The sequence below is a fragment of the Malus domestica genome, chromosome 06, assembly GCF_042453785.1.
Source record: "Malus domestica chromosome 06, GDT2T_hap1".
In the NCBI taxonomy this organism is placed as follows: Eukaryota; Viridiplantae; Streptophyta; class Magnoliopsida; order Rosales; family Rosaceae; genus Malus; species Malus domestica.
In genome coordinates this window covers 10,801,224-10,853,467 of record NC_091666.1, presented here as the reverse complement: position 1 = coordinate 10,853,467, position 52,244 = coordinate 10,801,224, and the positions used below count along the sequence as shown (strand labels likewise).

The 52,244-nt window shown below is 37.9% G+C and overlaps 1 protein-coding gene across 1 annotated transcript; it reads right to left on the bottom strand.

Moving 5' to 3' along the window:
- Positions 1 to 30,819: 30,819 nt before the first annotated feature.
- On the bottom strand, positions 30,820 to 34,355 carry LOC103409575 (flavin-containing monooxygenase FMO GS-OX-like 2). The gene is made up of 4 exons (XM_070823455.1): positions 34,233 to 34,355; positions 33,999 to 34,134; positions 33,728 to 33,901; positions 30,820 to 31,285 (listed from the first exon to the last, which is right to left on the bottom strand). The coding sequence occupies exons 2-4, from the start codon at positions 34,086 to 34,088 to the stop codon at positions 31,061 to 31,063; spliced, it is 489 nt and encodes a 162-aa protein (XP_070679556.1). The 5' UTR covers positions 34,089 to 34,134; positions 34,233 to 34,355; the 3' UTR covers positions 30,820 to 31,060.
- Between the last annotated feature and the right edge of the window lie 17,889 nt (positions 34,356 to 52,244).

Sequence of the window (52,244 nt, the reverse complement as noted above, 5' to 3'; positions counted from 1 at the left end):
GGTGGACCCGGGCCGGGATGTGACAATTTAATTAACCAACTAGTTCAGAAAATAATATAACAAATATTCTAAAATCACTACAAACTTCCTATCTTATCTTATCATAATTCGTTCAAAATGAATTTTCCTTATTAAAATAATTTGTTGTTTTAAATTCTAAAAACACATAAACATCCTATTAACATACAATTATGAAATATAACATGCACATATATTAAATATAACGTACCAATCATTTGGTACGTTATTGGTACGTTATATAAATTTAATCTGGGTATGTATTAGTATTTTGGTACGTTATAAATATTGATTTTGGTACGTTATGCAATTCTTTATTTAGTACATACCAAGTTATTAGTACGTTGTATTATCTTTATTTTGGTACGTACAAAACTTATGGTACATTATGTGTAAGTTGTGTAACCCAAAAAAAAGATAACTTTTTACATTAAAATATTGCACTAACAAATATTTTGTCAACTCTTAATAATTAATTATTGGAATAAGGACTCATTGTAAATAAAAATAAAAATGTGAAAACTCTTAGTTCACGTTTCTACTATAAGTAGTTGTTAAAAAATTCAAATTTATTTTCAGTTGCATGAAATTAGGCAGTCTAGTCTACATCTCAATTTTAATTATAAACGAACTCTTGGTTTTTTATAATCTATATAAAATGTTGAGTTGGAAATTGGAAAAACTATATTTCATCCAATTAATCTTGAACCCCAGTAGATATAATTGAATCCTTAAATTGAGGAAGGGATGAGATTCCATAAAAATAGCAATAAATTAATGAATATTATTGAGTGCATTTTTTTTACATAGAAATGGATTTAAAAGAATTTATAAAATACTTAAATTAAGAATATACCTGGAATATAAAGTTTAATTAAAAGTAAAAGCACTTTAATCAAAAGCTGAAAAGTAACAGATTTTTAATTTAGAAAAATCTAAAATGAGGCATCTAATTCTAATTAAATGATGAATTAATGATTTAAAATCAATGTGCAAAACATGGCAAAATGAAACTATCCAGCAAACATTCACGAAACAAGACAAAAACTAACAATACAATTCACCAAACCTTTCCATTGACAAGTTTAGTACACTTAATAGTCTTGAATTAAACACATAATTTACACGTCTTATTAATGTTGGAAAATAGAATCTCACACCAATTATATAACAAAATACAATACACATCTTATTATTTGAGATATTTTACACAAAATATAACAGAGACCTTTTATGGTAAAACCACATTCCTAATGAGAAGTTGTTAAAAGAGGACAATACTGATAATTTTAAAGATGAACTTGCATGGGCCTATAAAATTTAGAGTACATTGTACCAATGGTCCCTTAACTATAATCAAATTGGAGCAATGGTCACTCAACTAAAAATTCATTAATATTGGTTCATCAACTCATCAAAACGTGTAGCTATGATCATTTTCATCAACTCCGTCATAATTCTGTCAAAATAAGTTATGTTGGAAGGACCATTGCTGTGGATGCAAATTTCTTCCTCCTCGATCTTGGACGATTTTGCACCTACAAAATAATTAACACCTTAGGTTAAGGCCAAGAGCCTCACGCGCCCACGATGAATGGGGGGGCTTTGGCCGAAGAACCTCCGATGCCAAAGTTAGAATTTAGAGAGAAAGAGTGTTTAGAGAATTTTGGGATTTTTGTCAAAGTGTTGGAATTGATTCTTTGATGAGAATAGGTGCCTATTTATAGAGTTAGGAGGTGGCTAGGGTTTTTAGGTTTAATTTAGGTTTAATTAGCCAATTTATTTGGCTATTTAAACATAAAATGAATGTTTTGGTGGTTTTTGGAATTAATTGGCTAGTTAATTAGGGTAATTAAAAAGGGAAAATGGTGGAAAAGGTAGAGAATATGATAGGCTCTTTTTGGATGGGAATGGGCGGACCTTGGTGTGATTTTGGGGTGATTTGGTGATATAAATAGCCTTTAATATATTGATTATATTAATTGGTTGAGGATGTTATGGAATGTTTGAAATAAATGGCTAATTGAATAAGGAAAAAATGAGGTAAAAACATATATGAAATAGGTTTTGAATTGTTACCCATTTTGGGTACTCCTGACTTGGTTGATGGATGATTCTCCACTGCTCGCGTGTAGGAGACCCGGTATGCCTCGAGGGTATTTTTGTCCTATTTTGTCCAAAAATCCACGTGTCGCCTAGTGAATATTTTTGGCTCCACAATTGCTACAATTGGGTTAAAGTTGAGGGACTATTTTTCCAGTTGGATTAAAGTTGATAGATCATTCATACAATTTTTCTTATTTGATTTTACATATTTGCCTCTTGATTCAGCATTAGGTGCATGACACATGACTCATTTTGACGGAAGTTCTAACAGTGTTGACGAAAATGACCATAAATGCACATTTTAATGAGTTAGGAGACCATTGATAATGGATTTTTAATTGAAGGATCGTTGCTCCAACACAATTTACTCTATAAAATGTATCAATTACAAAGTAACATTTTCATTATTGTACAATACAAGCTAAGAACCCGTGAAAATGGCCCAGAACTCGAATTGAGTCGAGTGAAACACGTAAATCTTTCTGTGGTTGTGGATTCCACGGTCTTAATTAATCACAAATGTTGGTCCACTTTTGGATGCCAACGAACGACATCAACATTCATTTTAGTTTTGCCTACGAAATTACGTACATCTGTGATTTGAAGCTGAACTCAAAACCATCTGAAGGACAACAACACGCCAAGATTTCGTGGGATATCTGTTTTCGCTTATTTCAGCTTGATCATATCAGGACAGTGTTCGATATCACTTGTCCATTACCCCAATTCCATTGAAGGTGTATTTTCTGAAGTCCTCGTGAGGTTGCAATAATAGATGGTGGTCATCCCACTCGTCCCAGTAGGTTTCTGGTCGTTTAATCAGGTTCTGTGTTGCTGCAACGAACATTTATGTTTGGATTAAAACTTAAACTTTGGGTCTAGAAGGGAGTTGACCCAAAAAGAGGAGAAAAGCCCGAAGCACAGCCCAAGCCCAGAAGGCAGAAAAGGCCTTTCCCGACTAGGTGCAGATCATTTGCACCACTTGCTCACCTACCCAAGGGCCAAGTGGTATAGACCAGCCAGCTAATCAGCCCAAAAGTACTTTACAGTGGCAGTACAAGTAAATAGCTGATGAGTCATTATCCTTTAAACTGCATTCGGGCAAGATTATTGCTACAGGAGGCCAAACCAAAGTGTCTATAAAAGAAGAAAGAGAAATCAGAGTTAAGGACACTCAAACAAACGAATAAATACAAGCACAAACTCTGCTCAAAGCCAGATTTGCCTTCAAAACGAAGCTGTAGTTAGCCCAAGCCTTCATCCATTTTGGGATAAACCCTTTGTAATAGCTCTGCTACCCTGTTCAACTCTTGCTGTCGTATCGATTTCTTTCTGTAAACTCATCTCCCAACCCCTTTTCTAAGCTTTCAAACCTCCTGATAAACCACAAAGATAGGAAGTTGCAAGACGATCAGCCTTGCCTGACCCTCTTTGTTTTTGTCTTTTCATTCATTAGCCTAGCAATATGTTGTATACTACAAGTTGTATCCAAGTTATCTCTAGTAATATGGCTATTAAAAGACTATGTTGTATACTACAAATTGTATCCAAGTTATCTCTAGTAATATGGCTATTAAAAGACTCTCTCAGCGCTTGAATCCGATTTGAATATGTCTTCACAGTTCAAGCCAGATCTAAGTTCTAAGCCCTCGGGCATGTAAGATTTGATCACTCAAAAGTCCTTGGCCTCAAGGCATAAAAAAAGAACCTTATGTGGACTTAACCCATCCACGACAAGCTTTGATAAACAAGAAGTCCGAAGTTACTTGAGGCGCAAGTAATCGACCTGTCACTTAGTTTTATTTCTATTATATTATGATTACCATAGAACGTTCGAGTATGGAATGAATTCTGATGGGAAGCCTCAAGGCCTATTCAAGGCCCTACAAAGGCACCTATTTGAATTCATTCTGTTCCTCGGGCTAGAACGTTAAGTATAGAATGAATTCTGATGGGAAGCCTCAAGGCCTATTCAAGGCCCTACAAAGGCACCTATTTGGATTCATTCTGCTCTTCGGGCTCAGGTAATCAGAAGTATAATGGTTATAAGACTCATATAACCAAGAAAACGAACCTTATATATACGAGTACTAAGTTAGTTATTAACGAGAAGCCTCAAGGCCTACACCTAAGGCCCCACAAAGGCACCTGTCATAACTAACATAGTCTCTCGAGTATATATATAATTAAAACTCAACATCCGTTTTACATCTGCCATGCTGAAGATGGCAGTGGCACGCCTGAGCACTTGAAAGTCAATCTTGATTGTGAGCCTCAAGGCCTACACCTAAGGCCCCACAAAGGCACCTTTCAAAGTTAACTTTGTCCTTCTCTTTCAGCCTTGCCCGACAAGCCTTGCCGGACAGACTTTGCCCGACAAGCCCGCCAGTAAAGCAAAAGCCCGACAGAAAGCATCAACCGGTGCCGACCTCTTGGGGAGCTGTGTGCTTGTCGGCTAGGAAGCATCCTCGACGGAAATTCCTGCCACGAAGATAGTTTTGGCATGCCTAGTGGGACATCTTTGATCAAAGAAGTATGTCAAAGGGATCAGAAGATTTGCAAACTGCTTTGTTGCACATGCTACAAAGACTAGAGAATGCCTCCGCAGGCTCCAGAAAGGAAGATGACTCGGTTCTAAGACCACATATTCCTATATCTTACCTCACCTTGGGGAGAAAGATGATAGGGAGAAGAGGGGATTTAAAGTCTGATGCAAAAATTAACTTAACACACAAATTAAACTCTTTTGTTGTCAATTGTAGTAAAGAATGTAAGTAGGGATCGTTCTAGGCCGGGGATTAGGAGGGATTGCTAAAACACTTGAAACTGACTTAAATATGTGTAAACAAACTTAAAAGCATGAAATTAAAATTACAAGACTCAAAACAAAGTCACAAGACTCAAAACAGATTATAAAGACTCAAAACTGCCTAAAAATAACTCTAAGGCAGTTTCTGCCACTAACACAAAGTTTGGACGAAAATTGATTTTATCTTGACTTAAAACACTTAAAAACACAATCTAAAACAAGTACTAACTAATATGACTTAATAAAATAAAGGGGATTTTGGATTTGGACGAAAATAAGGAAAACAAAGCAAGAACAATTTAAACAGATTCTTAGACAAATTTAGGTGAATTGATGGGTGATGGGTTAAACTATGGATGATGGGCTAGCTAGAGGGTTCTTCTCTACACATGACATACTTGCACATAAACCAATTTCCAGTTGCTTTTCAATAAACCATGAACCTCAACACCCCAGATTAATTAGGTACGCTTAAATTAATCCTCAGATTTTCCTAATTTCATTGAATTGGATGATTGCATACAACAACCCAAAGCATTCCCCACAAGTTCCCTACATGAATTGCATAATAGAGATACAAGCAAGAATCATTAAGTTCTATGAAAATCATAAGCATTGACGAAACATTTGTAACTATGAATTGCATGAAACTTATGCCAAGAATTTACTTAACACGGTTGTGACGAACAACCTTTTCTACTTGTGAATATAAGTTCATAACGATTAGGTGAAACTCCCTTATATCCTAGCATCATATGTATGCATGGAAATTAAGCGTGCACTCTCAACCAACATACACAAATCAGTTTTAATTCAAATGGATAAGTAAATTGAATTCACAACTTATGAATCACAACTGAAAGTAATCAAATCATATTGCAAGCATGAACATGGTTTCGAATTCCCCCCTAGCTAAGGGGGGTTTAGTTTCTCATACTTACAAAGCAAAGATAAACAAATTTAGACATTGAAAACAAAAGAAAGAAAACACCTAAACGCTCCAACGATCCAAGTTGGACATCAAGCACATCCAAGCACTTTCCTTCCCTTCCTTTGCTACAGCACAAGGTGTTGGTGAGTGTTTGAAGGTTTGTTTGTATGGAGGAATGGATGTAAGGATGAATGGAAGTGTTTGGATGAAGGTTGTATCGAAATGGGGATGAATTCTTTAGCAAAAACTAAGCTCTATGGCTGCCACACACATTTCCTTTTATAAAGGAAGTGCAAGGTAAGGAAGGTGAATTGGTGGTGTGTGTAATGATTCAAGGGTGAAAATGAAGTAATGATGCAAAGCATGAGGGGGGTAAAATGGAGTGGTGTTGCAGCAATGAGTGCAAGGAGTGGTGTTGAAATGATTCAAAGGTGAAAGTGAAGTGATGATACAAAGCATATGGGGTAAAATGGAGTGGTGTTGCAGCTAGGGAACATGAATGATTATGCACATGGTAGAGAAAGGAAAGGGAGGTGGAATGGTGCATAAATGAGTCAAGGGTGAAGCAAGAGTCATGATGCATGGCATGGGAATCCAAAGGGAGTGCAATGGTGCATGAATGAGTGCAATGATTCAATGTAATGATACATGAAATCTGAAATGATGGAGGGAACAAGGAATGGTGCAGCCATGAGTGCATGGAATGGAGGTTTAAAGTGGAATGATGGAGGGAACAAGGGTGGTGCAGTCATGAGTGAATGAAATGGTGCATGAAATGATTGCATGAAGGGGAAAGGGAGTGTGAAATTCGGCAGAAATTATAGGACAGATTTAGGAATGTGTTTTGAGGCACAAAATAGGTAAGGATCCTCTCCCTTGGCACGGCAAGGAATGAAACAAAAGGGTAATGCAATTTTGGGTCAGAAAATAGGCAAGAAATGATGTAGGGTGCGGCTGGTTGCTTGAAGAAAAAAGGAATGTGAATTAGAAAAAATAAAATAGGAAAGAAACAACCTCCTTGCATAGCAATGAGTTAAATGGTGCAAGGAACCTTTGGTTTGTGTCCTAAAATGCATAGGGGACCTTCAATGTTGCTGGAACTTAGGGACATTTAGGATTAGGAAAGGTTAAATCAAAATAAGGAAATCATGACTCATGTTTCTTCTTTGGTTGCTGGAACTTATTTTGATTTAACCTTTCCTAATCCTAAAGGCCAAGTAATTGCTGATCCTAAAGGCCATATGGAGGTGGAACTTAGGGACATTTAGGATTCTAGCATTATCAGAATTCAGCTTTCAGTATGTCCCCCAAATGGCAGTAAAAGGCCAAGTAATTGCTGACTTCTTGGCGGAGCATCAAGAATATCAAGATGAGATAATCAATATACCAGGAACCCTGGAAGTTACTAATGTTTGGATCCCGCCAGGCAAAGGGATCTCGGGCAAAGAGGAGTGGATCCAGCAAGAGATAAGAAGAGTGGCTGGTCTGTGGATTACTCCTTAGAAGCTATATTTTGATGGTTCCTATACTCAGAAAGCTTCAGGAGCTAGGATTGTAATTATCAACCCTCAAGGGATTTATCATTATTACTCATTTCTCTTAGATTACCAAGGGAATACCAACAATCGGGCAGAGTATGAGGCCTTAATAATTGGTTTGGAAATCTTGATGGATCTGGGGGCAATGGAGGTAGAGGTGTTTGGTGATTCAGAATTGGTAATAAACCAGCTAAATGGGGAGTTCAAGTGCAGACATATCACCATGGCCGGATATTACTTGGCGGCCACGCAATTGCTGAGTTATTGGGATTCTGAGATATCAGTTAGCCATGTTTCCAGAGGAGCTAACTTAGCAACCAACGAGATGGCGCAATTAGCCTCAAGCATGCCAATACAGGAAAGAAAATATGGGTTGGATGTCGAGATTCAAAGAAGAAATCTTCCTTCTATCCTGGAAAGAGGATTCAGCCTGGATGTAATGGTTTTAGAAACTGAGATAGAAGATTGGAGGTCGCCCATCATCCATCATTTAAAAGATCCCTCTTCACCCACCAGCAAGAAGGACAGACAACAAGAAACTATGTATGTCTTATGGGCGAAAGACCTGTGAAGGAAAACTCCAGACAGGTTATTATTAAAATGCTTAGGCTAAGAGGAATCCATGAGAGTGATAGTCGAAGTACATGAAGGAGTATGTGGAGCACATCAGGTTGGAACGAAGATGAGGTGGTTACTTAGGAGGTATGGTTATTTCTGGCCCGACATGGAAAAAGATTGCAAGTCCTATGCCCGAGGGTGTGAGGAATGTCAAAGGCACGGTCATTTCCAACATGTACCCTCAGTACCTTTAAATCCAGTAGTCAAGCCTTGGCCCTTCAGAGGATGGGCAATGGACTTCATCGGGCAGATTTACCAGGCTTCTAGCAAGGGGCACACTTTCATAATTGTAGCAACAGATTACTTTACCAAATGGGTAGAGGCTTCGACTGTAAAATCCATAACCTCAGCTGCAGTAAAAAAAATTATTGAGACCAAGATTCTGTATAGATTTGGGGTGCCCGAAACCATAGTGACGGATCGAGGGCCATCTTTTATTTCAAAAGAAGTTGAAGAATTTGCAAGCAAATACAAAATAAAGATGATCCAGTCCAGTCCTTACTACCCGCAGTCAAATGGCCAGGCAGAATCCAGCAACAAGATTTTGGTAAACATTATCAAAAGAATGGTGATAGATAGTCTGGAAAAGTGGCATGAAAAGCTGGGGAATACTTTGTGGGCATACAGAACTTCCAAGAGGGCAGGAACAGGGACAACTCCTTATGCTTTAACTTTCGGGCAAGATGCAGTGCTTCCCATGGAGATCAATGTAAGTTCTGTCAGAATTCAAAATCAGTTTGGGTTACACAGCGAAGAGTATATCGAAGCCATGTGTCAAGGGATTGAAGACTTAGATGTAGCTCGAATTGAAGCCCTGAACCAGATTCAGGAAGGGAAGAAAGCTGTTGCCCGAGCTTATAACAAAAAGGTGAAAACAAAGTCTTTCAAGGAATGAGATTTGGTGTGGAAAACAGTCATTCCTCTAGGAGCTCAGCTTAGGGGCTTTGGAAAATGGAGCCCGACATGGGAAGGTCCTTTCATGATTAGTCGAGTATTAGACAAAGGGGGATATTACTTGGCGGACCTCGAAGGGAATTGGCAGAAACATCCTATTAATGTTAAATTCTTGAAAAAGTATTGTCCTACATTATGGGATGTTAGAGATTGTTATATTGAAGAGGATGCAAAGTAAAGCAGGTTTCGGGATGCTAAAGTGCAGTGTATATTCATCAGTCATTCAAGAAGACAGAAAGACACAAGATTGTTAAGATAATGTTAATTTCATTTCGACAAATTGGTGAAATTTACAACAAATTCAATTCAATTCCGATATGCTACATTCGACTCCTTCCAGGTGCAATGGCGTCTCAGCTGGTTTTCTGATGTCTTCATGGATAGAATCCAATCAGGTGATCAGGTTGTGCGGCCAAGATGAGCTTGGTAAAGGATCCTCAGGCAGAGTCATCACCATGTATGATGGTGAAGCCTGATTTATCATGACGACGAGCGGGAAGGCAAGTCTTCATGAGGAAACCGTCTGACCAAGGGTGTTGGAGATAGCGGGGTGTCTGACCAAAGGTGTTGGGGATAGTGGTTATCTGATGAAAACTCTTTTTCTCATGAAAAGGGAGTTTTAGGAAACCCCACTTGAATCCTGAAAAACTCATTTCTCAGTTTTGGGAAGAAAACTAAGAAGGCAGAAGTACTCAGGGTTAATAAAAGCGAAGGCTGGAGGAGGTTTGTTGGCTGAACAAATTCAAGCCTGAATTTATAGAAACCTCAGAGGATAACCCAAAGGTCGTGAGAAGAGCAAGAGACGCAGAATCGTAGGCATCCTGTCTAGAAAGCACAAGTTCCAAGAGCGGGTATACAAGCATGCGGACATTCAATCAATATTGGCGCCTGGAATTCCAGTCTGAATATTGATTGAAGGGGGCACTGTTTGGGTTAAAACTTAAACCTTGGGTCCAGAAGAGAGTTGGCCCAAAAAGAGGAGAAAAGCCCAAAGCACAGCCCAAGCCCAGAAGGTAGAAAATGCCTTTCCCGACTAGGTGCAAATCATTTGCACCACTTGCTCACCTACCCAAGGGCCAAATGGTATAGACCAGCCAGCTAATCAGCCCAAAAGTACTTTACAGTGGCAGTACAAGTAAATAGCTGATGAGTCACTATCCTTTAAACTGCATTCGGGCAAGATTATTGCTACAGGAGGCCAAGCCAAAGTGTCTATAAAAGAAGAAAGAGAAATCAGAGTTAAGGACACTCAAACAAACCAAAAAATACAAGCATAAACTCTGCTCAAAGCCAGATTTACCTTTAAAACGAAGCTGTAGTCAGCCCAAGCCTTCATCCCTTTCAGGATAAACCCTTTGTAATAGCTCTGCTACCCTGTTCAACTCTTGCTGTAGTATCGATTTCTTTCTGTAAACTCATCTCCCAACCCCTTTTCTAAGTTTTCAAACCTCCTGATAAACCACAAAGATAGGAAGTTGCAAGACGATCAGCCTTGCCCGACAAGGTTAAACCTTGCCCGACCCTCTTTGTTTTTGTCTTTTCATTCATTAGCCTAGCAATATGTTGTATACTAGAAGTTGTATCCAAGTTATCTCTAGTAATATGGCTATTAAAAGACTTTCTCAGCGCTTGAATCTGATTTGAATATGTCTTCACAGTTCAAGCCAGATCTAAGTTCTAAGCCCTCAGGCATGTAAGATTTGATCACTCAAAAGTCCTTGGCCTTAAGGCATAAAAAAAGAACCTTATGTGGACTTAACCCATCCACGACAAGCTTTGATAAACAAGAAGTCCGAAGTTACTTGAGGCGCAAGTAATCAACCTGTCACTTAGTTTTATTTCTATTATATTATGATTACCATAGAACGTTCGAGTATGGAATGAATTCTGATGGGAAGCCTCAAGGCCTATTTAAGGCCCTACAAAGGCACCTATTTAGATTCATTCTGTTCCTCGGGCTAGAATGTTGAGTATAGAATGAATTCTAATGGGAAGCCTCAAGGCCTATTCAAGGCCCTACAAAGGCACCTATTTGGATTCATTCTGCTATTCGGGCTCAGGTAATCAGAAGTATAATGGTTATAAGACTCAAATAACCAAGAAAACGAACCTTATATATACGAGTACTAAGTTAGTTATTAACGGGAAGCCTCAAGGCCTACATCTAAGACCCCACAAAGGCACCTGTCATAACTAACATAGTCTCTCGAGTATATATATAATTAAAACTCAACATCCGTTTTACATCTGCCATGCTGAAGATGGCAGTGGCATGCCTGAGCACTTGAAAGTTAATCTTGATTATGAGCCTCAAGGCCTACACCTAAGGCCCCACAAAGGCACCTTTCAAAGTTAACTTTGTCCTTCTCTTTCAGCCTTGCCCAACAGGCTTTGCCCGACAAGCCCGCCAGTAAAGCAGAAGCCTGACAGAAAGCATCAACCGGCGCCGACCTCTCGGGGAGTTGTGTGCTCGTCGGCTAGGAAGTATCCCCGATGGAAATTCCTGCCACGAACAATTTGCTTTCTCCATTCTTCAAAGATTGGACACCCGCACTGAACTGCTAGCCAATCCTCATATCCAGACTGCAAGAAATAACACCGAAATATTTGTTCTTTGATACAAGCATGGGGACTACTAAAATCTGATGGAAAAAATGAATTCACTAGTGACTGAGAAAACCTACAGTTGACATGATTGAGTGCGAAAGATGCTAGATAGTAAACGATGGGAGGTACATGATTTGGGAAGCAAGTGTTAGTGAACATCGTGATGTTTGATTAGCGAGAGCGAAACCAGCAGCAACATAGATTATACAATTATTCAGATCAGATTTTTCATTTGTATCCCGGATATATATGACATGCTGATTTAATTAGTGCAATTTAACTCCAAAAGATAACACAGATCACGCTGCATTCTGCCGAAGGCCAAGAACTAGAGGTTAATTGTACAAGGATGGAAATACTTAACAAGTTTATGGGAAATCTGAGTTGCTACAGCAGAGCTCTTGTATTAGTTCTTATTGTAACTCTCTTGATACAAAATGATATGCCAAGGGCTATATATAGAGAATACAAAGTACTAAAGAGTTCTTCCTAGATAACTTAACAGACATAGGCTAGGAACTCTAATACAATAACTCAAGAATAATTGTTCCTGGGAATGTCTAGAGTCTTTACATTTAGGGTAGTGCATTAATTCCAACACTCCCCCTTAATGCACTCTCTTCACAACTCCAACGAGCTCTCTGAGGTAGCAAAACTTTTCTTTCGGAAGTGCCTTGGTGAGTAAGTCGGCTAGCTGCTCATCTGTTCGGCAATATTCAAGCTGAATTTCTTTCTTCTCAATAGCTTCTCTGATAAAATGATATTTGACTGCAATGTGTTTGGTATGATCATGATTGACTGAACTTTTGCTAATTGTAATGGCTGACTTGTTGTCACAGTACAATACAATGCCTCCTTCTTGCTTTTTTCCCATATCTTCAAGAATTCTCTGAAGCCATATGGCTTGAGATGCTGCTTTTGTTGCTACCATATACTCTGCTTTGGCAGATGATTGTGCCACCACACTTTGTTTCTTCGTACGCCAAGAACATATCCCTGAGCCAAGAGAGAAAACGTAGGCCGACATACTTTTCATATCATCAAGACATCTAGCCCAATCACTATTGATGTACCCGATAAGCCTTGAACTTCTTGCTTCAGCCTTTTGCATAATTCCATAGTCAAGTGTGCCTTGCACATATCTTAACACCCTTTTTTCTGGCACCAAAGTGAAGCTAACTTGGTTCCTCCATGTATCTTGAAAGCATACTTGAAGCAAACATAATATATTCGGCCTAGTGGCAGTGAGATATAAAAAACCTACCAATCAAGCTTTAATACTTTGTGGCATCTGATTTCTTTGCACCATTACATTTCTTCATCTTTTCATTCAGAATCAAAGGAGTAGCCACTGTTTTGTAGTCAAACAAATTGAACTTCTTGAGAAAATTTTCTGCATATTTCTTCTAAGAAATAAATATCCCATTTTTGGTTTGAGAAACTTCAATTCCCAAGAAATAATGAAGCAAACCTAGATCACTCATCTCATAGGTGCTCATCATATCTTTCTTGAACTGCTGTAACAAACTTTGATCATTTCCAGTGAAGACTAAGTCATCCACATATAAGGAAACAATGAGAATGGAAGCTCCTCTCTTCAAAACATAGAGTGTAGGCTCACTCTGGCTATTTTCGAAACCACGCTAGGCAAAATACTTATCAATTTCAGCATACCACGTTCGAGGTGTTTTCTTTAACCCGTAAAGGGCCTTTTTTAGCTTGTAAACTATGTCTTCTCCCTGTTCCAGCACGAAATTTGGGGGTTGTTTAACGTAAACTTCTTCTTCCAACACTCTATTAAAAAATGTAGACTTCACATCAAGTTTATAAATCAACCAATTCTTTTGAGCAGCAAGAGCAATCAAAGTTCTAATAGTTTCCAACCGTGCAACTGGAGCAAAGGTTTCAGAAAAATCAATACCTGGCTTTTGAGTAAAGCCTCTTGCCACAAGCCTAGCTTTGTGCTTTTGAATGCTCCCATCTTGATTGATTTTCGTCTTGAAAATCCACTTCACATCTATAACATCTCTATCTTGTGGATAATCAACCAGCTCCCATGTTTGATTTTTCTCGATCATTCTCATCTCCTCCTTCATGGCTTTCACCCATATTACATGATTTTGTGCCTCTTCAAAGCTTTCCGACTCTACACCAACGAAATTGCAAGTCTCGTACACTTCTCGCAAACTCCAAGTTCTTAATGGAGGACTTTCTGATGAAGAGTAGTTCAAAGAAATAGGTTATGCATTCGAACTGCTTCCAGCATCATTTGAACTTCTTCTTTCGGCAACTACTGGAGTTTAAGGCGTGACTTCTTCTTGCTGCTACTCTCTTGGAAATTCACCTTTTTCTTGCACAATTGCATATGGCGTCTCTTGCACTTTATTTTCATTCCAATCCCAGCTAGCTTTTTCATTAAAAATCACATCTCTACTCACAATCAATTTCTTAATTTCAACATTATAAAGCCTATAACCTTTAGTGTTGGAACAATAGCCAAGAAATATACATTTTTAGCTTTTTTTCATCACACTTAGTTCTTTTTTTAGCGGGAATCTGAGCATAACAAATGTAGCCAAAATTTTTTAAATGACTCACTGAAGGTTTGAATCTGCTCCAAGCTTCAAATGGAGTTTTGTTCTTTACAGCTTTGGTTGGACATCTATTAAGAATGTATACTGTTGTATACACAGCTTCTACCCAAAAAACGTTTTGGTAGCCCTTTCTCATTCATCATGGATATAGCTATCTCCATAATCGTTCAGTTATTTCTTTCGGCAATCCCATTTTGCTGGGGATTATGCCCTACTGTCAATTGCTTCCAAATGCCTTCATCTTTGCAGTAGTCTTCAAATTCATGAGAGGTATATTTGCCTCCTCGATCACTTCGAATGATTTTGATGATGCAACCACTTTGCTTTTCTATTAAAACTTTGAATTGTTTGAAGATAGTGAAGGTTTCTGATTTCTCCTTCAAAAAATAAACCCATGTCATCCTTGAATAATCATCAATGCATGTGAGAAAATACTTGTGCTAACTTAAGGAATGAGTTGGCATTTTGCCACAAATATCAGTATGCATAAGTTCCAGCGGTGCCTTTGCTCTCCACGTGCTTTGACTTGGGAATGAATTACGGTGTTGCTTGCCTATGATGCACCATTCACAAGCATCTGTTGTTGCTTCAATTTCCGGTAACCCTTTCACCATGCTTTTCTTCTGGAAAAGCTTTAGCCCTTGGAAATTTAAATGATAGAACCTGTTGTGCCATAACCAAGAGTCTTGCACAACATCAACCTTCAAAGAAACTTCATTTCCACAACCATTGAAAGGGGAAAAGTTTGATTTGTCTCCATCGGAACTGAGGCAACGAGTTGCTCATTATCCTTCTTTTCATAAATAGCAATCCATATCTTCGAAAACAACTTTGTAGCCATTTCATATAAGATGCCCAACAAGTAATAAATTTTGAGCTATGTTTGGAACAAGCAAAACATCATGGATATATTTGACTCCCCTTTTTGTTTGGACGGGAACAGTGCCTTTCCCCAATGCTTGGTGATAATAATCATCTCCCATCTTTATTCTGGGAGTAATGGAAGTGTCCAGATCAACAAATAATATTTCATTTGATGTCATTTTGATTGACCATCATAAAATAAAATTTTTTCTTTTGCATAATCCGTTTCCGCAAAATTTGCTTGATTAGAATTCTTGAATCTAGATTTCTTTTCAACATGTCCAAATTTGTTGCAATAATGACACTTTGGCTTCCCGCGGTTAAAACAATCAGCTGTATCATGGTTACTTTTGTTACAAATCTTGCAAAAAGGGTTATTACCTTTGTTGCTTTTGGCATCATCTCTTTTGCTAGACTTGCCTTTCTTCCATCTTCTTTGCTCCTCGCCTTGCTGGTCATCTCAAGCATTGCCTGTCTTAAAGAACTTCTTGGATTTGAATGTGAGCTTAGATTGGAAAGCAATTTCAATAGATTGCTCATTATTTCGTCTTAGCCTTCTTTGCTCATGAGACTTTAGAGAACCCATCCATTGCTCTAGTGATAAAGTGGCAAGGTCCTTTGATTGTTTATTGGTCGAAACAATGGAATCGCATTTTTCCAGCAAGCTGATCAAGATCTTCTTAACAACTTGCTAGTCAAACATCTCTTCTCTAAGTGTTCTAATTTGATTCACCACTTCAACAACTCTGGAAGAGTAGTCTTGGATGCATTTTGATTCCTTCATCTTCAAATTGTGGAACTCTTGGCGCAACGTCTGGAGCTTGATGGTTTTTACCTTGCTGTCACCTTGGAACTCCTTTTCTAATATCTCTCACGCTTCTTTTGTTGTTTGGGCTCTTGTGATTCTTAGAAAAATGTTGCTAGTGACTTCGTTTTGAATTTTTGAAAGAGCCTTGGCATCTTTCAATACATCTGCTTCAAACTTTTCTTTCTGTGCAGCTGGAACTTTAGCATTAGCAGTTGGTTCTTCAAGTCTTGTTTCAAGTATGCTCCAGAGTCCTTTGGACCTCATATTCACCTTCTAGAAATCATAATTCTCTTCGCCAAAAATTGGAAGAATAGAGTAGGAACTGATGGACCTTCTTTCCCACCAGAAGCCATCTGCTAGAGATGTGACGACCCGTCTCGAATTAATATATATTTTATCCTCGAATGAGTGAAAATGATGATTTTGCCCTCGAGGCTTAGTGACGTGGATGTACATATATAGGTTAAATTATTTTTCCCGCTGACGTGATTAAACTATACTCGACTTCACGAGAGCGTTGACGGTTAGGCTCAAATTGGAGTTGTAACATGAAAGTTATGAATTTTAGGTGCGAAAACGGGTAAATTTTGGACCAATTATATGGGCTCCTATGCTTTTAGGCCCAATCAGATTACATTATTTTCTTATGCTGCCTAATCCCGTAACCCACACACACATAGACACAAGTGCAACTTTCCCTCATCCTCTTCTTCTTTCTCAAAATTTCCCTCTTCTGTACAACCTTGACCTCCAACTCCTGAGCACCATTAAACATATACGGATCAAGCTTAAGGATAACACCTTCGTACCCCTCTTGACTTCGCGAGTCTAGCCGTACCATTAGTTCAAAGGGAGGACGTGTAGAACTCAAGAAATTCGAGCTCCAGCAAAGGGTCCAATTTCCTCCGTCACGATTGCAAAGGATTTATTTGGTTTTGAGACTTAAGAAGGTGCTCTTCTAGCTTCGCCACTGCTTTGGAGTCATTTTGAAGTGATTTGAATGTCGGGACTCACGTGTTCACGGAGTTGTAGGTTTAGCCGATTTTTCCAAGAATTTTTCCGGTCGGTTTTCATCGATTTTAGGACTTTAAAGAGGTATGGTTATGTTCTCCTAGTTGAGGGCTTCAACTCCATATAAAATTTGTGAATATTGGTGTTGAAACGAAGTACTAAGGTTTTAAGAATTTCCAGTTTCCGGTGATGCATTGGCAGCCGGCGGCGAATCCCAGTGAAGCATCGGAGAAGAAAGAAGAATATTTCGTTAACTTTGATGGAATTTACTAACGGCGTTAAAGATTCTGTCCAACTTGCCAGGCACGTGCCCGCGCGTGGCCTGCGCGTGAAGGCGCATGGGACATCGGAATTTTTTTCAAAAAATATGGGGATGCTTGTGGTGTTGAGTAGGCCACGATGGTATATTTAAACATCCCAATTGAGCAATGTATGAGAAGTTATTACACGGTTTTTGTTATGTGCTTAAAATTAACATTGAAATAGTTGTTTCACATATAGGTGAGACATTTTCAGATGACGAGCGCAACCAACTCGGGGGTTACGATCCTGCTACATACCAGTGAGTGGGCTTTTGGCTTTTCTATATACGTATATATACTTTACATTTTCCCAAAAATTGTTTTGAATGGATTTAAGTTTTTAAATGCCATGTCAATTGCATTACATTTTAGTATATGCATTAGTATAGATATCCATATTATTGCATGATGCTGCGGACGCACATGTAAGCTTTAGGTGAGTACATATTGATAATAATGATTGTAGTGTGTATGGTTATGTTGAGATACATTTAGTGCTCATTATCCTGCACCCCGGTGTTAGTGCTCCTCCCGAGGCTAGGGCTTAGCATTCACGTGATTGTTCACCTCTTGCATCATACGCTCACCTTGGATCCAAGGCAGGTGCCAGCCTATTGAACAGATCACATTAGGTGGTTCCGACTCGTAGGTGACCTGCGATACTTCGCACAACCTTCACGTGATCGTAGCACTTGAGCGTACCTATTTACACCCAGCCTGTCGTACAGACCACATTAGGTGATTCCGACTCATGTGCAGGATTTGGTAGATGAGCTATAGGTTCAGCCATACAGGTCATGTTAGATGACTTAGGCTGGCATATCATTTTACATTGATTTATTCCACCTGACTTACATATTTCATTGCTGAGATACTTGACATGGCATATACTTGGTTCATTACTCCCGAGCTTGATTTTTATAAATACATATGTATTACTAGTTTTTGGCAAATTATACGGGTTTTACGGTGAGGGGTTGTTACTTTTGGAAAGAGAAATGGTTTTGAAAAGCTTTGTTTTTGCCCACTCACGTTTTCTGTTTTGTGCCCCTCCAGGTTCTAGGTAGAAGTTCGTGTTGGTGGCTTACGAGGATTTTATGGAGATTCTGACATACTTCAAATAATGTAGGAACTTTCTTTCGTATTATGTATAATTAATAGTTCGCCTGCTGGACTGCACTTAGGTTACCTATACTCTGATTATGTGTAGCTTTACTCTAAACATCTCCACTCGCACTTATCTACTTGTCAAGTGTGAATTAGCTAATTGGTTTTTAATTACTCACATTTTCATATCACTATCACTTCTGCACTGCGCACATGGCTACGTCACCCTCACGTGACGGCCAGCACGCCTTGATTTAGGTCAGGGTGTATCAAGTGATGTTTTGAACGCCCAGATATGAATGAACACGGCTTTGGCACCAATTTGTAGGAAGTGTAGAAGGATGGAAATACTTAACAAGTTTATGGGAAATCTGAGTTGCTACAGCAAAGCTCTTGTATTAGTTCTTATTGTAACTCTCTTGATACAAAATGATATGCCAAAAGCTATATATAGAATACAAAGTACTAGAGAGTTCTTCCTAGATAACTTAACAGACATAGGCTAGGAACTCTAATACAATAACTCTAGAATAATTGTTCTTGGGAATGTCCAGAGTCTTAACAGTTAGGGTAGTGCATTAATTCCAACAGAATAATTGTTCTTGGGAATGTCTAGAGTCTTAACATTTAGGGTAGTGCATTAATTCCAACAAGAACCACATCGCTTGGTTAGTAAAGACTTTATCTTTTATGTTTAAATGGACGCGCTTAAAGTATCTTATCTTCTTAAGTTTATCATATGCAGATCCAGTCAAGGAAATCTGAAACAATACTTCATTAACTGATCACTCCGAACCCAGCATCTCAAGTCTTAACCACTAAGAAAGCTCATGAGGGTAGAGAGACTAGCGAACAAAATAGGAAGGGAAACAAAGAGATTGAGTTTACCTTATAAGCATAAATGTTGTGAGTGTAATGCTTAGGGGTGCCCGAAGCTTCGAGTGAAGAGTAGAAAGCTTTGACATCCTCCATCATCTCCTGTTGTGACGGAAGTGCAATACGATTAGACAAAACGCCTGCTATCCACTTGCTTTGAAGTTCAAATATAGGGAAAGGCTCAGCTTGGCACCAAAATGTTCAACCATTTACTTCAAACATAAAAAGAAGAATGAACCAAAAAAAGTCAAAAGGCCCAGCAAAAATATGGCAGAAAATTTACAGAAGAGAAATACCTTCCATGTTAACCCAACGAAGTGAAGTGTTGGTTAACGCTTTCATGTTAAACAATGGAAAGCCGCCCGCCTATGATAATATGTGGCTTCATTCTATGGTTTCATCCGGGAGAGATATAGATGCAATGTGAACCTCTTTAGCAATTCCAGCTATGTCCCGTGAAATATCAATGGCACTAGGTGTGCTCCCTAGCAAGATCACAACCTATGCAAAGCATGGAAAGGGATAAGATAAGCTAACCACTATATACAGTTTCTGAGTAAAGGAAACCAAAAGCAAGTAACAACTTTGAGTGTTTGACATTCTTCCGTTAACAGTTTATAGGAAACTCGGGATAACATAATCTACAAGTGCCTACAGGATACAGAAAGTGACACAGACCTGATCTCGAAAAGGCTCCGGGGTAAGGTGACTGTGGCTGTGAAGTTGCTTCCCTTTCCATGTGTTGATGCCTGCAAATAATGTACATGGCATAAATGGGAAGGAGAAAATGTAAGAACCAATTTTTTTACAATGCAATTCAAATTTGCAACTTCAAAAACTCATTTGAGGAATATATTCTCAAACCACCTATAGTACTCTACTGGAACTGATTTGCTTCCTTCAATCAATGAGAGATTCTAAGATATATAATTGATTTATATACCGCTATTAGAATATGAAGGTAAACATTGGACGTGTTTAAGTGTCTGTAACCGGAATCAAATTTACGAAATTAGATTCCGATTACGGGATACTCCTTTATTTACTTTAACTTTGGGGAATCAAAATGCATATGGTCCACACAAATTTAGGAATCAACTTCTCCTTTTGGAGGAATTGGACTACCTGAGGGAGGCATTTGAATTCCTTGACATGTGGGGATCGGAATGGATTTCCTTTACCAATTATGCCCTCACATGGTTCTAATTATACCAACACTGCCCCTACTTGATTTCTATTAATTAGACTAAAAATAAGGAAGTTTTAACGAAAATGGCTTGAAACAAGAGTATTTTAATAAAAAAATCACCATATATTTTTCTTTAACCAAAAACACCTCAAAATTAACCATAAGAATAGAGCCCCCAAATTCCACATGGGCTGGGTTACAAAGCCCAACACGAACAAAAATAAGTTTCCAAAAATGCCCATAATAGAAAGAAAACCCAACCACGCGCAAAACTCAGCAATAACTAGTGAGGCGTTGCTGAGCAAATAGCATTCTCATTGACTCGCTCAAAACCACCGAATACGCATACCATCTCTGTAAGGGATATCATGGAATAGGGACAGGTGGAGAGATATCATCAGATTGTTGTCTCTGAACATATATGCAGCTGAGAACAAAAGTTCAAGTGATTCATAATTAATTATTCTTTTGCAATAAGAAACCACCTGACCAGTTCTATGGTTTCCTCTGAGCCCCTTTTCCAAAGGTGCCATTTTTTTCTTATAAATTTCTTATTTTTGTCGTTTTTGAGCTGATTTGATTGAATATATCAGTGAAAAATTGAATATATTCACACCCCGACCGAAATCAAGACGTGCTGGCCGTCATGACGTCCTTGATAAGAATGGGACATCCTTGGTACTCCCAACTAACATAACAAACTTCGCCCCTAGGCATAAAAAAACTCAACCTTATCCCACCCCGACTGAAATCAAGGCGTCTTGGCCATCACGGATATTTTGTTGTTTTCTGAGATAGGTATTGATTGAAATTTGAAATCTTCTTTTAGATTAATGATTTCGTATTTTCTGTATTACATTATTCTTCATTTCTTAATGTCTTTTATTGCAATTATAAAATTTGTTATATGCAAATTTACAAGTTCTTTCATATTTCTATAATGATTTAATTCTTATTTGTGCCCTGCAAACATTTACAATATTTTCTCCTTTATGTATAAGATTTTGTATGAATTAATTAGTGAAAATTTAATTTGTTCTAATTATTTCTCTTTTTGTTATTCCAAAAAAAATAAAAAATAAAACAAAACAAAAACAGAACTGCTCCTGCTCAACTTGTGGGTTGGCCTCTAATTCGATCATTTGGGAAGAATCTTGCAAGCAACAAAAGCTCTTCTGAAAATGTCCAAAACAAAACTCCTAATGGTAAACCAGTTGAAACCAGCGGAAAGGGTATGTTTGTGAAAATTAACATGGATGGAGTCCATGTTACCTCTTCAAGTTTTATGTCATCTAATGAATTCGCTGCCTTGGAAAATCTCCTGAGAGCCAGAGTTGACGGCACCTTACAATCACAAAGATATAAATCTCTTGTATAATTATAGCAAATAGTAAAAACAATCATGCATGAATTATAACTTTTACCTTATCTTTTTTTCTTTCTTCTACTATAGATACTGAGGGACGAGCTTGAGATTTCGAGAGTATATGTGAATGCTTTTAACCAACTGAGTTACAAGTCTTTGTTATTTTAGCCATATTAAAAGAATGAATGAAGTAAAATCCTGGTTATATGTATACTAGTAGGATGTCTAGATGCTTATGTTGTCAAGTTATCAAACGGTACTATTATTGATCATATATTTTTTATCAGAGTATGTCATTCTAATCCTCCTTAAATTAAGGATGCACTATTTATGAAACTGGACCGATAAGTAGACACTATTTATGAAGTCAAATCAAGAATGAGACATTATTTCTAAAACTAAAACAATAGGTGGAAACTATTTATGAAACCAAATTAAGAATGAGACACTATTTCTAAAACTAAACCAATAGGTGGAAACTATTTATAAAACTAGACCAAGAAAGAGACACTACTTATTAAACTAGATCAAGAAAGAGACACCATTGATGAAAATGTACCAATTGCTATACACTATTTATGAAACTGGACCAATAACTAAGCCACTATTTATGAAAGTGGACCAAGAACTAGGCATTATTTATGAATCTGGACTAAGAATTAAGCCACTATTTGTGAAAGTGGGCCAAGAACTAGGCAATATTTATGGAACTAGACCAATACAGAGACACTATTTATGAAATTGAACCAATAAGTATACAATATTTATGAAACCAAATAAAAAATGAGACATTATTTCTAAAACAAAACCAATAGGTGGAAACTATTTATGAAATTAGTCTAAAAAAGAAACACTATTTATGAAATTGAACCAAGAACCAAGCATTACCTATGAAACTGGATGAAGAACTAGACATTATTTATGAAACTGGACCAATAGGTAAACCCTATTTATGAATCTGGATCAGCAAGTGGATACTATTTATGAAACCAAACAAAAAATTAGGCACTATTTCTAAAACTGAACAAATAGGCGAATACTATTTATGAAACTGGATCAATAAAGAGATACTATTTATGAAACTTTACCAATTATTGTACACTATTTATGAAATTGGATCAAGAACGAGACATTATTTATGAAACTATACTATTTTCAATATACTATTTATGAAACTAAACCAATAAGTACACATTATTTATAAAACTAGACCAATAAATTTATGAGCTAAAGCATTGGCAGATGAAAAATATTTTATGAGCTAAAGGATTGGTAGATTAAAAATATTTTCATTTTCAATGCTAGAGAACAGGTGTTCATCACATGCATGCCTATGCATTTGACTTGACTTACACAAGTACACTTGTAGGCTCAAGAGGTATATACAAATATATGCAAGAGAGACATTGGATGTAATAAACAACTCAATGTATACAAATTTTTCTCAACTTTATAGTGAGACATATATATATATATATATATATATATATCTAAAGTCTTTAAGGGAAGGAATTTCTATTTTTTTTTTTTATGAAAATGGGAATTGGTTATGGGGTACATCGAACTTTAACGATCCGAACAATCTATTCTTTAAGTTGTACCTCATAGATCATTCTTGCAAAATATTAGCCAAATAAAAAATATTTAAGACATCTAATTAGGTTCAAAGAAATGAACGAGTACTTTGTTATATAAGAAACAATGAAATTTGATCTTGATAATTTCATCTATCATAAACTAAAGTCTACCATTTTCTAAGGTTATGATTGATTGATTTCTTAGAAACTCTCTTTCTTTTCTCAAGGTCTCTAAAGTATGATATGTTGCTCTTTTTGCTTCTAATATGTTATGCTGCACTTCTGTATTTTTATATTTAGTAATAAATGAAGGTTGTTCAAGATAACCATGATAAAACTTTTGCTTCTTTAAAGTCTTGCTAATTCTTTTGAAAATATATGATAATCTTCTCTTTATGCAAGTTATAGTTAGGTGTCTAGGACAATAATTTCCTGGTGGTTGTGGTTGACAGAGTCTATAAGGACAATATTATATAGTATTCATACAAATTGAATAAGTATGTGATATCAGTTGTGTTGATGACTTCCGTCCTCAAGGTACTTTACTATTATAAGTTACTATTAAAATGCTAAATTTGGTTCTGATACCAAATTCAAAGAGTAAGGTCCTGTTGTTAAATAGTCGGATGACCATTATAACAACTAGACAGCCTTGCACATAAAACTCGACATGTTTCAGCATGACAGCCACTCACAGTGTAGGTATAAGGCCTTAAAAGGCTGAACTCAGAAGTACGAAGAATTCAGAGGTATCCTGGTTAATGTTCAGTTATTTGTATATATATTTTATTTACAGCTGATTCTGAAAATATTTGTTACTGTTTTTGAATAGTGCATTTTCACTGTTTTTGAATATTGGTTGTTCACTGTTTTTAGATCTTGTCATCTTGCACTGCTTCTGAAACTGTCGGTACTATCATTTCCTTTAATTAACTTGTCGTTTCATTCTTTTGTGGTTGTATCTTATTTGTCTTCTTTTATATTTGCTTTGATGAGGACCAGTGAACTATGCTAAATGTTGGAGCACTGTTGTTTGATAGTTTTTTTTTCTGCTTTTTTTGTCTAACTGTTTTAAAGGGTAGGCTCAGTATTTTTGGAAACTTTTGTCTTAAAGATTAAATGAAAGTTTTTGAAAACTTTTCATTAGCTTTTCCAAGAAAGAAAGAATAAACTTGTATAGTTCTTTGCCTTCAAAATCTTATGTAAGTTCTATAAAATAACTTGTACATAAAACCATTTAGTCTCTTTCGACAAGGATATATATATAAGAGTGAAGTGCTGATTTAGTTCCTGAACTATCACCTCAGTGAAAATTAGGTTTCTGAATTACTTTTTTGATCAAATAAGTCCCTAAATTCATTAAAAATTGCTCGTTTCATCCCTACTATTATATTCAAAACTATTTTATCCAATTTTTTGTCAACTTAAGTCACTTGACACACTTTAGAGTGTAATACCATCATTTTCTCGCCTATTTAGCCCTTACCATTTCATATAGGTTGCGAATCTAGCATCTAATTTACCTTTCAAAGTTAACTCTATACACTATTTTTGTATAGAAAATTATCAATTTTCCCTTCAATGTGTATAATGTGCAAGTAACTTGACTTAGTTTGATGAAAAATTGAATATAGTAGCATCGAATCTAATATTAGGGATGTAATTGGCAGATTTTGAAGGGAAATAATGAGATTTCTAGTGACTAGCATGCATATTTAATTCATAAATCTATATACATAAGCAACGGAAGCATATTATCACATATTATCAAAGCTATAGTATGCAAATCCCCTTCAAGAAGCATATGTTCATATATGATGCATCAAACAAAATATTGAAAAACAAAGTGAAGGTTGAGTTTTATACCTCTTAATCTAGACCTTAGACCAAGGATGGACCACCTCTAAGCTTTTTGTTCTTGGAACTCCTTGAGTCTAGCCTCCCTCCTTGTTTCCTTCACCTTGAAAGATTTGGAACTCCTTTGATTCTCCTCTAGTCTCCAAAGTAGAAGACCTCTAAAGATCCACACCCACTAGTGTAGTGAGATAGATGTTGGAATAACCAAAAGTAGAAGAGATGATTAGCAATTTCCCTTCTTGGTTGCTGGCCATGTATGTTTGTAGAGAGAGACTTGTTTTTTTCTTGTTGAAAAAAAACACACAAAAACCCTAATGAAACTTTTTCATTCAATTCTCTTTATAAAGGTAAAAGAAGTAAGTCAACTAATTGACTCTTTCTCTCTCTTCTTTCCTCATCTTTGGCTGACTCCTTAGTATAGGTTTGGACTTTGGGTTTTTATCATTTCAAGTCATCCTATACTTGAATAAAAAGCCTAATGGGTTTGGGCCCAATGGGCCCGAATGAACCCAAACTTTTCTTTAAGCCCGAAACGATCTTTCATCGCTTCTATGATTTCTTTAGATTTTCTAATTAATCATAGCACTTTAATTAATCCAATTAATTAATTCCATCATCCTTTAGTTGTCTCACCACAAGAGTGTATCGGTGTACAATCATTTTAGGTTCTAATTAGTGAGGCAGTGAGGTTATTGGTACCAATCCAATTAATTAGTATTTATCCAATCACTCAGTGAATTAAAACTTACTTTTAATTCTCCTTCTTCTTTGATGACTACTTATTTAATCATCTAGAACAACCCACAAGCTATGAGTGACATCTAACCATATATCATGGCTACACAAGCTAATGTAGAATTTGGTCGGAGAACCTATTCTGTGAAATCCTGTTCTGGAATTTCACTGTTATAATCTACGTATTTGAATTATTGAGATTTTATATTATTTTTCGAAAATTTAGATTTATTTATTTGAATTTAGATTTTAATTAAACTAGTTCGAAGTTTGAAGTTTGAAAATTAATTATTTAAAACCGTAGACCTTTTGAGGTCATAATTTATATTTTTGAATAGAGCTCGATCTAACAAATGCGTGGGTGCAAACTGTTCATGAAATGAGAAAGAGTCATTAACGTTTAAAGTTAGGGACATTTTTGTAACGACACGTGGACGGCTCTGATGAAAAGAAAAGAAGAGAAAGGAGAGAAATGAGGGAAAGGATGGAGGAGGAGGACCAATCAGAAACGAAAGAAAGGAGGGGAAAAGAGAGAGGGGAGAAGGAGGGGAACCGGACCCCTCTTCGACCCAGTTCTATTTTTCCGACTCGACCCGACCTTCTTCACCTCCTCCGATGGTTATTCATTGGTTTTTCCGGTGAACTATGTTACCAAACCACCTGAAAAACGTTCCATGACATTCCCTCTACCTATTCCACCATAAATTAGATGAAAATTGGCCTTGAAATTGTGCAAACCGCACCGGTGGGTGCGTGAGTTCATAGATGTCGATCCACCAAATCTGAAACAAATTCCTTCGATCACCACCACATATAGCATCCTTTTGAGGCCTGGAACAAAGCCCAAACAAGTTTGGGTGCGGTGGAGCTGTTAAGGAGTCGAACTAAGGACACGAAAATTCTAGGGTTTTCAGCAGGTTCATGGCGATTTGAGGCTTTTCCCTATTGGACTTGGCCACATGTATGAAACTTGCTCTACTTATTGAGATCTACAATTCTATGAATTTTGGTAATTTTTGGAAATAGTTGAATTTTCCAGTGAGTCGGGGTGGCCAACCGCCACCCATGGCGGGGCTTGGCTAGTGGGCCACCAATGAGATTTTAGTAGGCTGTTCTAGAAGCATAATGTTGATTTTAGAAAGTTATGGATCCAAAATCCAATGTGCGGATCTTCCGGATTGAGTTATGTAGACTTGTGGACCCTATTGTTGATCGAGAGTTAACGTTTGGTCAACATGTCTCGAAACGTTCTAGATATTAAATTTAGTACTATGGGATACTAAGTGATGTCTAGTGGGCCTACATTGGTTAGAGAGTGACTTGAATATACGTGATATGATTATTACCTTGATTTCTTACATTAATATCGTTCGTGAATATGAAATGGTTATAAATGTGATTTCTATTGAAATGTGATTTTTATATATTTAGCCATAGACCTATGGTTATTAAACATGATTTGGCCTGTGTACTGATGATGATTGTGATATGTGATTTGACGTGCATATTTGAAATGTGGTTGATTTGCATAGTTGGTATGATATGATGAAATGTGAGGGCTAGTAGTGGACCGTTAACCCATTGCCATGGGGTTTGTTGCTTCGAGACTTGTTTCACATATAGTATCATTGTTTCATTTCTCGATTCGTTCGTATACCTTGTGCTTTGTTCCATTTCTTATTTTGTTAATCTTTCGTATTTTGAGTGCTTATTTGACGTCTTGTTCTTTGAGCCGTTGTTATGTTCCTTGGCCTCCCTTCGGTTCCGTTGAGTGATTCGGAATTGAGTATCCGCTGGGGTTCCATTGAGTGGTATGGTTCCCTGCTCTGTCTGGATTCTGTTGAGAGATTCGGAATACCTCGTGATTCGCGATTTCGTTAAGTGGTCCGGAATCGTATCCACTTGGATTCCGTTAAGAGGTCCGGAATTCCTTCTGCTCCCTGATTCCGTTGAGTGGTCCGGAATCGTATCCTGGTTTGGATTTCGTTGAGTGGTTCGGAATCCTCTTTGGTGTCTTGGTTCCGTTGAGTGGTCCGGAACCTGATGTTGGATTTCGTTAAGTGGTTCGAAATCGCATCATTTGATTCATTTGAGACAGCTTCAGAGATGTAGGCTTTGGCTGAACTGTGTTGCTCTAGCCCTATATTTTGGTGTATTGTATGAGTTATTGATTGATGTGATAATTGGATGGTGTTGGAATGCATATGTGTGGATGAAGGCGAGATGACTAGAGATTATTATTGTGCTTTGTTAAATGTTCCTTGAAGTGCCACATGATTGAATTGTGGTATTATGTTGAGACATAGTGGTCTATGCGATGAATGTTCGAGTGTAGTGAAATGGTGAACTACGAACGGCTTGATCCTTATTGAGGGTACGTAGGCAGTCTAACGAGGAAGTTATATGCAGCCATAAAGTATATGAAAAATTACTACGTAATTAAGGCTTGTGTTGTGCTCGATACATATCCTGGAGGCGGGGTATGTTATATATACGGCTTTTTGATGATGTCACGTGTCGGCCCCGGACGTATGTTGGAATCGGGGCGTGACATATTCAGTTGGAATTACAATATAATTCTATCATTCTCTAATACAATACTCATAATCATATTACTAGGATATGGATACTTTGTCAAACCCCTAATGTGATTATACCAAGTTATATGATTCAATTGAGTCGTATAGGAACGCCTTCTATCATTACGCTTGATACTTCGACCGAAGATTCCCGAATCATATCTAAGAGTATTCTTCCTCTCATAACGAGAATTAGAGATCCCTTGTTGATCATTCACATTCCTCTGAGAATAAATCACTGACCCCAACAATGCATAGAACACATATAAGATGAGATGTGGTCATGTCTCATTATCAAATGATCAGTAATGTATCCCCAAGACAACTATGATATCTAAAGTCAAAGGATTACTTACATTATTCCAACCAGTAGAGTTACTTGCTTGACATGTGAGTAGACCTCCATGCAAGTACTCTTGTTTATTGTGTTCAGTGAACTCATTATTTTAATGAGCACATACATACTTGTCTTAGTGTCACTACATAAATGGCTTGAGACTTTCCATCCTTCCCATTTGAATGAGACATAGTATGTACTGGTCTATGTATTGTCAGTGTCCCTCTGACAATCCTATGACCAGGAACCTTTTGGACATTATGGTTATGTGAAGAAGGTCTCTGCAGTCTAACATCATTACATTACCTCTTCCATCGATCCATTGTCCATGGATTCACTATTTTGGACGTATATCGTTTATTGAGATAGTCCTAATGAGTGACTTTGCCCTTTTGCTGTATTAGAGTTATCTACACATACAGACATTGTCCTGAAAGGTTTCTTCCAAAGATTAACTTTCAGGGCATATCTCCAATAGAATTTTATAATTCAATGACTAATTTTTCTAAAAAAATAGTTTAGGACCTAATTTTCACTCAGGTGATAATTAAGCGACTATATATATATATATATAAGCCCTTTCTGCAAAGGGATCCCTATTTTATGAAAAAATAGGGATTAGGTGTGGGGCCCACTCCACATCGAATTTCAACGATCCGAACGTCTATTTTTTAAGTCTCGATTCATAGATCATTCTTGCAAAAATTCAATTCAATCCAAAACCATTTGCCTATTTAATTATCAAGATCAAATTTCATTGTTCCTTATATAACAAATTATTCGTTCATTTCTTTGAACTCAATTAGATATTTTAAATATTTCCAATTTGGCTAATATTTTGCAAGGATGATCTATGAGGTACAACTTGAAAAATAGATGGTTCGGATCGTTAAAATTCGATGTGGTGTGGACCCCACAACTAATCCCTATTTTTATAAAAAAAATAGGGATCCCTTCCTCCCACACACACACACACACACACACACACACACACATATATATATATATATAGGCCATTTATGCAAAGGGATCCCCATTTTTTTCAAAAAATGGGGATTAGGTGTGGAGCTCACTCCACATCAAACTTCAATGATCTGAACCGTTTATTTTGTAAGTCTCGATTCATAGATCATCCTTGCAAAAATTCAATTCAATCCGAAACCAATTGCCTATTTAATTATCAAGATAAATTGTCATTGTTTTTTATATAACAAAGTATTCGTTAATTTCTTTGAACCCAATTAGATGTCTTAAACATTTCTGATTTGGCTAATATTTTACAAAGATGATCTATGAGGTGCAACTTGAAAAATAGACGGTTCAGATCGTTAAAATTTGATGTGGTGTGGACCCCACAACTAATCCCTATTTTTATAAAAAAAAATAGGGATCCCTTCCCTTAAAGACTTCCTACACACACACACACACACACACACACATACACATATATATATATATATAGGCCATTTATGCAAAGGGATCCCCATTTTTTTTTCAAGCAATGGGAATTAGGTGTGGAGCTCACTCCATATCGAACTTCAACGATCCGAACCGTCTATTTTGTAAGTCTCGATTCATAGATCATCCTTGCAAAAATTCAATTTAATCCGAAACCAATTACCTATTTAATTATCAAGATAAAATTTCATTGTTTTTTATATAACAAAGTATTCGTTAATTGTTTTGAACCCAATTAGATGTCTTAAACATTTCTGATTTGGCTAATATTTTGCAAAGTTGATCTATGAGGTGCAACTTGAAAAATAGATTGTTTGGATAATTAAAACTCGATATAATGTGGACCCACAACTAATCCCCATTTTTATAATAAAAAAAAAAGAACCCTTCCCTTAAAGATTTCCCATATATAGGCATACCCCAATACTAACTTACACCGCGTAAAGCTACAGATAACTCTTAACAAAATAATATAAAATAATCTTCATTTTTAATTACCAATGAAATAATATAAAATATATATAGCATATATACATAAATCGGTGCAATATGAAATTGATATAGGATACGTTCTCAGAAACTAAAACTATATTTAAAACTTAATTAACACATAAGTATTATTTTTAAAATACAGGTGGTCTTCACAGAGAAGCTTCAACATGGAAAATGAGATCAGCTTATTTGGTACCCTTGCTTTAGTTTTGCCTACGAAATTACATACATCTGTGATTTGAACCTCAACTCAAACCGTCTGAGGGACAGTAACAAGCCAATATTTCGTGGGATATATGTTTTCGCTTGTTTCAGCTTTTGATCATATCAGGACAGCATTCGATATCGCTTATCCATTACCCCAATTCCCTTTAAGGTGCATTTTCTGAAGTCCTCGTGAGCTTGCAATACTAAATGGTGGTCATCCCACTCGTTCCGGTAGGTCTCTTGTCGTTTAATCAGGTTCTGTATCGCTGCAACGAACATTTGCTTTCTCCATTCTTCAAAGACTGGACACCCGCACTGAGCTGCTAGCCAATCCTCATATCCAAACTGCAAGAAATAACGCTGAAATATTTATTCTGAATGAATGAGAAAACCTAAAATTGACATGATTGGGTGTGAACGATGATAAATACTAAACAATGGGAGGTACATATGATTTGGGAAAGGTGTTCGTGAACATCGTGACATTTGATTAGCGAGAGAAGCCTAATAACGATAATTATCACACGTTTATCATGCGTGAAACCAGCAGCAACATAGATTATTACGATTATTTGTGATAGGAGCATATTTATGCGACTTAGTTAGCTTGTTTTCTTGCATTTTCATAGTTTGTTTGTGTTTATTATAGTGTTTTAAGCTATTTTTCGTGTGTTTGTAGGTCCATATGATAAAGTTGGCAAGAAAGTGCAATTTGGAGCATTTTGAGGCAGTTTTGGGCACCAAATGGATAGCTTATGAATGGAGCAAGATGGATGGACGAATTTGAAGTTCAAGAGGCTAGGAATGTGCTGAAAAGAGTGAAGAAATAAATCCAAGTCAAGGAAGATAAGAAATCAGCTCAAAAGAAGGAACATTATTCAAAATCTTATCCAACTTTATCTTATCTTATCCTATCCTAATCCTATCCCAACTTAATTCCAGTTGCAAAGGGGATTTATTTTCAGAATTAAAACACATTAAAATAGGTTTCTAGAAGCCCTTATCCACTCCTACAAAGGTGTTGCACCTTATCCCTTGTTTTTCTAGGAAATCAGCCACAAAACAAGCTTTCTAGAAGGCCTTATCTCCTCTCCTAAAAATCTGGCGCACTAAACCTTTCTAGAACTTCTAGAAACCTGATTATTCCTTTCCCCCTTGGTTTCTAAAAGCCTTAGCCTTTTCCTTCAAGGATTGTGTGTTATTATCCTATACAAATTAGGCCTTTAAATCCTTTTCCTTTGCTACATAGGGGCTGCGAATTTCAACCTATAAATATCATCATTTGCTGCACCATTTAGTCACCACCCTCTACCATATTTTCACTACACCATTCACCCAAACATCCCTCTTGTGCCGTGAGTTTGCAAAGGAGAAGGAAGGAGACTCTTGGAGCCGTGCATGCCATTCAAGGAGCTTGGATTGTTGGAGCGTTTCTAGGTGTTTTCTATCTTTATGTCAATGTTTAAATTTATTTATCTTTGTTTATTTGCGAACATGAGGAACTAATTTCTTTATAGTTAGAGGGGAATTCAAAGCCATGATCATATGTTTGATATGACTTGATTTCCTCCAGTTATGATTTCATAAATCGTGAATGTGGTTTACTTATCTATTTGATTGATAACATGTTTATGTATGTTGATTGAGGGTCGACACTTAGTTTGCATGCATGAATTTGATGCTAGAGTATAAGGGAATTTCACCTAATCGTTATTAACTTATATTCATAAGTAGTAAAAGTCGCTAGTCACGATTGTGTTAAGTAAATCCTTGGCAAGAGTAACATGCGTATTCCATAGTTATGAATGCCTCGTCAATGCTTATGATTTCCATTGAACTTAATGATCTTTGATATGTGTCTCTATCATGCGTATTCCATAGTTAGGGTCCTTGATAAGAATAATTTGGTTGTAATGCGTATTCCATTCAATTCAATGAATCTAGGGAAATCTGAGAATTAATTGGTGCAATCTAGTTAATTTGGGGCATTGTCATTCATGGTTTGTTGAAAGAGTAACTGGAAATCGAGTTGTATGCATATGTTTCATGTGTGGAGAAGGAACCCTCTAACTAGCCTTTCACCATTCTTTTTCATCCAAAATCGTTTTTGTTAAGTTTGTTTTCAAAGTTTATGTTTTAAAAGTTCAAATTCGTCAAAACCAAACCCCTTGCTTTTAAGTCTTGTTTTTAGAGTCAAAACCTGTTTTCTTTTGATCTTTTGAGTCTTTGAAGTTCTATTTTCGTCCAAATCACTTGTTAGGTCTAGAATTGAGTCTTTTTTTATTGTTATTTGCTGTTTTGAGTGTTTTAAGTTAGTTTTGAGTTTATAAAGTCTAGTTTAGTGTTTTTTTATCTTATATTTGTTGATTAGCATCCCTAGTTAATCCCCGGTCTAGAACGATCCCTACTTGCATCATTACTACAATTGTCATCAATAGGGTTTAATTTGTGTGTCAACTTAATTTTCACATCAATTTGCATTAGATTTTTCATTTGTATCCCGGATAAATCTGACTGATTTAATTAGTGCAATTTAACTCCAAAAGATAGCACAGATGACGCTGTATTCTGCCGAAGGGCAAGAACCACATCGATTGGTTAGTAGGGACTTTATCTTTTATGCTTAGACAATAGACGCCCTTCAAGTATCTTATCTTCTTAAGTTTATCATGTGCGGATCCCTGTCAAGGAAATCTAAAACAATACTTCATTGACTGATCACTCCGAACCCAGCATCTTAAGTCTTAACCAGTCAAATAGGCAGGGAAACAAAGAGATTGAATTTACCTTATAAGGAGAAATGTCGTGAGTGTAATGCTTAGGGGTGCCTGAAGCTTCAAGTGAAGAGTAGAAAGCTTTGACATCCTCCATCATCTCCTGTTGTGACGGAAGTGCAATCCGATTAGACAAAACGCCTGCTATCCACTTGCTTTGAAGTTCAAACATAGGGAAAGGCTCAGCCTGGCACCAAAATATTCAACGATTTACTTCAACCATAAAAAAAGAATGAACCAAGCCTCAATAAAAATATGGAAGAAAATTTACAGAAGAGAAATACCTTCCATGGTAACCCAACGAAGGAAAGTGCTGGAGCCAAAGAGGGTGGGAAGATGTGCTTGTACAGTGGTCCAACGCGGTTATCATCCATGGTCACAATGCCATTGATTTCAAGAAAAGGGAAATGATATTTGTACCTTGAAAAGAAAAAATAAATATTAGAAATTGCTCTTTCATTCAATACAGAAAACTACTTAATAGCTTGAAGTCCTAAAATTAGCCAAAGCAAGTGTACCCTGTGCAGTGAAGAATGATGTCAGCATGGACAATGCTCTGATCTCAGAAAACAACTCTACCATCTTCATGGACACTTTTGATCTGCATTTGTTGAAACAATATCAGCACCTTGGATATAACTATTTCCCAGTATCAGTCTTCAACAAAATTAAAAATTCCGTTGGTGAACTTCTCATCATAGCACCCAATTCTAACCCTGGGTGAAGTCTATTACCATAGAGTGGAGCCACATATTTGTAAAAAGAAAAGCTTTAAGCTTAAACAATGGAGGTTTCACACCGAGAGAGAGAGAGAGAGAGAGAGAGAGAGAGACAATTCTTCTTCTGTTATATTGTTTATTTTTTTACACTGAATCATTACAAACTATTGCTATATATACACTTCACTTTCCTTACAGACTAAGCTAGCTCATAACAAACTTAACAAACATATCAGCTTAATCTATTTACACCTGGTAGCACATCAGCCATTGGATTGATCCTGTGTTTTTATACCTTTACATCCCCCCTCAATCTCATGCTTATGAGAACCAAGCATGAGATTGGAACAATGATCTTGAAACAAAGAGATAGACAAGCCTTTAGTAAGAATGTCAGCAAATTGCTCCTTGGAAGAGACATGTTGCACAGCTAGATCACCTCGGATAACACGCTCCCGGACAAAATGATAGTCTATCTCAATATGCTTTACTCGGGAATGAAAGACTGGATTAGAGGACAATGCTATGGCTGAAATATTATCACAGAACAAGACAGGAGCATCATATAAAGGAACATGAAGGTCACATAGAAGCTTCCGTATCCAAGAGACCTCTGCAGCAGTAATGGCAAGTGCTTTGTATTCGGCCTTAGTAGAAGATCTCGACACCGTGTGTTGTTTCTTGGAAGCCCAAGAAATAGGAGTGTTACCAAGATAAACAACATAGCCAGACGTTGACCGTCGATCATTAGGATCCCCGGCCCAATCCGCATCACTATAAGCTTGAAGATGTAGTGGTCCAGAATTGAAATGAATGTCGAAGTCAAGAGTGCCACTGAGATACCGTAAAATCCGTTTCACTGCAACTACATGAATATCCAGAGGATTGTGCATAAATTGACAGCATTGATTGACTGCAAATGCAATATCTGGCCTGGTAAAGGTCAAATATTGCAGTGCGCCAACAATACTGCGATATTGTTCGGGACTATGATACAATGTGCCTTCGGTCTTGGATAACCTGTGATAAGGGAGACAGGGTGTAGCACATGATTTGGCATCTTGCATATCCACCTTGGCTAGAAGATCCTGAATATACTTGGTTTGAGAAACAAACAAGCCTGTGCTCTTGTAAGTAATCTGCAAACCTAAGAAGTAATGTAAGTTACCCAAATCCTTCATATCGAATGCTTGTGTCAAGGCTGAAACGACCTCAGAAATAAGAGAAGAACTGCTGCCAGTTAAGATGATATCATCCACATAGAGTAATAAAATCACAATACCAGTAGGGTGCTTCTTAACAAACAAAGAAGGATCGGAAAGAGAGGCATTAAAGCCTAAACCCGGTAAGAAACTCGTAAATTTCTCATTCCATGCCCTGGGGGCCTGTTTAAGGCCATATAAGGATTTTTGAAGTTTGCACACATAATTGGAAGGATGAGAAGAGCTCACAAACCCCGGAGGTTGACTCATATAAACTTCTTCAAGGAGATCACCATGTAAAAATGCATTTCGAACATCCAATTGTTTTAAACTCCAATTAAACTGAGCTGCAAGTGCTAGAATTAACCTGACAGTGGTTGGCTTGACTACGGGACTAAAAGTCTCAGTATAATCTATGCCTTCCTCTTGACTGTAGCCTTTAGCTACAAGGCGAGCTTTATACCTCGCTATAGACCCATTTGGATTCTTCTTAAGCCTGTACACCCACTTACAACCAACCAAGTTCTTGCCAACTGGGAGAGGTACAAGTGTCCAAGTCTGTTGGGCTTCCAAAGCATGAATCTCATCTTGCATGGCAACCTGCCATTCAGGGATTTTACTAGCTGTTTTATACGAAGATGGTTCTGTAAGTTGCACGACTGATGAGGTGACAGAAGCTGAGAAAGCTTTTCTCTTAGAAATCCCACTCTTGGACCTTGTTTGCATTGGATGAAAACTGACAGAAGGTACTGGCAGTACGACACTGAGACTTTCTTGCTGAAAATCAGGATCAACAGGGATCGGGGACTGTGTAGCTGAGATAGGAGCCATCAAGGGTGAGGGTGACATATCTGGGGAAGTAGAAGGTGTAGGCAAAGGCATAGGATTGGTGGGTGAAGGATTTGATAACTCTGGAGCTGTAGTGGGAGATGCCAAAGACTCTGAAGCACTAGAGATCATAGAAGAAGACTCTGGAGCTCGAGGGGCTAAATGTAATGATGTAGATGATGATGAAGATGTGTGTGATCCAACAACATTATGAAGTGTGACTGATGGTGGTATAACATGTGAGGAAGACAATGATGGGGACTGTGTAGTATGAGATTGAGAAATGAGAGTCAAATAGGGATAAGTGTGTTCATCAAAGATCACATGTCTCGACACATAAAATTTTTTGGTAAGGGGATTAAAACAGATATATCCTTTATATTGTCTAGCATATCCCAAAAATATGCATTGTGCAGTTTTGGACTGAAACTTAGAAGTATTGTACTGTCTCAACATGGGAAAACAACTACATCCAAAGACCTTTAAATGTGTCAACACTGGTGATTTCTGAAACAAACAAGCATAGGGAGATTGCCTAAACAAAGTTTGACATGGCATTCTATTTATTAAATAAACAGAAATGGCACAGGCATGGAACCAAAATTGTGAAGGCAAATGAGCTGTTTGAAGAAGAGTGAGCAGTTTCTATAATGTGCCTATGCTTTCTCTCGGCAAGGCCATTTTGCTCAAGTGTATAAGGACAAGATTTATGATGCACAATGCCTTTATCTAGTAAAAACTGTTTGAAAGGGGTACCAATGTACTCACCACCACCATCACTTTGAAAAACCTTAATTGCAGTTGAAAATTGAGTTTGTATAAAAGAATGAAACTGCACAAAGGTATGAAACACCTCAGTTTTATTCATTAAAGGAAATATCCAGGTAAACCTGGTACATTCATCAATGAAAAGTACATAGTATTTAAAACCCTCAATGGACAAAGTAGGTGATGGTCCCCACACATCACTGTGTATGATTTCTAAGGGTTTTATGCTTTTATTTGCAGGAAATGAAAAAGGAAGTTTAGTAAACTTTCCTTGCAAACAGGATACACAAACATGTTTAGAACAATCCACAGAAAATGGGACTTGAGATTGTTGCAACATTTGAGAAACAACAGTGTTTGAGGGATGACCTAATCTGTTGTGCCACAAGCTTGTGGTCACTTGTTGACCAAGGTAACAATGTTGCTGTTTGTGTAAGTGAGGTGTCGGTGATGCTTGTTTGAGAATGGATGATGGTATGTATAATGGAATGGGATATAGACCAGCTCTACACAGTCTCTGAAGAAGAACCTTCCCTGTGATCTTGTCCTGAAGCCAGAAACAAAACTCATCACAAATAAACCGACATTTGTTGTCTTTGCACAGTTGATAGATAGACAACAAATGTTGAGACAGTTTCGGAACATGCAATACAGTCTTTAATTGAAAGACATATTTTGGAGTATGCAAAACCGAAGAACCAGTATGGGAGATTTGCAAACCTGCACCACTTGCAGTGGTAATTGTGTCAGTGCCAGTGAATGGAGTAGCAAAAGTGAGGTTGGACAGATCAGACGTCATGTGTGATGTAGCACCAGTGTCAGCTACCCAAAATTGTTCTTGAGGAGCAGATGGTTGATAGTTAGCTTGCATTGCAGTAATGGAGGATGGTGGAGGTCTTCCTTGAAATGAGAAATTGGCACGATGATAACACTGCATTGCAGAGTGACCAAACTTGCAACAGATCTGACATTGCACTGGTGATGAGGTAACAATAGTAGAAGAATGGCGCTGGAAGCAGTCAACCGCAATATGACCACGTTTGTTGCAAATCTGACACACAGGGATATCATTGTTGTGCTCGGGACAGGTAGAGACATGTGGTCTCGCAGGGCCTAGAATGCCAGGACTATTATTAGGACCAGAGAATCTGAAATTATTACCAAATGGATGCCTGCCTCTTGCTCGCCCTCTGAAATGTTGACCTCTATAGCCACCAGAATTATTGGTATTGTTACCGGAATGATAGGTGCCACCAGAAGGATAAGGTCCTCCAGAATTGGAAGAACCTCCAGATGAACTACCAGTATGATACTGAGTAGTTAGAGAATTAGAAGACCCTTCATCAAGTACCAAGGCCTTTCCTTTGGACAAAGTATGTTGTGCTGTCATAGCAGTAGTAAATGATTCATGAACTGGAGCATGCTCAACAGTTGTTTCTTCAGCAAGTAACTGAGCTCGAAAGTCCTTGAGAGATATAACATTCTCTCGACCCCTTATAACTGTACGAAATGTGTTATACTCAGGAGGTAGCCCCTTCAAGGCAAGGATGACAATATCATCATCATCAAATGAAGAACAAAGAGTTCAGAATTGGAAACCAAAGTTTCTAAAGTTGGAAGTTGCTATTCTTGGAGGTTTCCATTCTTGAAAGTTTCTATTCTTGAATTGGAAGTTTCCTAATCCTTTTTCAGCTTTGTTTTAAGCCCTTGCCGCACCTCTCAAGCCTCTTCTCTCTTGGATTCTGATTTGTTAGGCCCTTTTCCTTGTGGATTTGGGTTCTACAAATCCTTTTTAGAAACTAAGTGGGCCAAAACCCTTTTCTTTGTTGATTTAAACCCTAAACCGAATTTGTAAACCCTAAGCCTTAAAATCTGCTAAGTTTAAACCCTAATCTATCTCCCCTAGGGTTTGTGCCGCACCTAATGTTCTAGAAGCCTAAAAATCTGCATAAAACCCTAGTTATTTTGTCCTTTGGATGGGCCAAGCCTTTTATCTCCAAAACCCTAACCCTTTCCCATCAGATTTTGTGAAAACCCTAGCCTATAAATACAAGTTTTCAGCCATAAATTCGTAACCACCCTTCACACCATTCAAAAACACCTTGCCGCAACCCTAATCACCGTTCTACATCACAAAACACCATCCTACATCCATATACATCTCTGCCGCACCTTTTGGAGAAGAAGGAGAGCCTTGTCGTGCATTCCATTGATGAAGGAGGGCCTTGTGCGCAAGCCATCTGCATCTTTGGGAGTTTTAAGAGTTCTTTCTTCCCTCGTTTCAGTTTTGATGTTTATTTTAATTTGCTTTTCAATTGCTATGAACATGTGGAACTAAATTCTTATTAGTTAGTGGTGAATTTGAAGCCATGGACATATGTTAATATGAATTGATTCCTTTCAGTTATTGTTTCGTAAAACATGAATGCGATTTACTTATCTATTTAATTGATAACTTATTCTTGTGTGTTGATTAAGGAGGCCTACTTAGTTTGCATGCTTGAATCTGATGCTAAATTATAAAGGACTTTCACCTAATCGTTAGAAACTTATAATTATAAGTAGTGGAGATTGTTAGTCACAATCGTGTTAAGTAGATTCTTGGCAAAAGTATCATGCAGTTTATAGTTATAATTGCCTTGTCAATGCTTATGATTTCCATGGAATTTAATGATCTTTGAATGTATCTCTATCATGCTGTTCATATAGGGAACTTGAGAAGAATAATTTGGATTGTTGCATGCATTCATCCAATTCAATGAATTTAGGGAAATCTGAGAGTTAATTTGTGCATTCACGATTAATTTGGGGCATTGTCGTTCATGGTTTAAAGAAACAATACTGGAAATCGATTTATGTTGCATATGTTCATGTGTGGAGAAGGATCCTCTAACTAGCTTTTCACCCTTGAATTCATCTTAATTTCGTTTTAGTTTACTTTGATTTGCAATTTGTTTAGTTTTAATTCAATTTCGTCATAAATCAAACCCCCTTTTCTGTTTTATGTTATTAGGTCAGAATCTGTCCTAATTAGGTTCTTTAGAGTGTTTTGAGTCAATATAGGTTAGGATTAGTCCATAAACATTGTTTGGGTCTTAGTTTAGTCTTAAATTCATCCAATTTCATCTCTAGAATCTGTTTTGAGTATAATTGTTAGTATTGTGCTGTTTTGAGTCTTTTAAGTGTTTTCTGAGTTAGTTAAGTTACAATCTGTTTTCTTTCAATCTTTTGAGTGAAAGTAAGTTTTCATTTCGTCCAACTTACTTGTTAGGTTTAGAATTGAGTCAATTTCACTTAGTTTTGCAGATTTGAGTGTCTTAGGTGAGTTTAGAGTCTATTCTTGTGTTTTTAAGTCTAGTTTAGTGTTTTAGAGTTTAATTTGAGTAGATTAGCAGCCCTAGTTAATCCCCAGTTTAGAACGATCCCTACTTACATCTTTGCTACAATTGTCATCAATAGGGTTTAATTTGTGTGTCAAGTAATTTTCACATCAGTTTGCCACTCACTTGAAATGAAGTATAAAATCAACTTTATAGCTTTATTTCTACTTAGGGTTTTCTTAAAGAAATTGGGTGAAACACTTTCTCTCATTTTTCTCTAAAGAGGCCGGCCACTTAGGGGAGGGATATCTAGCAATCTCTTCTTCCCTAAGTCATCCATATTATCTTCACAAAATACATCCTTGGTGTGGAGACTTAGAGACATCAAACTTTTGGTGTTTTGGAGAACAAATCCTCAAATCCTCAAAGAATCAAAGGAGCACTAAAAGGAGGAAAATCACAAGGAATATTCAAGGAGCTTGGAGGTGACTTGAAGGCCCTCCACTTGGGTGAATCCCTTGTGTAAACAAGGATGAGCTTCAAGGGTAAAGAAACTCTAAATCTTTACTTCTCTTTAATGTTGTTAAAGAGTTTATTGGTTCACCATATACTAGGCTTTGAAAGTCATGGGTTTTATGAATTGTTTTTTAATGCATGCCTACTTTAAAGTGTTAATAGCTTGCATATATATTCAAATGTTCATACTTGTTCTTAGCTAGGACAAATTTTTTCCTTCAATTCCTAGTTCCATTCCCATCGTTTCTGAATCAATCTATCATTCATCCTTATCTTGTCTAGCATTTTAAGTTACTTTAGCTTTCAAAACAAAACTCTAAATTCAGTTTTCATTTGCATTTTCTTTAGGGTTCACATAAAGTTAGTAATTGTAGAGGTCTAATTAGTCCCTATGGTTCAACACCCTTACTTGTGCCATTATACTAACAATATTTTTGCACTAGGAAAGAATACAACAAAAATCATTATTCTAACTCTGTAAGAATATAAATATTATTGTCAGTGATTCATATGATAATGAGAAGAGAACTTCAAATTTTGAACCTTTTAGTGTTCAATTTATAAAATAACCAGTGTTTAGTTTAAAAAACAGTGATAGTGCTAGGGTTCAATTTTAAGAAATAGTCAGTGTTTAGTTTACGAAATAGTGACAATACTAGTTTACGAAATAGTGATAATACTAGTGTTTGGCTTAAGAAATAGTTAATACTTAGTTTATGAAATAGTGATAGTACTATTACTTGGTTTAATAAATAGTCTATTTAGTTTACAAAATAGTGATAGTACTAGTGTTTGGTTTAAGAAATAATCAGTGTTTAGTTTACAAGGTGTTCGGTTTAAGAAATAATCAATGTTTAGTTTACAAAATAGTAATAGTACTAGCATTAAGTTTAAAAAATAGTCAGTGTTCAGTTTACGAAATAGTCAGTGTTCAGTTTAAGAAGTAGTGATAGTATTAGTGTTCCATTTAAGATATAATCAGTATTTAGTTTAAGAAATATTGTTTAGTTTAAGAAGTAGTCAATGTTTAGTTTAAGAAATAGTGTTCGGTTTAAGAAGTAGTCAATGTTCTATTTAAGAAATAGTGACAATATTGATGTTCATAAAACTGAATAATGAAAATTTTCTTTATTTTTGATCTTGTAATATTATTACTTAGTTTGTTCCAAAAAAAATTGAAAGAATAGTTAAATAAACAAATCATAAAGGGTTCATCTCAGTTTACTACCCTGAAGTTTCGTTGTTTTCAACATTTGATACATGAAGTTTTTTCATCTCAGAGTCATACCTCAAGTCTTAATTTTGGGATAGTTTCATACATCCATTAAGTTGGCTGTTAAGTCAGCCGTTAACTGATGACGTGGCACCCACGTGAACAATGACTAAGCGCCATGTGTCAATATAGTCCCACATAAATATTAAAAAATTAAAGTTTAAAAAAATTAAAAAAAAATTAAAAATTAAAAAAATAAACAAATAAAAAAATGGCCTATGGATGCGGGCCTTCCCTTTCCTCCACCCGCACCAACCTTTTTTCTTCTTCTCTTCGACATCCACCAAAGCTGATCTGAAAATCAGCACCACCACGATGAAGGAGAAAGAAAGAGAATAGAGAGAAAACTCAGATAGGAAATGCAGAAAAATGGAAGTCTTTGTGACCACAGAGGCATTAATCAAGGAGTGGCATTTGGAAAGGAATCTCAATGGGGATTTTATGCAAGCATGTGTTGTGGAATCTAAAAAATATCCGACCTTTCCAAACTTGAAGGTAATCCAACAAGCAAATTTGAATATATTAGATCTTGGATTGCCAAAGATAAACCCTAGAATCCAATTCAAAACACAAATACATCACAAAAACACCAAAACCCGGATCAAGTTTTCATGACAGATTGAAGCTTGCACAATGATATGGAAACTTTGGAAGATTATAACGAAAACCCATAAAGGAAAGCAAGAACCCAATTCAGGAAAGTGAGAAAAGGGAGAGGGATTTTATAGAACTGACCTGATCAACCCTTTTTCTTCTTCTTTTCGACAACCCTTTTTCTACCCTGGTTTGAAATCTCCGTGATGAATGCCTAGTTGTTGTGGTCGACAGAGAAGAAAGAGAGAGAACCCAGGTCGTGGTGGTGCTGATTTTTAGATCGGCTTTGGTGGTTGTCGAAGAGAAGAAGAAAAAGGATTGGTGCAAGTGGAGGAAAGGGAAGGCCCACATCCATAGGCCATTTTTTTATACGAAAATTAATGAAAAAGAGCTTGAAAACTTTGAGTTTTAACGATAAGGACAAAATAAAGGGTAAAATGAATAGTACCAAGATTGAGTTTTTGTGTAAAAATATAGTTTTTCGTTAAAGTATACAGTACCAGGAACTTTTCGTTAAAATTCTCATTTTTTTATTTGTTTAGTTTTTAATTTTTTAATTTTTTTAATTTTTTAAATCTTCAATTTTTTCATATTTATGTGTGCCCATATTAACACGTGGCGCCTAGTCATTGTGCATGTGGGCACCACATCATCAGTTAACGGTTGACTTAACAGCCAACTTAACGGATGTATGAAATTGTCCCAAATTTATGACTTGAGCTATAACTCTGGAATGAAAAAAACTTCATGTACCAAATGTTGAAAACCATGAAATTTCAGGGTAGTAAACTGAGATTAACACAATAATCAAATAAATAAAATTGTTTATGGAGTGAGGTGAAAGGAGAGAGAAGAGTGGGGAGAGGTGAAAAAAAAAGGAGAGAAAAAGTTGATGTGGATGGGTGAGGTGAAATGAGAGAGAAAAATTGATGGGAATATGTGAAAGAGGAAGAGAGAGAAAGAGATTGAACGGTTTAGTAAGGGAGAGTGTGTGTATGTGTGTGATGTGATGTGCAGTCTTGTGTCAGTATTTTTTGGCTTTTTTATTTATTTTTTATTTTTGTTATTATGTAAAAATTTTGTCATTTTCATTAAAATTTGACTCCTTTTTATAAAGTTTAAGCCATTTTTTATTAAATAAAGTTAATAGATAGTTTTTGATTAATTAAAAATTTTGAGAAGATCTTTTCATTAAAGCTCCATATAATAAAAGTTTCTACAAATAAAACTTGAAGGGTTAATCTCCATTTACTACCTTGAAGTTTCATGGTTTTCAACATTTAATACATGAAATTTTTTTCATCCTAGAATGGTACCTAAAGTCTAATCCTGGGACACTTTAATACATCTGTTAAGGTTGTTGTTAAATCAACTGTTAACTGATAACGTCGCGCCAACGTAGAGAATGACTGGGCGTAATGTGGATATTAAAAATAATTAAAAATAATAATAATTAATTAATATTTAATATAAAAAAACCCTAAAATAAATTTTCTAAAAAAAACCTTCCAATCGAATCCCACATTTTCAATCCCCAACCACACGTCCTGCAATCAACCCTCATCGCCAACCACTCTTCAATCCAACCCCGTCGCCTTCTTCTTCAATCATCAACACTCTCCCCGTGACCGCGACTGCAAATGAATTGCTCCCGACGTAAAACCACCGATCGTGATCGTACTTTGACAGCGTCCTCACTAGATTCTCCATAAAGAACACTGTGTCGTCGTCACAAAACAAGAACCACCTCACATCCGGCTCATTGCGATTGACAACCTCCTTGACTATGCGCGCCATGTGGATCGCGGAACGGAGCCCTCTCTTGAAAGTGTACGGAAAGTGGGAGGTATCACCAGAGACGACGATCGGAGGGATGGACTTGTTGGCAGAGGAGTCAATTTGTGCGTGATCGAGAAACGCGAAGGCGCGGGTGGAGGCATGGGAGCACCAGAGGCAGAGGTAGGGCTCGCGGTGGGACTAGAAATGGGAGGAGGCAACGACGAAGACAAGGTGGCGGCTTGTGGTGGGGGAGAAAGTGTAGCGAGAGAGAATGGCTAGTGGCGCGTGGAGGAAGAGGAAGTAATGGTTGAGGAAAATGGAGAGGAATAACATGAGAGCTTTGAAGCGGGCGAGGGTTAAGGTTCTGGGCGTTACAGACATGAGGGAGATAGAGAGGTATCGATATCAGATTGCTTTGCAGGCGGAGTTGGTTTTTCATTTGATTTTCTGGAACATTTAAAAAGTTACTGCGAATATGATGAACCAGTTGCAGTCGTGGTTGTGGGGAGGGTGACGATGATGGAAGAAGGCAATGAGGTTAGATTGGAAGGTGGCTGGCGATAAGGGTTGATTGCAGGAAGTCTGGCTGGGGATTGAAAGGGTGGGATTGGATTGGAGGGTATCTTTTAGGGTTTTATTTTTATTTTTATTTTTCATTTTTTTTAATCTTTTATAAATTTTTATAATTATTTTTATAATTTTATTTTTTATTTTGTATTTTTTATTTTTTATTTTTTTATTTTTTTATATCCACGTGGTGCCCAGTCATTATCCGCGTGGGTGCCACATCATCAGTTAATAGTTGATTTAATAACAACCTTAACAGATGTATGAAAGTGTCTCAAGATTTTGACTTTAGGTACTCTTGGATGAAAAAAACTTCATTTACTAAATGTTGAAAACCATAAAACTTCAGGGTAGTAAACTGAGATTAATTAAAACTTGAAATTATTTACACTAAAGTTCTTTGTTTGGGATTTCTATTTGGCTTGAAGTTTACAACATATTTGGGCCTAAAAGTATATTAATGATTTGATTTGAAATTAGGCTTTTAGAAAATAAATATCCAACATAAATAAATAAAAATAATTATATTTAATCCAGTTCGGTTTGGTTTCTTAACCACTAAAACCGAAACAAAACTGTAGACATCGAAATTTCGGTAAAATAAATGTTGATCAATAATTAAAATTTCAATGTTTATGTGTCACATAAATTTTACACATAGCATGTGACTAAACGAAAAATCAAAATAAATCGGAAAAGTCATCAAACGGGACACATGTCAACACCTGGCAGAAATGGTTTATTTCATCTGATTATTTAAATCCAAAAAAAATCAAGTTTTGGAATTCTATAAATAGAAGGCCAAGGCATTCATTTTTAGACCCCAATTCATAACCAATTCACCTTACACCACAACCTTGAAGCTTTGAAACTCCAAAGCTCCCAAGCAAATCCTGAAGGATCAAGAAAGCTCTCTTCGTTCTTTGTCAAATCCTCATTCAAAAGCAAGCCCCAACGGTCCTTGAAGAACTTCCACTAATTCAAGATCAAGCCTTCCCCCACGGCCCTTGAATAAAGTGTTCATCATTCATCATTCGTTCATCCCTAGATCAAGCCCCGACGACCCTTTGGATCAACGACGTCAACAAATTTGCACAACTGTTTATCCCAAGATCAAGCCCCGACGGCCCTTTGGATCAACAACATCAAATCCACCCATTACAAAGATAGAATCAGAGGCTAAATTTGTAGAAGAGATTGTAACCCCTAAATCATCAATACAAATATTATTTTGTACACGTGTTTCTTGTCTCGTTCATCGCAAGAATTTCCGTGTTTACAAATTTGGCACGCCCAGTGGGACAATCTCTACCTCTTATCTCTATCTTTGAATCCGCAAAAAGCACAAATGGCATCAAAGAAGGCTCAAGTTGTTCTCGCAACCAATCAAAGGAACAAGAGCGTCATCACCTCAGGCGGTGTCACTTCGAGCATCACAACTCGAAGCAAGGCAAGAGCTCTTTCTGCCGCCTCTTCCACCCCTGCATCAACTCCGCCGAAGGAACAAGAGCACTTGAGGCACGAGCCTGTGATCACCCTGGCCTCGCTAAGGGCGCCAAAGAAGGAAAGCCCAATAAAGTACTCCGGTTGCATGCTTTCCGATGCCGACTCAAGCAGTAACTCAGCCATGCAAGTCATGACTACTGGAGCGACTTCAATCGATGAACAGCTGGCTCATATGAATGAAGCGATCGCAAGGCTAACACAGATTGTGGAAGAAAATGACCAACAAATCGCCGCACTCGTCAATCAACTAGACGTAAAGCCCGACGTGAAAATCAAGCAAGGGGATGATTCAGTAAAGAAGGAAAACGACGAGGATGAAGAGCCTCCGGTGGAGAAAATCGATGTGAAGCCGAAGCCAGGCCAAGCAACGGCACTCATGGGATCTCTTTCTATCCAACAGCTGCAAGAGTTGATCGCCAGCACCATCAAGGCACAGTACAAAGGAAGTTCACATGACTCCGTACTATATTCAAAACCCTACTCCAAGAAAATCGACGCTTTGAAGATGCCAAGGGGTTATCAGCCACCAAAGTTCATGCAGTTCGATGGAAAGGGAAACCCGAAGCAACACGTTGCCCATTTCATTGAGACTTGCAACAACGCGAGGACAGAAGGAGATTACCTCACTAAGCAGTTTGTACGCTCGCTGAAAGGAAATGCCTTTGAGTGGTACATGGACCTAGAGCGTGAATCCATCAACAGTTGGGAGCAATTGGAAAAGGAATTCCTCAACCGTTTCTACAGCACTTACCGCACCGTGAGCATGCTAGAGCTGACAAGCATGAAGCAATGGAGGGATGAGCCAGTCGTGGACTACATCAACCGATGGCGCAATCTGAGCCTCGACTGCAAGGACAGGCTCTCGGAGATCTATTCGATCGAGATGTGCGTCCAAAGCATGCAATGGGGGTTACACTATATCCTTCAAGGCATCAAACCACTGACATTTGAAGAGTTAGTCACCTGTGCCCACGACATGGAGCTAAGTATTGCCCATCACGGAAAGAAAGAGCCGATCATCGACTTTAAGAAGGATAAGGTGTTCTCCCCAAATGTAGACAAGACTGGGAAGAAACCCCCCAAGGAAGCATTCACCGTCAGCACTGCGCCCGTTAAGACCGCCTCCGCGCCTATCAAGATCTTCTCCAAAACCAAAGCAAATGAGATAAAGAAAAGTGAGCCTTTTCGCACCCAAGAAAGGTACAAAAGCACATTGAGGGAATTGGAGCAGAAGGTATACCTTTTTCCTGACTCAGACATGGATGCAATGTTAGACGACTTGCTAGAAAAGAAGGTAATCGAGCTACCCGAATGCAAGCCGCCTGAAGAAATGAATCGCATAAACGATCCTAAATATTGTAAGTACCATCGAATCGTGAGCCATCCTGTGGGTAAATGCTTCGTCCTCAAAGAGCTCATCATGAAGCTAGCACAATAAGGGCGAATCGAGCTCGACCTCGAAGGCACTGCCGCAACACATACTACTACAATTGCATTTGGATCTTTCGATCCCGTGCCTCTCCAAGCAGCACTTGACCATTCCTATCAATGCTCAAGTTGCACGATACCTTCTGCGCAACCATCGCTAGGGGCAAATGAACAAGATGCATATACCGATGATGAAGAAGGATGGACATTGGTAACCTACAAAAAAACAAGGAAACCAAAACCACAAGCCACAAGACAAAAGGTGGAACAAGTGAGAAAGTACCGTCGTCGCAACATCAGGAAGCCTAAAAGAAACGTAAAAGTTGATAAGCCAAAGTATGCTGGGAAACCTATGGAGCAAGAGCCACGCATTCTTGTCTCCTTGCACGAGTATATCCCGAATGACTTCTTCCAACAGTGCACTATCGCTGCATGCCACATGGTCGAAGTAGAAATAGAAGAACCTTCAAAAGGCAAAGATATCATCACTGAGGGAGAAAAAACTCTCACGCTCGAAGAAGGTCTGCCAACACACTTTAGCATTGAGGAAGCGCTACGATTACCAAAGAAGATGCAAATAGCATTAGCAGCGGTCTTGAAAAGTCCCAATGACCACGAAATGCAAGAAAGCAAGAACGAAGGCTTGAAGCTTCGACCACATGAATGTGCCACATGCTGTGCCATCGAGGACGCAATCCATTTCACCGACGAAGACTTGCTGCTAGGATCCAAGTCTTACAACCATCCTCTCTTTGTCTCTGGGTACGTAGGAGAGCACAAAGTCAACCGCATGCTTGTGGATGGTGGATCAGCCATAAACATCATGCCAAAGTCAACAATGACTACAATCGGCATCAAGGCGGATGAACTGTCCCTGAGTCGTCTACTAATCCAAGGTTTTAATCAAGGAGGACAGAGAGCGATGGGCATGATCTGAGTGGAGATGACTATTGGTGAACTCAAGTCAAGCACGATATTCCACGTGATTGATGCAAGAACTTCCTACGGCTTGCTCTTAGGAAGGCCTTGGATCCATGCAAATGGAGTAGTACCGTCCACCCTTCACCAATGCTTAAAATTCTACCGAGAATGAGCGAAGGTGATCTATGGCGACACCAAACCATTCACCGAAGCCGAATCACATTTCGCAGATGCCAAGTTCTACATGGATGAAGACATGGTGCCCGAAACTCTTCCAAAAAAGATCAAATCCACGGGCAAAGCAACACCTAAAAAGCAGGAGTGGCAAGCCATGCCCAAGAAGCAAGAAGAAGAAGCCATGTCGTCTTCAAGCAAGAACGATGATCAGCTTGCTAAACCTGCAACAACCAAAGGGAATAGGACGCCTTCAAATGGACTAAACACACCCGTTTTTCAATACATCCCGATGTCAAGAAGAAAGAATGGTCAATCCCCATTCGAAACTGAAGCAAGCAAAGCCGATGCACAACGGTACATGGATAATGTAAAGTTGCTCAAGACGAATGCAGTTTTACCTCTGACACAGCTAAGCAACGCTAAGGTTGCAAGATTACCACAAGGCTTCGTAAAAGCTCTACCAAAGGGGGTGGAACCAAGCTTTCTCCCAACCAAGAGGACCGAAGAAGGTTTTGATCCAAACGCCTACAAACTCATGTCAAAAGCTGGGTACGACTTCGCTTCTTCTTCGAATCCTGGAAAGAAGGTTTCAAACACCGTCAACAATAAAGAACGTGACCTTACTGAGACTCAAAAGAAGTTGAAGAAGCATGGTTACGGAGTTAACAACAACAAAGCTGGACTTGGCTTCACACAAAATGCACCCGTGAAGATTTCAAGCAAAGCAAAAAATGCTAGCACTCAAGACATTAACGTGAGCATTGAACAAGATCGAGAGGAGCCTAAATCCGCCCCTCAAACGCCAATCTTCGATAGGATGAATCGTTCAAGACCCAGAACATCAGCCCTTGATCACATTGGTAGTCAAAACCGAACCTCCGTCTTCAAGAGGCTTAACAGGCCAACATCCCGAAGCTCTATTTTTGAAAGGTTGTCAAAACCTAGGAAGCAAAGCAACACGACTAGCTCTCCTCCTCGTCAGTCAGTTTTGGAAAGACTTAAAGACAACATGAAGTTTTCTGGAAATAGGGAAGCAACGTCAAAGAAAGAAAAGCTCGACAGGCTAGCAGAAAAAGGCGATATTCAGAGCTCAATTCCTTCAAGGATGAAGCGTCAAGCAATCTTGGAGGTTGACGCAAATGGACCACTGATAGTAAGAAGGCGCACCATCATCCATACGAGACAATCTTCATACCAACAAGCCCAAGAGGATGACACTGAAGGGGAGATCCAAGACAACTTCCCCGTCACAATCCAAAAAGGCAAAGGAGACGAAATCCCTAAGGAAGACGTCACTTCTGTTTCTTTCGACTCAAAGTTGCCACCTCGATCGCTGGGGGCATGCTCCAAGTCAAACAAAGTTGAAGGAGGGACTTATGTCGCTTCAAAGAAATTACACATGAAGCCTACGTCGCATTCACAAGTGCACCAATCGAAAAAAGGGCAAGGCCGCTTTCGCCAACCTCCAAAGCAATGTGAAAGTGTTGAAGATGAGGAAATTTCGACACAAAGGTCGACCATGCGCGATCTCTTATTCCTCAGAAAATTATTCAGCTACTCGGTCAAGGCTCCTTGCTATAAAGATGGCAAGGAACTCCTCTCTAGGCAGCAACCGTCTCTTCCACAAGTTCACTAATGGGAAAGGGGGCAAAGCAGCTCCTGTCAACCTCCAGAACAATGTGAAAGTGTTGGAGATAATGAAACTTTGACACAAAGATCATCCATCCCCGTCGAGATGCGTGACCTCTTCCCAGAAGACTTCTTCAACTGCTCAGTCGAGGCTCCTTGCTATGAAGATTGCGAGGAACGACTCTCCCGGATCGCTTAACAAACCAGTACAAGCTCCTCGCCTGCATGAGCCTAAACTATACATGGCACCAACGCTCCTTGTCCGCACGAGCATAAAAGGCGACAACAAACGCTCCTTGCCTGCACGAGCTGAAACTGCAAACGGCACCAAACGCTTTTTGCCTGCACGAGCTGAAACTGCAAACGGCACCAAACGCTCATTGTTCGCACGAGCCTAAACTGCATAAACTAAAGCTCCTGGCTCGCAAGAGCATAAACTGTGTACGGCAAAATCATCATCAAAAAATAAAAAATAAAAAAATAAAAAATGCATTTGAACTACGTTATGACTTGATCTCTTCTTTGGAAGGGTAGGTAGGCGGCTCGAACATTTAATTTCGAGTTCAGTCATATCAAAATAAAAAAATAAATGTTTTATTCAAGGTGAGTAATGATAGTGAATTTTATTACAAAGGCAACAATTTCTTTGTACAAAAAAATAAAATAAAATTATTACAGTTTGTTTTTAAAAAAAAATAAAAAATAAAAAAATTCAGCGTCTTTAAAAAAAAAAAATGTATACAGGTTAAAGGGTCTTTCTACATTTAAGACCCGGACCAAATCAAAGAAGACAGAAGTTGAGACCCATCAAAAGGAGGTCATCCAAGCCCAAGTAATAGCCTCCAAGCCCAAATTCCCTCCCACTTCCTGCAAGTTCTCGATTCGTCCAGGCTCGTCTCTCCAAAGCTAGCGAGCCCAGCCACATCCAGGCCCAAGCTCCACGCGCCTCTTTCCAGCTCTTCTCTACCGACAGAAAAGGAGTCAAAGCCCAAGCCTCTCTCCAATTTACTGGCCTAGATGCCCAGAGACCGGCTGATGCCATAGGCCACGCAAAAGGCCCATTCTGCTTCTTCTTCATCGATAGGATCATGCTGATGACCCTCAACGTTCCGGATTCGTCAAGGTCGACCTAGCCGCACTCTCTAATTTCACCCAGCTGCAAATCCAAACGACTCGAACACCAACCGTCATCTTCACCTCTCTCATCTCCACCTGCGTTGCTCTCTCCCCCGCTTCTCTCTCCTCGAGCAGCACCTAACCAAGTGGACAATGCGAAGTTAGACGAAACGGAGGGATCTAGTCG

What these genes read in the sequence shown, in the direction of transcription:
- LOC103409575 (XM_070823455.1), bottom strand. Translation starts at nt 34,088, where the DNA reads ATGGATGATAACCGCGTTGGACCACTGTACAAGCACATCTTCCCACCC. An exon ending in TCGTTGGGTTACCATGGAAG is followed by an intron (nt 33,902 to 33,998) that starts GTATTTCTCTTC and finishes TTTTGGTGCCAG; the next exon opens with GCTGAGCCTTTCCCTATGTT. An exon ending in ACGACATTTCTCCTTATAAG is followed by an intron (nt 31,286 to 33,727) that starts GTAAATTCAATC and finishes TATTTCTTGCAG; the next exon opens with TTTGGATATGAGGATTGGCT.